General features: G+C 43.7%; 1 protein-coding gene across 5 annotated transcripts; it reads right to left on the reverse strand.

The window, feature by feature from the left end:
• Positions 1 to 9,985: 9,985 nt before the first annotated feature.
• Positions 9,986 to 47,810, reverse strand: tspan11 (tetraspanin 11). 5 transcript variants are annotated; one of them, XM_024409515.2, is made up of 9 exons: positions 47,675 to 47,810; positions 40,571 to 40,672; positions 30,182 to 30,373; positions 23,292 to 23,366; positions 22,171 to 22,275; positions 21,586 to 21,744; positions 19,590 to 19,676; positions 14,746 to 14,868; positions 9,986 to 12,346 (listed from the first exon to the last, which is right to left on the reverse strand). In XM_024409515.2, the coding sequence occupies exons 2-8, from the start codon at positions 40,655 to 40,657 to the stop codon at positions 14,791 to 14,793; spliced, it is 783 nt and encodes a 260-aa protein (XP_024265283.2). In that variant the 5' UTR covers positions 40,658 to 40,672; positions 47,675 to 47,810; the 3' UTR covers positions 9,986 to 12,346; positions 14,746 to 14,790. The 5 variants fall into 5 exon arrangements, with proteins under 5 accessions (XP_024265283.2, XP_042171530.1, XP_024265284.2 ...); XM_042315596.1 differs by lacking the exon at positions 14,746 to 14,868 and adding an exon at positions 13,053 to 13,133 and having other exon boundaries at positions 47,666 to 47,810; XM_024409516.2 differs by having other exon boundaries at positions 47,666 to 47,810.
• Positions 47,811 to 53,648: the final 5,838 nt, after the last annotated feature.

A 53,648-nucleotide genomic window follows, 5' to 3' on the forward strand; every position in this document is an offset into this window, starting at 1 on the left:
TCACACAGGATTTTGTAATAATACAATTGGTAAGTAAAGAAATTTTTTTTTAAAAGAGGTGGGCCTACACCCAAAACTCCCCATCCCATTCCCCCAACTCCTCATTTCTCCAACTCCCCATCCCATTCCCCCAACTCCTCATTCCCCCAACTCCCCATCCCATTCCCCCAACTCCTCATTCCCCCAACTCCCCATCCCATTCCCCCAACTCCTCATTCCCCCAACTCCCCATCCCATTCCCCCAACTCCTCATTCCCCCAACTCCCCATCCCATTCCCCCAACTCCTCATTCCCCCAACTCCCCATCCCATTCCCCCAACTCCTCATTCCCCTAACTCCCCATCCCATTCCCCCAACTCCTCATTCCCCCAACACCCCATCCCATTCCCCCAACTCCTCATTCCCCCAACTCCCCATCCCATTCCCCCAACTCCTCATTCCCCCAACTCCCCATCCCATTCCCCCAACTCCCCATTCCCCAACTCCCCATCCTATTCCCCCAACTCCCCATTCCCCCAACTCCCCATCCCATTTCCCCCAACTCCCCATCCCATTCCCCCAACTCCCCATCCCATTCCCCCAACTCCCCATCCCATTCCCCCAACCCCCATTCCCCCAACTCCCCAACTCCCCATTCCCCCAACTCCCCATCCCATTCCCCCAACCCCCATTCCCCCAACTCCCCATCCCATCCCATTCCCCCAACTCCCCATCCCATTTCCCCAACTCCCACCCCATTCCCCCAACTCCCCATTCCATTCCCCCAACTCCCCATTCCACTCCCCCAACTCCCCATCCCATTCCCCCAACTCCCCATTCCACTCCCCCAACTCCCCATCCCATTCCCCCAACTCCCCATCCCATTCCCCCAACTCCCCATTCCATTCCCCCAACTCCCCATTCCACTCCCCCAACTCCCCATCCCATTCCCCCAACTCCCCATTCCACTCCCCCAACTCCCCATCCCATTCCCCCAACTCCCCATTCCACTCCCCCAACTCCCCATCCCATTCCCCCAACTCCCCATTCCATTCCCCCAACTCCCCATTCCACTCCCCCAACTCCCCATCCCATTCCCCCAACTCCCCATTCCACTCCCCCAACTCCCCATTCCACTCCCCCAACTCCCCATTCCACTCCCCCAACTCCCCATCCCATTCCCCCAGCTCCCCATTCCACCCCCAACTCCCCATTCCATTCCCCCAACTCCCCATTCCACTCCACCAACTCCCCATCCCATTCCCCCAACTCCCCATTTTTCTCCCCCAACTCCCCATTCCCCCAACTCCCCAGCCCATTACCCCCAACTCCCCATTCCATTCCCCCAAACTCCCGATCCCATTCCCCCTAGCCCAACATGTCCCCCAACTCCCCATCCCATCCCCCCCAACTCCCCATCCCATTCTCCCCAACTCCCCATCCCATTCCCTACAACTCCCCATCCCATTCCCCCTAGCCCAACATGTCCCCCAACTCTCCATTCCATTCTCCCCAACTCCCCATCCCATTCCCCCCAACATGTTCCCCAACTCCCCATTCCATTCCCCCAACTCCCCATCCCATTCCCCCAACTCCCCATCCCACTCCCCCTAGCCCAACATGTCCCTCAGCTCCCCATCCCATTACTTCCAACTCCCCATCCCATTCTCCCCAACTCCCGATCCCATTCCCCCTAGCCCAACATGTCTCCCAACTCCCCATCCCATTCCCCCAACTCCCCAGCCCATTCCCCCAACTCCCCATTCCATTCCCCCAAACTCCCGATCCCATTCCCCTAGCCCAACATGTCCCCCAACTCTCCATTCCATTCTCCCCAACTCCCCATCCCATTCCCCCAGCCCAACATGTTCCCCAACTCCCCATTCCATTCCCCCAACTCCCCATCCCATTCCCCCAACTCCCCATCCCACTCCCCCTAGCCCAACATGTCCCTCAGCTCCCCATCCCATTACTTCAACTCCCCATCCCATTCTCCCCAACTCCCCATCCCACTCCCCCTAGCCCAACATGTCCCTCAGCTCCCCATCCCATTACTTCCAACTCCCCATCCCATTCTCCCCAACTCCCCATCCCATTCCCCCAGCCCAACATGTCTCTGTCCAAGTCCGTGTGACACTATTGTTCAATAGGCAATATACTAACAACAAGTCCAGTACTAATAGTAATAATGTTCATTGTACCCTCTTGAGGGGGTGTCCTCGTCATTGTCTTATGCTGAGGGCAGCATCATAGCCATAGGGCTAAATCAAATCAAATCAAATCAAATTTATTTACATAGCCCTTCGTACATCAGCTGATATCTCAAAGTGCTGTACAGAAACCCAGCCTAAAACCCCAAACAGCAAGCAATGCAGGTGTAGAAGCACGGTGGCTAGGAAAAACTCCCTAGAAAGGCCAAAACCTAGGAAGAAACCTAGAGAGGAACCAGGCTATGTGGGGTGGCCAGTCCTCTTCTGGCTGTGCCGGGTGGAGATTATAACAGAACATGGCCAAGATGTTCAAATGTTCATAAATGATCAGCATGTTCGAATAATAAGAAGGCAGAACAGTTGAAACTGGAGCAGCAGCACGGCCAGGTGGACTGGGGACAGCAAGGAGTCATCATGTCAGGTAATCCTGGGGCATGGTCCTAGGGCTCAGGTCCTCCGAGAGAGAGAAGGAGAGAATTAGAGAACGCACACTTAGATTCACACAGGACACCGAATAGGACAGGAGAAGTACTCCAGATATAACAAACTGACCCTAGCCCCCGACACATAAACTACTGCAGCATAAATACTGGAGGCTGAGACAGGAGGGGTCAGGAGACACTGTGGACCCATCCGAGGACACCCCTGGACAGGGCCAAACAGGAAGGATATAACCCCACCCACTTTGCCAAAGCACAGCCCCCACACCACTAGAGGGATATCTTCAACCACCAACTTACCATCCTGAGACAGGGCCGAGTATAGCCCACAAAGATCTCCGCCATGGCACAACCCAAGGGGGGTGCCAACCCAGACAGGATGACCACATCAGTGAATCAACCCACTCAGGTGACGCACCCCTTCCAGGGACGGCATGAGAGAGCCCCAGTAAGCCAGTGACTCAGCCCCTGTAATAGGGTTAGAGGCAGAGAATCCCAGTGGAAAGAGGGGAACCGGCCAGGCAGAGACAGCAAGGGCGGTTCGTTGCTCCAGAGCCTTTCCGATCACCTTCCCACTCCTGGGCCAGACTACACTCAATCATAGGACCCACTGAAGAGATGAGTCTTCAGTAAAGACTTAAAGGTTGAGACCGAGTTTGCGTCTCTGACATGGGTAGGCAGACCGTTCCATAAAAATGGAGCTCTATAGGAGAAAGCCCTGCCTCCAGCTGTTTGCTTAGAAATTCTAGGGACAATTAGGAGGCCTGCGTCTTGTGACCGTAGCGTACGTGTAGGTATGTACGGCAGGACCATATCAGAGAGATAGGTAGGAGCAAGCCCATGTAATGCTTTGTAGGTTAGCAGTAAAACCTTGAAATCAGCCCTTGCTTTGGCAGGAAGCCAGTGTAGAGAGGCTAGCACTGGAGTAATATGATCAAATTTTTTGGTTCTAGTCAGGATTCTAGCAGCCGTATTTACCACCAACTGAAGTTTATTTAGTGCTTTATCCGGGTAGCCGGAAAGTAGAGCACTGCAGTAGTCTAACCTAGAAGTGACAAAAGCATGGATTAATTTTTCTGCATCATTTTTGGACAGACAGTTTCTGATTTTTGCAATGTTACGTAGATGGAAAAAAGCTGTCCTTGAAATGGTCTTGATATGTTCTTCAAAAGAGAGATCAGGGTCCAGAGTAATGCCGAGGTCCTTCACAGTTTTATTTGAGACGACTGTACAACCATTAAGATTAATTGTCAGATTCAACAGAAGATCTCTTTGTTTCTTGGGACCTAGAACAAGCATCTCTGTTTTGTCCGAGTTTAAAAGTAGAACGTTTGCAGCCATCCACTTCCTTATGTCTGAAACACATGCTTCTAGCAAGGGCAATTTTGGGGCTTCACCATGTTTCATTGAAATGTACAGCTGTGTGTCATCCGCATAGCAGTGAAAGTTAACATTATGTTTTCGAATAACATCCCCAAGAGGTAAAATATATAGTGAAAACAATAGTGGTCCTAAAACGGAACCTTGAGGAACACCGAAATTTACAGTTGATTTGTCAGAGGACAAACCATTCACAGAGACAAACTGATATCTTTCCGACAGATAAGATCTAAACCAGGCCAGAACTTGTCCGTGTAGACCAATTTGGGTTTCCAATCTCTCCAAAAGAATGTGGTGATCGATGGTATCAAAAGCAGCACTAAGGTCTAGGAGCACGAGGACAGATGCAGAGCCTCGGTCCGATGCCATTAAAATGTCATTTACCACCTTCACAAGTGCCGTCTCAGTGCTATGATGGGGTCTAAAACCAGACTGAAGCATTTCGTATACATTGTTTGTCTTCAGGAAGGCAGTAAGTTGCTGCGCAACAGCCTTTTCTAAAATTTTTGAGAGGAATGGAAGATTCGATATAGGCCGATAGTTTTTTATATTTTCTGGGTCAAGGTTTGGCTTTTTCAAGAGAGGCTTTATTACTGCCACTTTTAGTGAGTTTGGTACACATCCGGTGGATAGAGAGCCGTTTATTATGTTCAACATAGGAGGGCCAAGCACAGGAAGCAGCTCTTTCAGTAGTTTAGTTGGAATAGGGTCCAGTATGCAGCTTGAAGGTTTAGAGGCCATGATTATTTTCATCATTGTGTCAAGAGCTATATTACTAAAACACTTGAGCGGCTAGGCTGTGTGATTGTACAGGGATAGCATACCTGAATATTGAGCCAATCATAAAGTGCTTCCATCTGTCGACTCGTCAAAAATCGACTTTTGATGTCAATTTGACAAAAGCTGTATCCCATCTAGACATGACCTGAAAACTGTAACGGTTAAACCAGGGAATGGACCGAACCATTGTGATATTTTATCTTCATATTCTCTTATAGCTGTGCTAAGATTAGACATACAGATCAAACAGATTTGCATTGATTTGAGAAATTACACAATACCATTGTTATGGTAAAATACTAAGGCAGTACACATTAATAGATGTGTTAACCCCTAATGTGACCTCATTGACCCAGTCCACTCTATCATTCCGCTGCTGAGTCAAAATAAATGTTGCAGAACTCTGGTATTTCAAAATAAAAGAACTCTTGTTCCTAGACAACCTAGACTGGGGAAACAACATCCCCCCCCTTTATACTAACATAATGGAATACATCTCTGTTCAGGAAATTAGTTCATGCATTTGTCATGTGTTTCTACATCTTAATTCAATTTCATGGCCAAGATGTGTAAGCCTCACATAGCCTTCATTCTCAGGCTAAGTGATATATTTAATGAAATGGGAAGCTAACACAATGTGAACTCTATCTAAGATAAGAGGTCACATGCTAACCACAGATCGGATCAGATTACCCCACCTCCGAGCCTAAACTCAACCATAATACCAATCAAATATATCTGACCTCAGATCAGTGGTTACCGGCAGCTTCCACCCACTCCAACTAGCACATCTGGCATCTCTCTGTGTTTTTTGGTTCTGTGACGCTGACAACACATGGCCGTATGCTGACAGCGATATTATGTTGGATTTATGCTGGCTCTCTGGCCTCATGCACTCTGCCTGCCGGTGCTTTGGTTATCCCCCTTTGATCCCTGGAGGAATCTGTCCGACACATTTACTGCCGCAGCTAATATAATGCATTCATTCCCACAAGTAGCCCAGAGGGGTATACTACATAGCAGGGTCAAGGAGCTAGACAGCCAACTTGGCTAAATATTTGTAAATAACTTTTTTTTTTTTGAAAGATAAGCTTGAAATGAGCATGATTTAGTTTATCCAGCAACCAAAAACACATATCAAGTTTAGCATTCTTAATGAACCAGAACATGTGTGGTTATTTCTGGTTGTTGATCAAAGTTAGTTGGCTAACTCATTGATGCTTTGTAGTATACCCCACAGGAGCAGGAGCAGGAGGAGCCCCATTCAGCAGCTCTGAGGTCTGACTGAGGACCACTGGGAGAAGGTCCAGACTAGTCCAGACCCCAGGTAACAGGCAGTCTAGAATAGGTCTAGTCCAGACCCCAGGTAACAGGCAGTCTAGAATAGGTCTAGTCCAGACCCCAGGTAACAGGCAGTCTAGAATAGGTCTAGTCCAGACTCCGGGTAACATTCAGTCTAGAATAGGTCTAGTCCAGACCCCAGGACCCAGGCAGTCTATAATAGGTCTAGTCCAGACCCCAGGATCCAGGCAGTCTAGAACAGGTCTAGTCCAGACCCCATGACCCAGGCAGTCTATAATAGGTATAGTCCAGACCCCAGGTAACAGGCAGTCTAGAATAGGTCTAGTCCAGACCCCAGGTAACAGGCAGTCTAGAATAGGTCTAGTCCAGACCCCAGGTAACAGGCAGTCTGGAATAGGTCTAGTCCAGACTAGTCCAGACCCCGGGTAACAGGCAGTCTAGAATAAGTCTAGTCCATACCTTAGGTAACAGGCAGTCTAGAATAGGTCTAGTCTAGACTAGTCCAGACCCCAGGTAACAGGCAGTCTAGAATAGGTCTAGTCCATACTAGTCAAGACCCCAGGTAACAGGCAGTCTAGAATAGGTCTAGTCCAGGCTAGTCCAGACCCCAGGTAACAGGCAGTCTAGAATAGGTCTAGTCCATACTAGTCCAGACCCCAGGTAACAGGCAGTCTAGAATAGGTCTAGTCCAGACCCCAGGTAACAGGCAGTCTAGAATAGGTCTAGTCCATACTAGTCCAGACCCCAGGTAACAGGCAGTCTAGAATAGGTCTAGTCCAGACCTCAGGTAACAGGCAGTCTAGAATAGGTCTAGTCTGGACCACAGGTAACAGCTAGAATACGTCTAGTCCAGATTCAGTCCAGACCAAGTCCTTGCCTAGACCCAGTCCAGATCTAGTCTAGACAAAGTAGACCAAGTCCAAACTAAGACAGTCCAAATCTTTCCAGACCAAGTCTAGACCATAGAATCTCATTCTAGATCTCTGGTCCAGATCTAGTCCAGGCCATGTTTAGACAAACAATCCAGATCAAGTCAAGACCAAGTCTGGACCTAGTCCAAATCCATTCCAAGTCTTATCCGGACCCAATCCACACAGAAAGGTCAGATCTGGTCCAGGCCCAGTCTAAACCCAGTACAGACCCAGACCACTTTCAGTCTCATGACTCCACAGGCAGGTGAGGAGGAGTTGCATTTACACACATGCATCAGTTTACACAGGGCCTACGGCACTTCCTTGTACTGTACATCAACCGTATTTATTCATAGCTAAGCCTCCCAGCGTTTTCACACATATTGAGTGCAGGTGTAGGCCTACTGCTCGGACAATGGTTGTGTTGTAAAGTGCCATGATATATTATATGTGTTGAGGACAAAACCCTTTTCTGACATCAGATATCTATGCCACAATGATATCATCATACACTGAGTTCCACATGGCATAGGAATCAATATGGGTCATTTGTAAAAATTACTCCTATTCAAGCAGCATATTATCAACGTAAAAAGATATCCAGACCAGAAGTGTGTGTGTGTGTGTGTGTGTGTGTGTGTGTGTGTGTGTGTGTGTGTGTGTGTGTGTGTGTGTGTGTGTGTGTGTGTGTGTGTGTGTGCATACGCCTGCGAGTGAGTATATGTGTGTATACAATATGGTATGTAGAGATGGAGAGAGTGTGTGGAGACCACAGCATGTGTTAGTAGCTGACTGCTGGATATCTCCCTCTGCATCGTCCATACCCTGGCTGTCAGAGGGTGAGATATGGGAGAGAAAGAAACGTCCACCCCCTGGCTGTCAGAGGGTGAGATATGGGAGAGGGTGTGTGTGAATGATGTGTATGATGTGCAGAGTCCACTATGGGAGGAGTGTATCTCCAGCTGCTTCCAATTCACCCCCATGTGTCGGCCCCAGCAATGTGTGTGTAAAGCACGCTGTGTGTGTGTGTGTGTGTCTGTGTATATGTGTGTACAGTATGTGTGTGTCCACATTAAAATATACTATAGTATACTACGGCTAAATACTATAGTATTTACAGTAGTTTTTGCGGACTTTACTGTAGGATTCACTTCACTGTTTCTGCAGACTTTACTATAGTATTTACTGTAGTGTTTTGTGGACATTCCTGTAATATTTACTGTAGTGTTTTTGAGGTCTGTAGTATACTGTAGTATTTACTATAGTATACTACAAAATTATATAGTACATAATGTATTATTCTATAGTAAACTGTAGTATTCTGTATTATTCTATAGTAAATACTGTATAGTAAAACTGAATGTTTTTTTCTTGTGGGTGTCTGTGTGTTTGTAAGCTCTAGTGTGTGTGTGTTTATGTGTTTACAGTAGGTGTGTATGCATGCATGTACACCCTCTCTCCAGGGTGTGTGTGACATGCTGTGGAAATAGGAGCTATCCTCTGCTTGCTGATGGAGATGGAAGTACTTACAGACTGACAGACTCCCCCGGCCCCATGTCTTGGACTATGTCCCAACACTCTAAACTGGCTCCCCCTCCTCATCTCCTCCCCCAACCGACTGATGTCTTGGACTGTCTCCCAACACTCTAAACTGGCTCCCCCTCCTCATCTCCTTCCCCAACCGACTGATGTCTTGGACTGTCTCCCAACACTCTAAACTGGCTCCCCCTCCTCTGGCTCCCCCTCCTCATCTCCTTCCCCAACCGACTGATGTCTTGGACTATGTCCCAACACTCTAAACTGGCTCCCCCTCCTCATCTCCTTCCCCAACCGACTGATGTCTTGGACTGTCTCCCAACACTCTAAACTGGCTCCCCCTCCTCATCTCCTTCCCCAACCGACTGATGTCTTGGACTGTCTCCCAACACTCTAAACTGGCTCCCCCTCCTCATCTCCTTCCCTAACCGACTGATGTCTTGGACTGTCTCCCAACACTCTAAACTGGCTGGACTGTCCCCCTCCTCATCTCCTTCCCCAACCGACTGATGTCTTGGACTGTCTCCCAACACTCTAAACTGGCTCCCCCTCCTCATCTCCTTCCCTAACCGACTGATGTCTTGGACTGTCTCCCAACACTCTAAACTGGCTCCCCCTCCTCATCTCCTTCCCTAACCGACTGATGTCTTGGACTGTCTCCCAACACTCTAAACTGGCTCCCCCTCCTCATCTCCTTCCCTAACCGACTGATGTCTTGGACTGTCTCCCAACACTCTAAAATGTCTTCCTCTCCTTGCGTCCTTCCCTTACTGAGATATTAAAGCTTTGGATCACACTGCGTCACAATGCACTCACTTAACATGTCATGACAGATCAGTGGTTGTGAAAGAAACCAAATGAGGCAAGGGAGCTATTAAAGAATATTGGGACACATCCACAGTCATATGGTAATACCATTAACCTACAGATTAATCCTGCTAAGTCCACAGCACTCTTGTATGTATACATAACGGTGTATTGAGTTGAGGGTATTTAGTTGGCATAAGTGTAAATACAGTCAGCAAGCATAGTGAAGCATCACTACTGTCAGATTGATGGAGAATAGTAGCCTTGTATTACCAGACTGATTACCTCTGAGCTATGGTTGTACGAGGTTAGGAGAATAGGTGAATATAACAAAGAAACAATGATCATGGCTTTTAAGTTTGGATTTGAAGGATGTACTTTTTGTCCTGTGAAAAATAACCTGTTAACAGAGGTGGTAATAATCATGAACATTTTCTAACTAACTGATAAATCCATACAGGAAGTGAGGAAAACAAAACATCCTGGGATGATTACCTTCAAACGCTTGTCAGGAGCACAACTTTGCCTCCACCTAGTGACAACATATCACCATAACATACACTATATCCACCACAACTAGACGATTCAACCCAACCACAATCTTCCACAACATGAATAAATAATCGTATAAATAGTAATATAATCAGTAATATAGTATAATATTTATTGAGTAAGGGTTAGAAACCATTTATGTCATCATATTGTATAGAACAAGTCATACACTGCATCCCAATACCATTGTCACATCAGCTTTGACAAACACTTACATTTGAGTCATTTAGCAGATGCTCTTATCCAGAGAGACTTACAGGAGCAATTGGGGTAAAGTTTCTTTGCTTAAGGGCACATTGACAGATTTGTTTACCTTGCAACACTCTTAAAATATAGACTACATGTCGCTGAAGATGAATGTGTCCATCCATATGCACTTCTTTCAAACATGGTCTGTGCACGTATAACCTTCATATCTCAGAGTATAAATATCAACATTTTATGATGTCTTAAAGTAGCAATAGTCATATACTGTAACAAAACATTCAAGACCTTGATGCAGAGAGAACGGCAGGGAATAATAATACCAAACCACTGAATGATGTAGGAAACACAACTAAAGTTTATCCGGTTAAAGACTACCATCAACATCAATTCAAAAGCTATTATGACATTGTTGTTAAACAGACAAAGGCATACTTTGATTACTACAGTCTACAGTATAGAAAGAGCCCAGATCATATATGTTTTATTATATATTTTATATTATACATACTATAATGTTATATCATATTTTGACCCATTTCGATTAGAAAAATACATGAACAAGAACAGCTTTCTGTTGGTCACTAGGAGGAATAGAGAAAATACCATCTGTATACGTGTCTTCATCTCTTGGAAAACAGCAAAACACCCATAGAACTTTGACAAAGGATTGTTGTCATTGTATCAACTGGAATTGGTCAGCTGACTTACCAGCACTCCTAAAAAACAAAGACCCATGTCCTATCTTGGTAATGGGCAACCAAAACTATTTGAATGTGTCCTTGACAATAGTCAAGCCAAAGAATGCTCTCTTTGAAAGTGTCCTCTTGTGGAAACGTGTCAGACATTTCCTAAGTCGTAGTAAACAATAAAATGTAAATATATCTTCTGCCTTCAGAGGAATGTAGTTAGTCTTTAGAAGCAGTAGTCGATGCAAGGCTGCCTGGCTGCTCCACAACCAATCAGACAGAAATAGAGTTGCAAAATTTTGGCAACGTTCAAGATATTCCCTGGTTTTCCTGAAATCTCGGTTGGAGGAATCCTGGAATCTGGAGGGAATAAGCAGACAATCCGGAATCCCCTAAACAGGATTTCTGGAAAACCAGGGAATTTAATGAAAGTTCTCCAAATTTTGCAACCTCACTTCAGGAGCACTGCACAGGAGTCTATACCAATATCTACCACTGGATGGGGATACTAACCCACACCAGAGGAGAGGAGTCAACCATAACCCCTGAATCCTAATCTTAACCAGTAGCGTGGCAGAGAAAGATCTGACCCTGTATCAGTGGTAAATTACAACATGCTTCTCCAGCATAATAAAAGTGGTCGTAAAACAAGTCAATTGGTTCTGGTATTGAAAGATGAGTGGTAGGTGTATATGGTACTGCAAGAAAGGCGATTTGGTCGATATCAACACCTTTAGCATAGCATACAACACAGAACCAGATTTGTTAGTCAAACTACGGAGGCAACACATACAGAAATGTTGCAACGTTACTCTTAGCAGCGTTTAGTGCTATTTTCATTCATATCAAGTATAGGTTTCCCCATATCTGCTTGATTATTCTGTGGATATCAATCAACTCATGATTGTTTTCTTTGTGACGTAGATCAAACATCGATGACCATTGGATTCCCTTTGTGGTGAACCATTAAATTGGTGTAACATTGCTATCAAAGAATACGTGATAAAACAATGACAGAGGCACGTTGTGGGCCACATCCGTGACACACTGGATATAGCACTAACTGAATAACCCTTCGTAAGCAGCAACACCATGAGAGTGTGTACAGTACAGTTGATTCTCAGTCACAACCACTTCGGGTTGCCTTCCAGTTGTGTGGAATGTTGTGAAATCTACAGTAAGGATTTGACTGTGTTGACAACATACAGTAAGAACTACCTTAAATAAACAGCAGTAGGTTTACTACAGAAAAGAACAATACCATAATACCAAATCATCTCTTCTTCATTAGCCTTGTCTTTGAGAGAGGGGGGGGGGCTGTGCATGCATCCAAGCCAAGGGAGGGGTGCAGAAGGATCCAGGAAGGTCCAGGCAGGGTTGGATCATAAGGTTCAGGGGTTAGGAGGGGTTAGAGGTCAAGGTTGAGTGTTCAGCAGGCATGGTTGCTCCCTGGCCCATGAGGCAGGATGGTGTTGGGGGGGGCTTGACGGTAGGGTTCAGTAAGGATCCAACTTAATCCTTCTGTGTAAGCAGCATGTAAACACCATCCCACAGATCTGAAACACACACAGTTGTTGTGAAGGTCAATCAAGGGAAAAGGTGAGTCGTCATGGTAGCATAGTGGGATAGCATGAGGAGAGTGGGTTAGGGGTGAGGAAGTGTGTGGTTACTATGGGAACAGGAGTGACGAGCAGCCAGCAGCAGTGGTGTAATTGGGCCTGTGGTGAATGTTAAAGCTCCCACTATGACTGTTGTTGGAGAGAGATAATCTGTGAACAAACATTCATTTAGCAACTTCCATTTTTCAAAGGACATTTCTCTCTGAAGCCCTGCCAATGTTCTCAAAACCATAATGTAGTGTTATAATCCATTAATAATTAATCTACTAAAAATCACATGAGTAAACTGAGGGAAAATATTGGGTACAATTAAATAGATGTTTTACAAAGTGAAGAATGTTTTATGATGTTTTGATCATTTTCTGTGAGGCATTTAAAATAATAAGAAATAACAAATTATGAATGTAACATTTGTAAATACTTAGAAAGGAGTCTATGGACAAGGAGTGTGGCATTTAAGGTTTGTGATGCAAAACATTTTGCCTAGTGCACTCCACATTCTCCCACTTGATATTTCTTCTCCTTAAGTATTCTATAAAGTACATTCAAAACTCCACTTGTGAGTTGGACTGCTTTAAGATCCTATGAATACTTTGTGTGTAGGAAAAAGAAAGAAGTGAAGTGATGCTGGGATACAACAGACCTGTGTAGGTACTTTGGTTGATCTGAGAACAATAAGTCATGTTCAGCTGGCGGCAGGACGGTCAGAGAGCTTTAGTTGGTGCTTGTTTGGATGAAGGAGCCGACATCAATAAGATGAGATGAAGGTAGAGAAGAAATGGGAGGATACAACAGGCCTTGACGCACACAACATAGCAACACACACACACACACACACACACACACACACTTGTGCTTTCACTCTGCCAAAAGCCTTAAACTGTCCTTATTTCTAACAAGATCATCCCACGTCATCACTATTAAGGGATAGGGCATATGAAAGGTCTCATTGATCTGTGAGACAACAGCAGAGTTACAGTAATACACAGGGAAAAGGCTGAGAGGTTAGGACTTAGATGAGGCACATTCGCTGGACGGGTGGTGTGTGTGTGTGTGTGTGTGTGTGTGTGTGTGTGTGTGTGTGTGTGTGTGTGTGACGGATGACAAACGACAAACAGAGGAGGGCTGAGATTCAATCAACGGCCCCCCTGCAAGTCTTCTCCTCTCTGAGGGTATTATCGACCGGGGTCACAACATGGGGAGTAGATTCGTCAAAGAAGGCCTTGGCGGCTCGGCACTCAGGGCGGTTTTATGATGCCTCTAACCCTGCCAGCACCACTAAGAATTCAGATGACAGAGTGAGGACGTAGAGAATGAAACTCACAACTCACAGAGAGATGGAGGGAGCTGGAGAAGGAAGAGACGGAGGAGGGAGGAGGAGAGACGAGGAGACAGGGGATCAAGGAGGAAACGAGGAGACAGGAGATCAAGGAGGAAACGGAGGAGGGAGGAGCAGCCGGGGGGAGGAGGGAGGGAGGGAGGAGACAGGGGATCAAGGAGGAAACGGAGGAGGGAGGAGCAGCCGGGGGGGAGGAGGAGACAGGGGATCAAGGAGGAAACGGAGGAGGGAGGAGCAGCCGGGGGGAGGGAGGGAGGAAGGAGACAGAAGCAAGGAGAAGGAGACAGAGGATGGAGGACAGAATGTGCTAAACTTCCTTTCTGCTCGTTAGTTTAGCATTGGGAATGACAAGGAATATATGGAAAGTAGTTTCAATGTGGCAGGTGAAGACACTGACAAGAAATAAGTTATCAAATGTGCTACAATCATAAGAAACTATGAAGAAAGAAATCATGAAGAATACATTTAGCAGGTCTCTTTTCTTATTATTACCCAATTTCAGATGATGAGAAATGTATTGTAAGGGTTTCTTTCAAATCTGGTCCAGCACAGCTGTCATTCGCGTTTATTTGTAATTTGCATTAATCTCATAGTCTAGTCTGTGGGAGCACTTCAGTGAACTGTTTGTTTGTCCTTGGATTGTGGATAATGTTGTCAAGCCCTTTCAGCCATGCAAAGGTCAAAGGTCAACATGCATGTGTCGGTCAGCATGGTGTCCCTATTGGGGTGGGTGTTGCTCGATGGTACCGAGAATAAAGCATAGGCCAGGCAATATAGCATGCATGATCTGTGATCAACTGTCTCTTTGTCTTCTTCACACACACACACACACACACACACACAGAGACACGCGCATGCACACACTCGCACACACACACACGCACGAGTGCGCACACACACAAACATGCAGACAACACATATCTACAGAAAAGACACAATCAAAAAAATGAACACATAGACACACACACAGAACACATTTCCCACAATGCCCTCCAACCTTGTCCCGTCCCCACTGAGTGTGACCAGACAGAGGCTTAGCCAATCACACGGCAGAGAAGTCCTCCTCCTCTTCTTTATACAGCAGATAGATAAAGCAGGCCGTCAACATGGCCCCGGCCAGCTATAGAGGTCACACACACACAGACATACGCACACACAAAGAAATACACGTACATACAGACATACATAGACACAAACGTAAACACACACATGCATACACACAGACATACATAGAGATACACACACAGTTAGTGACCTATATTAGACAAAGTATAGGGGAACACTGAAAGAGGATAGAGACTAAATTGATTAGCGTAATTACAACCAAACTAAGAACAAAGGTACAGAGACTATGACTATTTCAGTTATTAAATACAGAGAGGAACAGTTGACACAGTTGACACAGAGACTATGACTATTTCAGTTATTAAAGACAGAGAGGAACAACAGTTGACACAGAGACTATGACTATTTCAGTTATTAAAGACAGAGAGGAACAGTTGACACAGACTATGACTATTTCAGTTATTAAAGACAGAGAGGAACAGTTGACACAGACTATGACTATTTCAGTTATTAAAGACAGAGGAACAGTTGACACAGAGACTATGACTATTTCAGTTATTAAAGACAGAGAGGAACAGTTGACACAGAGACTATGACTATTTCAGTTATTAAAGACAGAGAGGAACAGTTGACACAGACTATGACTATTTCAGTTATTAAATACAGAGAGGAACAGTTGACACAGTTGACACAGAGACTATGACTATTTCAGTTATTAAATACAGAGAGGAACAGTTGACACAGTTGACACAGAGACTATGACTATTTCAGTTATTAAAGACAGAGAGGAACAGTTGACACAGACTATGACTATTTCAGTTATTAAAGACAGAGAGGAACAGTTGACACAGACTATGACTATTTCAGTTATTAAAGACAGAGAGGAACAGTTGACACAGAGACTATGACTATTTCAGTTATTAAAGACAGAGAGGAACAGTTGACACAGACTATGACTATTTCAGTTATTAAAGACAGAGAGGAACAGTTGACACAGACTATGACTATTTCAGTTATTAAAGACAGAGGAACAGTTGACACAGACTATGACTATTTCAGTTATTAAAGACAGAGGAACAGTTGACACAGAACTATGACTATTTCAGTTATTAAAGACAGAGAGGAACAGACACAGACTATGACTATTTCAGTTATTAAAGACAGAGAGGAACAGTTGACACACAGACTATGACTATTTCAGTTATTAAAGACAGAGAGGAACAGTTGACACACAGACTATGACTATTTCAGTTATTAAAGACAGAGAGGAACAGTTGACACACAGACTATGACTATTTCAGTTTTAAAGTTATTGACTATTTCAGTTATTAAAGACAGAGAGGAACAGTTGACACAGACTATGACTATTTCAGTTATTAAAGACAGAGAGGAACAGTTGACACAGAGACTATGACTATTTCAGTTATTAAAGACAGAGGAACAGTTGACACAGACTATGACTATTTCAGTTATTAAAGACAGAGAAGAACAGTTGACACAGAGACTATGACTATTTCAGTTATTAAAGACAGAGAGGAACAGTTGACACAGACTATGACTATTTCAGTTATTAAAGACAGACAGGAACAGTTGACACAGACTATGACTATTTCAGTTATTAAAGACAGAGAGGAACAGTTGACACAGACTATGACTATTTCAGTTATTAAAGACAGAGAGGAACAGTTGACACAGAGACTATGACTATTTCAGTTATTAAAGACAGAGGAACAGTTGACACAGACTATGACTATTTCAGTTATTAAAGACAGAGAGGAACAGTTGACACAGACTATGACTATTTCAGTTATTAAAGACAGAGAGGAACAGTTGACACAGAGACTATGACTATTTCAGTTATTAAAGACAGAGAGGAACAGTTGACACAGAGACTATGACTATTTCAGTTATTAAAGACAGAGAGGAACAGTTGACACAGAGACTATGACTATTTCAGTTATTAAAGACAGAGGAACAGTTGACACAGAGACTATGACTATTTCAGTTATTAAAGACAGAGAGGAACAGTTGACACAGACTATGACTATTTCAGTTATTAAAGACAGAGAGGAACAGTTGACACAGACTATGACTATTTCAGTTATTAAAGACAGAGAGGAACAGTTGACACAGAGACTATGACTATTTCAGTTATTAAAGACAGAGAGGAACAGTTGACACAGAGACTATGACTATTTCAGTTATTAAAGACAGAGGAACAGTTGACACAGAGACTATGACTATTTCAGTTATTAAAGACAGAGAGGAACAGTTGACACACAGACTATGACTATTTCAGTTATTAAAGACAGAGAGGAACAGTTGACACAGAGACAGTACAGGGACATCACTGACAGACTGACATTACTGACAGACTGACATACAACTAACATACAATCAGACAGAGACCTTCAAGCCCAATAGAGAAGAGCCCATTGAGATCAAAAGCTGGTCTAAATTAGTTTGGGACAAGATGGGTGATTTGTCAATGGATCACTAACACATATTAAGGACACAGCTACAGTAGTTATCTTATCTTATGCTTCATATATGTGTGTGGGAAAATGTCAGCCTTTTATTTGGGAATATTTTGTCTAATAGAGGGGGGGGGATCTTTGGGCTAATAAAACATTTGTTTTTCTTAGGAACCCCAAATTCCCATGTCGACAGTCTCCACGGTGACAAGATCACATGACTCCTCTGTGGAATTCCAAGAGAAAAGCTATGGGAACACTGAGAAGAGTGGGAACCCTGGTTGGTTGGAAGGAGTAGCCAAGAGGGAGCCAGTACCGTATGTTCAGGTTTGGTCTAAGCTAGGGTTGGGCCGATATATGATTAAATCTAATATCATGATATTTGACAATGACGATATATCGTGAAGTGCAAGACTATACTTTATCTCAAATGTACAAATCAAAACGGTGCAGTTTTATCAGTTAGGCTGTATCAAAATGTTAAATCAAATCTAAATGAATTAACAAAGCCTTGTTTTCTCGCCATACAAAGATAATATATGGAGAATATGACAATAATATTGTAAATAAGCAAAGAAATGGCACAGTCTGGAATTATTAACAGAGTGAAGTGGTACCACAGCTAGATTGGAGATGTCCTGCTCCTGACCACAAAACATCTAGCCTGGTCCCAGATGTGCTGACGCCTTATTGTGTGCTGTATATAACTGACTGATATAGCATGACGAGAGTTGGCTGGAGAGCAAAAACTACATCTCAGATTTGGCTACTAAACATCACCGGACTGCAATAAGAAACCTCTCAACCCGAGCATCACATCCCAAGCTTGACGAAAACACCAATCTATGAACAGCATTGGCTGAACAGTAAACCATTCTCAGGAGATTTTCAGGAGATCGTTCCATGCTGGGGGATGGAGAGTCCAGTCCCTGTGGAGTTTATTTTCAGAGAGCAGATCGACGGTGGAGAGCAGCCGCCCCATCCAAGAGTTATTACAAAGCATGCTGGGAGAGAAAGGTATACCGTTTCCTGTCCATGGCCCCATCTCAATGTATCTTTCCTTGATTCTTTACATCCTATCTCCTCACTTCCTCTTCAAAACACATTGGTCTGAGGGGGGGGCCTTTTTCTTCCGATACTCCTAAGAAGGGCTATATCGATCAGAAACGTTACGATACTGCTGAGAAGGGTTAGGGTTATATCGATCAGAAACGTTACGATACTGCTGAGAAGGGTTAGGGTTATATCGATCAGAAACGTTACGATACTGTAAACGACATGAGTTTCAAATATGGAAATGTGAAGTGCACATTTGGACTCACGGGTGTGTGGTTTGCTTGTATGACATCAAAGCAATATTTATTATAATCCTCAACGTCTCATCTTTCAGAACACGTCGACTCCTCTCCATTTACAGCATCTCTCTCACTCAGACAACAACAAATGTGCAAACGTAGCCCAATTAGCAGGAGGGACGGGGCATCTTCTTGCTCAAGTTAACGGCTGTCAGTCAAAACCCATACAGAGCTGTGAAGCGGAGACCCAGAGCTCTGAAGTCAGGTATAGCATGTTACTGTACAGCCACTTCGTTCCAATTCAGGCGCTTATCAATGACAAAATCTGCCATTTTGAAGCCGTATACGGGATGACAGGGGCTGTGAGTGGATTGGGCAACGAGCTTGGTCCATCTGAGACCGCAGCAAATCAAATCCCAGAATGTGAATGGGATCAGATTACAGCTGAGAGGATGTAGGGAGGTAGAGTGCATTGAAAGGTTGTCCGACCGGTAATAGGAGTTACTGGATGCATCTTTGAGGTAATAGGAAGATTATGGCCACATTGATGTTTATTTAAAAAATAAAACTTGGAAAGCCTTTTATCATGTGGATATATTTTGAGACTGGTATAAAAAATAAAATAAAAAATTCTTAAGCAATCGTCTCACCTCTTAACCCGCTACTCTACTAAGAGGAAGAAGCAAAGTTAACCTCGCCTTCGCTCTCTCTTTCTGTTCACAATCTCCCCACCTATCCATCTAGATATACTAGCTAGCATTGAAGACATTTCAACAGCAAGGCTACCAATATCCACAGTAGCAGATTATATCCACTATTATCACTACATTATATTGATATCCACGACATCGGTGATACCCCAAATCCCCCAAAAACTAAATTATACTTTGTGATAGTCTGATAGTGATAGCTTGTGTCTGTTGTGAGGTGCTACCACAGTACTGAAATATAATAAGGCCTCGTCATTTCCTGTTAATAAAGACACTGGCCAGTGTTAGGGGACCGACCTGTAGACAGGCCACTCCTATCCCCACAGCTCCGATGATCAGCAGGTGGTCAGCCAGGAACTGCTCCAGCTTGGTGATGCAGCCACCCTGTGGGGCAAAGGTTACAGGTCATAGGTCAAATCACTTCACACACACACACACACACACACACGCATACATTATGAACACACAGACACACCTGATTGATGTAGTCAGTGTCTATCATATTTGGATCAATCCAATGCTTTTAAATCCTTGAGGGGGTGTGAACAAGGAGAATTGATATTGGGCTATGCTCTTCATTTACCATAGTATTTTTATCAACCCTACCCTCTCCAGCTTTTTCTATGTCTGTCTCCAAATTGCTGCGGCAATTGTGTGTGTGTGTAATACAGAGTTACACTGCAGAGAACAAACTACAGTAAGATAAAGGACTTGGGCAGTTTAAAGATATTTTAAGGTAATACACAACACAGAGGACTAAAGGTCAAGAGGGAATTAACGATGAATGGAAATAGTGTTTTTTCTGTAATAGGGAATGAATGATCAATGGGTCAGAGACATGGGAGGAATTTGTCTATACATTGAGCCTGAAATAGGATACTTGTTATTTGGCCAGTGGCCCAGTTGATTTGCAAGGAATTCTAATTGGTCAACCCCAGGCTAGGGTTGGGTTATAAACTACATCCTGCCCCTTTGTTCTGTGGAGAGAATCACTGAGGACAGGGGAGAATGAACATCTACCTCTCAGCATAACATCTATGATTTTTCCTCTTTGAATAAACCTATTTTTCTCCCCCTGATTTGCTTTGGGGTCTGTGTTATTGAAGAGTAACATCAACTGCTAACAGGCAGCCTGAGAGAAGTAGTGAGAACAGTGGGATTTATTAGGCCTCTCTCAGGAGGCTCCTTCTCTGACCACACACACACACACACACACACACACGCACACACACACACACACACACACACAGAGATGTGGGTAGAGGGGGCATTGAGGAGCCATGGCTGGATGGAGTGCACGTACATGTCCATGTGCAGTGACCTCCGTACATCCAGTGTCATACTGTTTTACCAAATAGCTTTGACCGAGTAGGTTGTTTCAAGCCATGTTGTGAGTCTCAGTTCTGAGGACATTTTCAGAAACATCTCAGCTTCCTAGACAAGTGAAAACACATTGACGAGCACATTTTCAACCCAAGTGTTTTCCGAGTGTGTTGGGAACTGTCAACCACAGCTGACTCCTTAAATGCACAGTAAATATTTCAGTTCCACCCATATAAACTTTGTTTAATTATAAAGAGATTTTATCAAAGTTTCACTCCTCTAAACTGGAGTGACATTGACAAGTGGAATGATGATAGCGGGAACCAAGGAGCGAGACGTGTGTGTGTGTGAGTGTGTGAAAGAGAGAAACAAGCACAGACTTCTCCTGCTTGTCACAGATAAAAGCAAAAGGAGCATCTCAAATATTGTATGAAATATTCTCCGAGCTCTTACGCTCTCAGCCCTTACTGATAAGAAAGCCTGTCAAGTAGAGAAAAGTTGTTGGCTAAAGTGACTTTCCAAACCAGAGTATTTGACTGTTTCAGTTTCATTGACAGAATAAGAAAGGAGACAGTTGAGCTCTGAGGGACATGTCATCTGTCTGTCCCCATTTCAGACATTAGAAATCATTTGATGCCCAATACAACCATCTGGTCCTGAAATATTGATCAATTGTTCCATGTCGAGATCCACTCATTTTTTTTGAAAGATTTATTTGAAGGAATATTTTTAGGATCCAACTTGAATTGTACTGATCCATTAAATATGAACAAATGGTTAGATGTGAAATCATGATGGACCGTTCCATTCCACTGACAGTGCTGGGCTCTGCTGTCATCGCTATGAAATAGAATGACAACATAACACATTTTAACTGTGGAAGAGTCCAGTTATGACATCCTAAAGTCTGCTGGAACCCATTTGGCACATATTTGCTGTTGAATGATGATTTTCCAATGGTCCCACCCACCTCAGTCTTGTAGATGTTGGAGGGGTGGTCTCTGCGGCCACAGAGGGTGGTGATGGTCTTACAGCAGCTGTCCGGGACCACCCTGCCCTCCGACACAGCCGAGGTCATGTACACACTATGCAGCCAATCAAATGAGTTGTTGCTGCCACAGCACTTGAACTGACCAACAGAAGAAGAAAAGTGGAATTGTGTTTATCATTAGCTCCACTTAGTTGATGTCTGAAAACCATCACATCTAATTCAAATCAATCAACAACATAATGAAGAGGCAGAAAAAACACATCACAAAAAACATTTGTAAACCAAGTAGTCATAACTACGTATTACAGACTGCATTGACATCTTGCATCATACTGTACCCATATAGTGGATGTGACCTCGCATATGAGTAACATTGAACCTCACATGCTTCAAGGTGAACAGGGATGATTGTGTGTGTGTGTGTGTGTGTGTGTGTCCTTCAGCAGTTTTATCAGTTGAGTGTAACAACTATGTACCATAACTAGTATCAACCAGCTTTACTACTGGTGCTCCTGTCCCTTCAAGAAAAACTAAGCAAAGGCTAATGGGAGATTGAGTCCCTACATCCTGCTGTAGTCTGTCCACGGCCAGGGTGATGGCCTCTTTCCCTGGCTGGGCGTAGTTCTCTGTCATGGTCTCATTCAGGTGCTGCTTCAGCTCCTCACTGAGCTAGGGGAGGGAGGGAAGGGGGAGAGAGGGAGAGGGAGAGAGAGAGAAAGAGAGAAAGAAAGAGAGAGAGAGAGAGAGAGAGAGAGAACACCTCAGTTAGAGTGGCAGAGGAGAGTGAAGTGGGGTTGCCTTGCTTGTGTGATCAGGGCTCAGGATTGAGATCAGGGCTCAGGGTTGAGATCAGGGCTCAGGATTGAGCTCTGTCTGGAGATCAGGGCTCAGGGTTGAGATCAGGGCTCAGGGTTGAGATCAGGGCTCAGTGTTGAGATCAGGGCTCAGGGTTGAGATCAGGGCTCAGTGTTGAGCTCTGTCTGGAGATCAGGGCTCAGGGTTGAGATCTGTCTGGAGATCAGGGCTCAGGGTTGAGGTCTGTCTGGAGATCAGGGCTCAGAGTTGAGGTCTGTCTGGAGATCAGGGCTCAGGGTTGTGCTCTGTCTGGAGATCAGGGCTCAGGGTTGAGCTCTGTCTGGAGATCAGGGCTCAGGGTTGAGCTCTGTCTGGAGATCAGGGCTCAGGGTTGAGCTCTGTCTGGAGATCAGGGCTCAGGGTTGAGATCTGTCTGGAGATCAGGGCTCAGGGTTGAGGTCTGTCTGGAGAACAGGGCTCAGGGTTTAGCTCTGTCTGGAGAACAGGGCTCAGGGTTGAGCTCTGTCTGGAGATCAGGGCTCAGAGTTGAGCTCTGTCTGGAGATCAGGGCTCAGGGTTGAGCTCTGTCTGGAGAACAGGGCTCAGGGTTGAGGTCTGTCTGGAGATCAGGGCTCAGGGTTGTGCTCTGTCTGGAGATCAGGGCTCAGGGTTGAGCTCTGTCTGGAGATCAGGGCTCCAGATACATGGTCTTTACACAGGTATCATACACACACCAGGTAAGCATGCACACACATGGCCACTCAAATGCAATGGAGATAGTCCCAGAACTGCACTCCAGACTCAATGAATAGATCAGTATTTAAAAAGAAAACAAATACAGGGGGGTACACAAGAGGATAAAAGATGAAGGTGGAGAAGTAGTCACTCACCCTCTGGTAATACACGTAGGCCAGGACTCCTGCCACCAGCTCTATGAGAAAGATCAATAACAGACAGCAGAAATACTGGAGAGAGAGAGACAGAGACAGAGACAGAGAGAGGCAGAGAGATCAGTCTTAACACAGTTCAGTTCAACACTTACAGGCAAAACTCTCTCTTGAATATAAGACAAAATGCAGCATTAACTGCATGTCTCTGTATAGAACAGTCTCACTTAACATCTTTACCAACACTCACTCTCAGACTCCTACCAAAAATCACTCAGTTATTGTGACAATGCAGATATAAAACATCCATCAAGTGTCTTTGTATTGTCACACACCCGCATTCCCAAAGCTGACAGAGAGAATGAAAAAAGACCAGAGGAATAGAGAGCAATATGACAGACTATGCAGAATGAGGAGAAATGGATTTTGGGGTGTGAGATGTCTGTCATATATCTCCTAGCAGAGAAAGAGAGGGGGGAATAGGGAGTGAACAGTGTAGAGGGGGGAATAGGGAGCGAACAGTGTAGAGGGGGAATAGGGGGGAATAGGGAGCGAACAGTGTAGAGGGGGAATAGGGAGCGAACAGTGTAGAGGGGGAATAGGGAGCAGTGAAGAGTGCGAACAGTGTAGAGGGGGAATAGGGAGCGGGGGGGAATAGGGAGCGAACAGTGTAGAGGGGGAATAGGGAGCAGTGTAGAAGAGAACAGTGTAGAGGGGGAATAGGGAGCGAACAGTGTAGAGGGGGAATAGGGAGCGAACAGTGTAGAGGGGGAATAGGGGGAATAGGGAGCGAAGAGTGTAGAGGGGGAATAGGGAGCGAAGAGTGTAGAGGGGGAATAGGGGGGAGCGAACAGTGTAGAGGGGGAATAGGGAGCGAACAGTGTAGAGGGGGAATAGGGAGCGAACAGTGTAGAGGGGGAATAGGGAGCGAACAGTGTAGAGGGGGGGATACATTTCATATTTGAGAGAGAGAGAGAGAGAGAGAGAGAGAGAGAGAGAGAGAGAGAGAGAAAGAGCAAGAGAGAGAGAGAGAGAGAGAAATAAAAGCGAGAGAGAGGTTTTGATTTCCGCCGCAGACAGCTAAATGTACTGAGAACTAAGAGAGACATAAAACACCACTATCTCATGAGGGAACAACAATGAACAGAACACCACAAACCCTGCAACACCTCCAAACCAGTCCTCAGTAAATAACCCTGCAACACCTCCAAACCAGTCCTCTGTAAAAAACCCTGCAACACCTCCAAACCAGTCCTCAGTAAAAAACCCTGCAACACCTCCAAACCAGTCCTCTGTAAATAACCCTGCAACACCTCCAAACCAGTCCTCAGTAAATAACCCTGCAACACCTCCAAACCAGTCCTCTGTAAAAAACCCTGCAACACCTCCAAACCAGTCCTCAGTAAAAAAACATGCAACACCTCCAAACCAGTCCTCTGTAAATAACCCTGCAACACCTCCAAACCAGTCCTAAGTAAATAACCCTGCAACACCTCCAAACCAGTCCTCAGTAAAAAAGTCCTCAGTAAAAAACTGCAACACCTCCAAACCAGTCCTCGGTAAATAACCCTGCAACACCTCCAAACCAGTCCTAAGTAAATAACCCTGCAACACCTCCAAACCAGTCCTCAGTAAAAAAAAACCCTGCAACACCTCCAAACCAGTCCTCAGTAAATAACCCTGCAACACCTCCAAACCAGTCCTCAGTAAAAACCCTGCAACACCTCCAAACCAGTCCTCAGTAAATAACCCTGCAACACCTCCAAACCAGTCCTCAGTAAATAACCCTGCAACACCTCCAAACCAGTCCTCAGTAAAAAACCCTGCAACACCTCCAAACCAGTCCTCTGTAAATAACCCTGCAACACCTCCAAACCAGTCCTCAGTAAATAACCCTGCAACACCTCTAAACTAATAGTAAAGAACCCTGCAACACCTCCAAACCAGTCCTCAGTAAATAACCCTGCAACACCTCCAAACCAGTCCTCAGTAAATAACCCTGCAACACCTCCAAACCAGTCCTCAGTAAATCAGTAAATGCAACCCTGCAACACCTCCAAACCAGTCCTCAGTCAAAAAACCTGCAACACCTCCAAACCAGTCCTCGGTAAATAACCTTGCAACACCTCCAAACCAGTCCTCAGTAAATAACCCTGCAAAACCTCCAAACCAGTCCTCAGTCCAAACCAAAAAAACTGCAACACCTCCAAACCAGTCCTTACCCTGCAAACCTCCAAACCAGTCCTCAGTAAAAAAAGACCTGCAACACCTCCAAACCAGTCCTCAGTAAATAACCCTGCAACACCTCCAAACCAGTCCTCAGTAAAAAAAAACTGCAACACCTCCTAACCAGTCCTCAGTAAAAAACCCTACAACACCTCCAAACTAGTACTCAGTAAAAAAAAACATAACACCTCCAGACTAATACATTCAGTACTTCGTTCAGTGGAGCAACAATAACACCCGGAAAACAACAGCAATATTGACAGAATCATAAAGCTTTGATCCAGGGATGAGCTACTGTATGATTATGTTGATATAGAGCTGAAATACAGGCTTCATGAGAGACAGACTACAGGTAAGACTTTCTTTGAGTCACTTCTGGACAATTAATAAGAATACTAATAACTCATTTAAACTACCTTTCAATAATGAGTTATATATGATGCACTGGAGGCATACATACATTTATATTCACTCATATGGATCATCAGCCATTATGAATGAATCAAGTGTTATAATGCATTGTACCACCAATGTCCATCCAACACATTCCTAAAAGGAGCTATGAGCTGTTATGGATTTTTTTCCAGCAATGCTTATAAAGTCTATGTTACGGGGTGATATAACTAAGGTGCTATAAATGAATCTACTGTGGATGTTTCATAGAAATCGTTGCCACAGAATGCAACATTAATAGAAAACACTTTGTTAAAACGAAACCGTCATTAGTATGCTACTGGAGAAGAGAGGACATCACACAGTCTCAGTGGCCTTATTAGCACCTTATTACCCAATTAGTCTGGAAGACATCAATATGTGTATTTTATCAATGAGAAATGGGGTTGGCTGGGGAATAGGTGGTTCCAACCAGCCATTATCTGCTGTGTAAAATCTTCTTCTGTATCATTGTGACGTAACACTGTTTGGATTTAACAGCAGAGTATGTAAATGGTGAGAATGTTTCACCCACACACACACACACAACCATACACACACAACCACACACACACACACACCCACACAAGCACACACAACCACACACACACAACCATACACACAAACACACAACCACACACAACCACAAATAACCACACACACACACACACACACACACAACCACACACAACCACACGTACACACACAACCACACACACACAAAGCAACAATGGACTAACAAGACGGGTAGTTGAGCTTTTTAGAGAGCTATACACACACGCACATTCATGCACATTCACACACACACTCCCACACGTACACACACACCAAGGCTAATTAGGCACACCTGTTGTAGAGGCGGGACACAAAGCATTTGGCGTGCAGCGTGGCGCTCAAGGCCATCACCGGGAGACAGATGCTCATTCCCAGCCTGGCACTGATGTGACGCGTGGAGGTGAGGAAAAACAAAGCTATGCCAAAACCATTGTTTATCACACACACACACAGACAAACACACACACAGATGCAGGGGAGCCTTCATTTAAGAGACCATAGTCTATAACAGAGTTAAAGCAGCCATTTTCTCTTTACCTTGCAGGCTACTGTCGTGTCTTTGGCATCATTAAAATGAAGACTATTAGTTTATCAAATAAATTCTCTGTAATTATTGATACACGATTAAACTAATCATGTAAATGTAATTAACTAGGAAGTCAGGGCACCAAGGAAAATCTTCAGATTACAAAGTTATAATTTTTCTAATATAACTTTTCAGATATTTTAATATCTGATCAATTAGTCTTCTAATTAATGAATTGTTCTTTACCTCACGTTAGCCTCATTCCAAACGCCGTAAGTTGTTGGCTATCTGCACGAACCCAGTCTTCACTATGAGTCATCCATACACCAATTGTCTTAATCATTTATTTACTAACTAAATAATCACAGAAATGCATAACAAACAAACAAAAATAGATATGGTTACAAGGAAATGATGGAGGATGTGCCCTAGTGGGCTAAACCGATATGACGGTTTGGTAGACAAAGGGACTGAGAAGGCCGGGAAAGACCAAACACACTACACAGTTGATAATTATAATGATTGAAATGCTAATCCTTTGCACACGAACGCTCAGTCATTCGGGAATAATTGCAATTAATATATATAATTATGCCCAGTGTGTCGTCATGATCTCTGTTGGAATCGTCCGTCTTTCTGTTGGAAAGTTCATCTGAACTTCTCTTTGCGTCCCTGGAGTCTTCGTGGTTAGAATGGATACTTCAGAGTTCCATTCAGAATTGTTCTTGTAGACTAGATGTTTTGGTGGTTGTCGGTCTTCGCATTCAATGGTACATAATTCCTAGCTACAGACTAGTAATTTGAATTGAAGAGTTGCTCTTATTCTGTCGGTACTGATAGTCTCAGAGTTTAACCACGTGGTATAGTTAAGAATTCTGCAACCATTACAACCTTAGCTTGTCCTGAGGTTTTTCTGGTCTCTACTCAAACCTTAGCTCTCTCAGCTGACCGAGGTAGGCATGGTCTAAAGAGGATTTCTCCAGGTGGGCGTTTTATTCAGAACTGTGGAAAAGCTGTCCCATGACGCCAGATCGATGTCTGTGCTCATGGGGGCGGGCCAATGACTTAGTGAAACTTTAAACAGAAATACATTTCTCTCACATTAAAGGTTAAAACTCACATTACAGCATTTCACAAATAGTTTCATCTTTACACATTCATTTTATACAATAATTGGATGCAAGCCTCAGAACGGAGGCTCCTGTATAAACAGAGTTATGGTAATGTGGCTGTATTGTCTTTCCTGAGGTCACAATCATAAAACAAAATGGACCGAGTCATAGATGGATTCTCCACCGACCGTTTCCACATTCTCCAAAACATGGATATTGTTCAGTTCTCAAGTTCTGTGATGTAGAAGAAGTTAATTTGTTCTACTGTGAAACTCTCTCTCTCTATACTGCCTGGCCATGAGGAGAGTCTCCTCTAGGAATTTACGACCTGAGATAACAGAACCTGGGTGTAAGAGGGAGAGAGGGGGAAGGCACTCGCTATACCCAAAGAGGGCCACGTCATGACACTACACACACACGTGCACCCGCATAGCCACACGCACAAGCACACACACATCATCAACAAACACAGTGTGTGTGTGGTAATGCCAGAATATTGGTTATGGCAGATGGAGGAAGGTGGGAGTTGTATTATTACACACCAGACTAAAGCTAATTCCTAACAGCCATTGTTGATTGGCAATAACATTGAATTATATTGTATTCTACACAAACACACACACAGACACACAAACACACACACACACACATCTCTCTTTCATACAACCCCACAGCCATAGTGATCTGATGAACACCAACTCTTCACTCCAGCCTCTTGTTTAAACACACACTCACACTAACCCCACAACCAAAACACACCTTTCATCAGTGTTGGTAAAAGTACTCAATTCTCATACTTGAGTAAAAGTAATGATAGCTTAATAGAAAATGACTCAAGTAAAAGTGAAAGTCACCCAGTAAAATACTACTTGAGTAAAAGTCTAAAGTATTTAGTTTTAAACATGCTTAAGTATCAAAAGTAAAAGTATAAATCATTTAAAATTCCTTATATTAAGCAAACCAGGCAGAAAACCAGACGGCACCATTTTCTAGTTTTTTTTAAATTTACGAATAGCCAGGGGCACACTCCAGCACTCAGACACAATTTACAAATGAAGCATGTGTGTTTAGTGAGTCCCCCAGATTAGAGGCAGTAGGATGACCAGGGATGATCTCTTGATACATGTGTGAATTGGACCGTTTTCCTGTCCTGCTAAGCATTTAAAAGTACTTTTGGATGTCAGGGAAAATGTAAGGAGTAAAAAGTACATTATTTTATTTTGGAATGTAGTGGAGTAAAAGTAAAAGTTGTCAAATATAAATAGTACAGTACAGATACCCCAAAAAACTACTTAAGTAGTACTTTAAAGTATTTTTCCTTAAGTACTTTATAACACTGCCCTCCACCACCCAAAGTCCCCTCTCCCCCCTCCATCAGTTCCTCTCCTGCCTGGCCTGTCTCTTTAAAACAATGAGGACAGTATATTGTCAGCTCATTTGTCAGCTCCCAGCGTACACACACACACACACACACACACACACACACACACACACACACACACATGCTCGCGAGCACACGCACAAGAGAAAGACACAAGTGGAGTTGTGAGAGCAGGGGTGCAGGGAAGGAGCGTCATGTACAGGGACGTTTCAAAGGAAACCGGTATCTGGGGTAAAGGAAAGTATACAATGTACCCAAAAGTGATGAGTGCAACCAAGGTGAGTTTGAATTGGAACAAGCTAAACGGATGTTCTAATGAACATTCCCTTAAGGAGAACAGAGTGCAGATAGCTCCATTCTCCTTGTTTCATTGTGTGCTCTCATTTCACCTACAGTATATAACCAGCCCCTTTCTTATGCAAACACCAACACTGCCATTAAAGAGATATCGCACACAAACTACAGCATTGGTTAGTATCTTACCCTGAAAGTTATCTATGAGCCATACACTACTTTCAATATAATGCATCTAACTAATGCTGTAATATGTGAAAACTATCCCTTTAATCAACATAAACATTTCGAAGACCCAGGGGCCTTCCAGACATCCAGAAAGCCTGGGGCCTAGAGTAGTCACCCTGCCCAGGGAGGGCTCCCTCACCGTGGACAGGCAGCTCCTCTGCTCCCTGATGACGGCGCAGCAGCCCAGGAAGCCCGTGACCATGACCAGGGCCCCGGCCAGGATGAGGATGTAGGCGGACACGGCGAAGGTGCTGGAGGCCAGCAGGCTCAGGTAATCACTCTTGTCTATCAGGGTCCAGATGCCCACGCCCATCACCGCCGCTCCACCAACCTGAGGAGAGAGACAGGTTGATGTCATGTGTTCCCATATGTTTGTTTTGGCTTTACATGTTTCATGCCAATCTAATTGAATTCAATTGAATTGAGGAAGAGGGAGAGAGAGAGAGAGAGTAGGAACAGTGACAGGAGGGGTGTGAGGGGGAGAGTGTTGGCTGTCAACAAGTGAGTCAGAGAGGGAAAGGGGATACAAAGACCAAGAGAGGGAGAAAGAGAGACAGAAAAACAAAGAGGGAGAAAGAGAGACAGAAAAACAAAGAGGAGGATGACAGAGAGAGAGAGAGAGAGAGAGAGAGAGAGACAGAGAGAGAATGCAGTGTCAATAAAGTGAGTCAGAGAGGAAGGGGATATGCACAAAAACAGTGAGAGAAAAAGAAAGGAAGAGAAAAAGAGAGAAAAAGGAAGCAAAAAAGAGAGAGAACAGAAGAGAAAAAGAGAGAAAAAGAGAGAGAAAGGAAGAGAAAAAGAGAGAAAGGAATAGAAAAAGAGAGAAAAAGAGAGAGAAAGGAATAGAAAAGGAGAGAGAGAAAGGAATAGAAAGAGAGAGAAAGGAAGCAAAAGAGAGAGAAAGGAAGAGAAAAAGAGAGAAAAAGGAAGAAAAAAAGAGAGAAAGGAAGAGAAAAAAGAGAAAAAGAGAGAAAGAAAGAAAGAAAAAGAGAGAAAGGAGAGAAAAAAAGAGAGAAAGGAAGAGAAAAGAGAGAGAGAAAGGAAGAGAAAAAGAGAGAGAGAAAGGAAGAGAAAAAAAAGAGAAAGAAAGAAAAAAAGAGAAAAAAGAAAAAGAGAGAGAAAGGAAGAGAAAAAGAGAGAAGAAAGGAAGAGAAAAAGAAGAGAGAAAGGAAGAGAAAAAGAGAGAGAAAGGAAGAGAAAAAAGAGAGAAAAAGGAAGAGAAAAAGAAAAAGAGAGAAAGGAAGAGAAAAAGAGAGAGAAAGGAAGAGAAAAAGAGAGAGAAAGAAGAGAAAAAGAAAAGGAAGAGAAAAAAAGAGAGAGAAAGGAAGAGAAAAAAGAGAGAGAAAGGAAAGAAAAAGAGAGAGAAAGAGAGAGAAAAAGGAGAGAAAAAGAGAGAGAAAGGAAAGAAAAAGAAAAAGAGAGAGAAAGGAAGAGAAAAAGAGAGAGAGAAAGGAAGAGAAAAAGAGAGAGAAAGGAAGAAAAAGAGAGAGAGAAAAAGAGAAAAAAGAGAAAGGAGAGAAAAAAGAGAGAGAAAGAAAAAGAAAAAAGAGAGAGAAAGAAGAGAAAAGAGAGAGAGAAAGGAAGAGAAAAAGAGAGAGAAAGGAAGAGAAAAAGAGAGAGAGAAAGGAAGAGAAAAAAGAGAGAGAGAAAAAAGAGAAAGAAAAAAGAGAGAGAAAGAAGAAGAGAAAAAGAGAGAGAGAAAGGAAGAGAAAAAAGAGAAAGAGAGAAAGGAAGAGAAGAAAGAGAAGAGAAAAAAAGGAAGAGAAGAAAAAGAGAGAGAAAGGAAGAGAAAAAAAAGAGAGAAAGAGAGAGAGAAAAAGAGAAAAAGAGAGAGAAAGGAAGAGAAAAAGAGAGAGAGAAAGGAAGAGAAAAGAGAGAGAGAAAGGAAGAGAAAAAGAGAGAGAAAGGAAGAGAAAAAAAGAGAGAGAAAGGAAGAGAAAAAGAGAGAGAGAAAGGAAGAGAAAAAAAGAGAGAGAGAAAGGAAGAGAAAAAGAGAGAGAGAAAGGAAGAGAAAAAGAGAGAGAGAAAGGAAGAGAAAAAGAGAGAGAGAAAGGAAGAGAAAAAGAGAGAGAAGAAAGGAAGAGAAAAAGAGAGAGAGAAAGGAAGAGAAAAAGAGAGAGAGAAAGGAAGAGAAAAAAGAGAGAGAAAGGAAGAGAAAAAGAGAGAGAGAAAAAAAAGAGAAGAGAAAAAAAAAGAGAGAGAAAGAAGAGAGAAAAAGAGAAAAAAGGAAGAGAAAAAGAGAGAAGAAGAGAAAAAAGAGAGAAAGAAGAGAAAGGAAGAAAGAAGAGAAAGGAAGAGAAAAAGAGAGAGAGAAAGGAAGAGAAAAAGAGAGAGAGAAAGGAAGAGAAAAAAGAGAGAGAAGAAAAAAGAGAAAAAGGAAGAGAAAAAGAGAAGAGAAAAAGAGAGAGAAAGGAAGAGAAAAAGAGAGAGAGAAAGGAAGAGAAAAGAGAGAGAGAAAGGAAGAGAAAAAGAGAGAGAGAAAGGAAGAGAAAGAGAGAGAGAGAAAAAGAAAAAGAGAGAGAGAAAGGAAGAGAAAAAGAGAGAGAGAAAGGAAGAGAAAAAGAGAGAGAGAAAGGAAAGAAAAAGAAGAGAGAAAGAAAAAGAGAGAGAAAGGAAGAGAAGAAAAAGAAAAGAGAGAGAGAAAGAAAAGAAGAGAAAAAGAGAGAGAGAAAGGAAGAGAAAAAGAGAGAGAGAAAGGAAGAGAAAAGAGAGAGAGAAAGGAAGAGAAAAAAGAGAGAAAGAGAGAAAAAGGAAGAGAAAAAGAGAGAGAGAAAGAAAGGAAGAGAAAAAGAGAGAGAGAAAGAGAGAAAAAGAGAGAGAGAAAGGAAGAGAAAAAGAGAGAGAAAGGAAGAGAAAAAAAGAGAGAGAAAGGAAGAGAAAAGAGAGAGAGAAAGGAAGAGAAAAAAAAAGAAGAGAAAAGAGAAAAAGAGAGAGAAAGGAAGAGAAAAAAGAGAGAGAGAAAGAAGAGAAAAAAGAGAGAGAAAGGAAGAGAAAAAGAGAGAGAAAGGAAGAGAAAAAAGAGAGAAAGGAAGAGAAAAAGAGAGAGAAAGGAAGAGAAAAAGAGAGAGAGAAAGGAAGAGAAAAAGAGAGAGAAAGGAAGAGAAAGAAAAAGGAAGAGAAAAAAGAGAGAAAAGAAGAGAGAAAGGAAGAGAAAAAAGAGAGAGAAAGGAAGAGAAAAAGAGAGAGAAAGGAAGAGAAAAAAGAGAGAGAAAGGAAGAGAGAAAGGAAAAAGAGAGAGAAAGGAAGAGAAAAAGAGAGAGAAAGGAAGAGAAAAAAAGAGAGAAAGAAGAGAAAAAGAGAGAGAAAGGAAGAGAAAAAGAGAGAGAAAGGAAGAGAAAAAAAAAGAAGAGAAAAAGGAAGAGAAAAAAGAAAAAGAGAGAGAAAGGAAGAGAAAAAGAGAGAGAGAAAAAGAAAAGAGAAAAAAGAGAGAAAGGAAGAGAAAAAGAGAAAAAGAGAGAGAAAGGAAGAGAAAAAAAAGAGAAAGAAGAGAAAAAGAGAGAGAGAAAGGAAGAGAAAAAAGAGAGAGAAAGGAAGAGAAAAAGAGAGAGAAAGGAAGAGAGAGAAAAGGAAGAGAAAAAAAGAAGGAAGAGAAAAAAGAGAGAAAGGAAGAGAAAAAGAGAGAGAAAGGAAGAGAAAAAGAGAGAGAGAAAGGAAGAGAAAAAGAGAAAAGAAGAGAAAAAGAGAGAGAAAGGAAGAGAAAAAGAGAAAGAGAAAAGAGAAAAGAGAAAAAGAGAGAGAAAGGAAGAGAAAAAGAGAGAGAAAGGAAAGGAAGAGAAAAAGAGAAAAAGAGAGAGAAAGGAAGAGAAAAAAGAGAGAAGAAAGAAAAAGAGAGAAAAGGAAGAGAGAAAAGAGAAAAAGAGAGAGAGAAAAGAGAAGAGAGAAAGGAAGAGAAAAAGAGAGAGAAAGGAAGAGAAAAAAGAGAGAGAAAGGAAAGAGAGAAAAGAAGAGAAAAGAGAAAGGAAGAGAAAAAAAGAGAGAAAGAGAAGGAAGAGAGAAAAAAGAGAGAGAAAGGAAGAGAAAAAGAGAGAGAGAGAGAAAAGAGAAAGAAGAGAGAAAGGAAGAGAGAGAGAGAAAGGAAGAGAAAAAAAGAGAGAAAGGAAGAGAAAAAGAGAGAGAGAAAGGAAGAGAAAAAAAAGAGAGAAGAGAAAGGAAGAGAAAGGAAAAAAGAGAGAGAAAGGAAGAGAAAAAAAAAGAGAGAGAGAAAAGAGAAGAAAGGAAGAGAAAAAGAGAGAGAAAGGAAGAGAAAAAAAAGAGAGAGAGAAAAAGGAAGAGAAGAAAAAGAGAGAGAGAAAGAAGAGAAAAAGAGAGAGAAAGGAAGAGAAAAAGAGAGAGAGAAAGGAAGAGAAAAAAGAGAGAGAAAGGAAGAGAAAAAGAGAGAGAAAGGAAGAGAAAAAGAGAGAGAAAGGAAGAGAAAAAAAGAGAGAGAAAGGAAGAGAAAAAGAGAGAGAAAGGAAGAGAAAAAGAGAGAGAGAAAGGAAGAGAAAAAGAGAGAGAGAAAGGAAGAGAAAAAGAGAGAGAGAAAGGAAGAGAAAAAGAGAGAGAGAGAAAGGAAGAGAAAAAGAGAGAGAGAAAGGAAGAGAAAAAAGAGAGAGAAAGGAAGAGAAAAAAAGAAGAAAGAAGAGAGAAAGGAAGAGAAAAAAAAGAGAGAGAGAAAGGAAGAGAAAAAGAGAGAGAGAAAGGAAGAGAAAAAGAGAGAGAGAAAGGAAGAGAAAAGAGAGAGAGAAAGGAAGAGAAAAAGAGAGAGAGAAAGGAAGAGAAAAAGAGAGAGAGAAAGGAAGAAAAAAGAGAGAGAAGAGAAAGAGAGAGAAAAAAAGAGAGAGAAAGGAAGAGAAAAAGAGAGAGAAAGAAGAGAAGAGAGAAAGGAAGAGAAAAAGAAGAGAAAGAAGAAAAAGAGAGAGAGAAAGGAAGAGAAAAAAGAGAGAGAAAGGAAGAGAAAAAGAGAGAGAGAAGGAAGAGAAAAAGAGAGAGAGAAAGGAAGAGAAAAAAGAGAGAGAGAAAGGAAGAGAAAAAGAGAGAGAGAAAGGAAGAGAAAAGAGAGAGAGAAAGGAATAGAAAGAGAGAAAGGAAGAGAAAAGAGAGAGAGAAAGGAATAGAAAGAGAGAAAGGAAGAGAAAAAGAGAGAGAGAAAGGAAGAGAAAAAGAGAGAGAGAAAGGAAGAGAGAGAGAGAAAGGAAGAGAGCAGAGAGAGAGAAAGGAAGGAAGAGAAAAATAGAGAGAGAAAGGTAGAGAGCAGAGTGACAAAAAATGAGAGAGAGAGCCAAACAGAGCCAGAGTGGAGTGATTTGTTTCCATAAACAATGGTGGCCACATCAGAGGGGTGACGTGGCGATGCCATTATTCTGTTTTCCCCATCTCTGTCATCTATGACACACCCGGACGTGCAGGAAATCCCAGGGAGAGTTGCTCCTATTCAGCCTTCCATCCCTTTCCTCCTCCTTTACACGCCAAGCCCCTACTCCCAAACAACAAGCACTGCTGCTACAGATGTAGGATCTTAATGTGATCCCCCTGTTGCAGAACTTCCCTGCAATGCAGGAAATGTCAAACATGAAGCGTATTTTAGGTTTAAAAAGGCTTCTGATGTTTGTCATTTCCAATGGAAAATGTATCAACCCCTATAAAAATGTCCATTAATTATAATTTGCATAACAACTCACATGTCCTGTTGCTGCAGGATTATTGGATTATTTTCCTTCTGTAGCAAACTGGCTCAAATTCAGATCTGACATCTGTAGTGCTAAAACACCATGCCATGGGAAAACGTGATAGTTTAAAGGAATGGGCAACTCTGGAGTATTAGTAGGTAGTATCTTTGGGTGCAGAGTTACAATATAGAGAAACAGGGAGGCTGGGGCTGTGGCCGTTGGGGAAAGTGGGAGGCATTACTGTTACGCAATGTGGGGTTTGAAGGGAAGTCATTAGGTTAGTGTGAAATGTAAAGCGAGAGATATAAAAGAGAACCTGTTTGAATCTGATCCCTTACTCTGTAGACAGAGAACAACTGTTTTCAGGCCCAGCAGAACATAGCTTTAATAGTTAACTGTGTTATGAAACATTAAACGTACACCAGCTGCCAGGGACCAGGTTTGATCCACAGCCCATCGGTTCAACTCCGACAGGCCATAAATATTAGAGTACACTGGGCCAAGTCCATTTCTTTGCGCTCCTAAATGTAATCTCCCACTCCATTTCTCTGTCATGTTTTCTCTCTCCCTCTGTGTCTCTCGTTCCTCACTCTGTAACTCTCTCCCTCTCGTTCCTCACTGTAACTCTCTCCCTCTGTGCCTCTCGTTCCTCACTCTGTAACTCTCTCCCTCTCGTTCCTCACTGTAACTCTCTCCCTCCCTCTCTGTGTTCCTCACTCTGTAACTCTCTCCCTCCTCTCGTTCCTCACTCTGTAAACTCTCTCCCTCTCGTTCCTCACCTGTAACTCTCTCTCTCTCTCACCGTAACTCTCTCCCTCTTCCTCACTCTGTAACTCTCTCCCTCTCGTTCCTCACCGTAACTCTCTCCCTCCGTGTCTCTTTTTCCTCACTCTGTAACTCTCTCCCTCTCGTTCCTCACCGTAACTCTCTCCCTCTCCCTCTCGTTCCTCACTGTAACTCTCTCCCTCTCGTTCCTCACCGTAACTCTCTCCCCTCTCGTTCCTCACCGTAACTCTCTCCCTCTGTGTCTCTTTTTCCTCACTCTGTAACTCTCTCCCTCTCGTTCCTCACTCTGTAACTCTCTCCCCCTCTCGTTCCTCACCTGTAACTCTCTCCCTCTCGTTCCTCACCGTAACTCTCTCCCTCTCGTTCCTCACTCTGTAACTCTCTCCTCTCGTTCCTCACTGTAACTCTCTCCCTCTGTCTCTTTTTCCTCACTCTGTAACTCTCTCCCTCTCGTTCCTCACCTGTAACTCTCTCCTCTCGTTCCTCACCGTAACTCTCTCCCTCTGTTCCTCACTCTGTAACTCTCTCCCTCTCGTTCCTCACTCTGTAACTCTCTCCCTCTCTCCCTCTCCCTCTCGTTCCTCACTCTGTAACTCTCTCCCTCCTCTCGTAACTCTCTCCCTTCCTCACCTGTAACTCTCTCTCCCTCTCGTTCCTCACTCTGTAACTCTCTCCTCTCCCTCTCGTTCCTCACCTGTAACTCTCGTTCCTCACCTGTAACTCGTCTCCCTCTCTCTGTAACTCTCTCCCTCTCGTTCCTCACCGTAACTCTCTCCCTCTCGTTCCTCACTCTGTAACTCTCTCCCTCTCGTTCCTCACTCTGTAACTCTCTCCTCTCGTTCCTCACTCTGTAACTCTCTCCCTCTCGTTCCTCACTCTGTAACTCTCTCCCTCTCGTTCCTCACTCTGTAACTCTCTCCCTCTCGTTCCTCACCGTAACTCTCTCCCCCTCGTTCCTCACTCTGTAACTCTCTCCCTCCGTTCCTCACTCTGTAAACTCCCTCTCCCTCACTCGTAACTCTCTCCCTCTCCTCACTCTGTAACTCTCTCCCTCTCGTTCCTCACCGTAACTCTCCCTCCTCTCGTTCACTCACTCACTGTAACTCTCTCCCTCTGTGTTCCTCACCGTAACTCTCTCCCTCTCGTCTCCTCACCTGTAACTCCCTCTCCCTCTCGTTCCTCACTCTGTAACTCTCTCCCTCTCGTTCCTCACTCTGTAACTCTCTCCCTCCTCTCGTTCCTTTTTCCTCACTCTGTAACTCTCTCCCTCTCGTTCCTCACCTCCCTCTCGTTCCTCACCTGTAACTCTCTCCCTCCCTCTCGTTCCTCACTCTGTCTCTTTTTCCTCTCTCCCTCTCGTTCCTCACCTGTAACTCTCTCCCTCTCGTTCCTCACCGTAACTCTCCTCTCCCTCTCGTTCCGTTCCTCACTCTGTAACTCTCTCCCTCTGTGTCCTCACCTGTAACTCTCTCCCTCTCGTTCCTCACTGTAACTCTCTCCCTCTCGTTCCTCACTCTGTAACTCTCTCCCTCTCGTTCCTCACCGTAACTCTCTCCCTCTGTGTCTCTTTTTCCTCACTCTGTAACTCTCTCCCTCTCGTTCCTCGTAACTCTCTCCCTCTGTTCCTCACTCTGTAACTCTCTCCCTCTCGTTCCTCACTCTGTAACTCTCTCCCTCTCGTCCTCCTCACTCTGTAACTCTCTCCTCCCTCTCGTTCCTCACCGTAACTCTCTCTCCTCTCGTTCTCACCGTAACTCTCTCCCTCTCGTTCCTCACCGTAACTCTCCCTCCTCTCGTTCCTCACCTGTAACTCTCTCCCTCTCCTCCTCACCGTCTCTCGTTCCTGTAACTCTCCCTCCCTCTCGTTCCTCACTCTGTAACTCTCTCCCTCTCGTTCCTCACCTGTAACTCTCTCCCCCTCTCGTAACTCTCTCCCTTCCTCACTCTGTAACTCTCTCCCTCTCGTTCCTCACTCTGTAACTCTCTCCCTCTCGTTCCTCACTCTGTAACTCTCTCCCCTCTCGTTCCTCACTCTGTAACTCTCTCCCCTCTCGTTCCTCACCGTAACTCCTCCCTCTCGTTCCTCACTCTGTAACTCTCTCCCTCTCGTTCCTCACCGTAACCGTAACTCTCTCCCTCTCGTTCCTCACTCTGTAACTCTCTCCCTCTCGTTCCTCACTCTGTTCCTCACTCTCTCTCCCTCTCGTTCCTCACCTGTAACTCTCTCCCTCTCTCTCCTCTCACCGTTCCCCTCACCATAACTCTCCCTCTCGTTCCTCACCGTAACTCTCCCTCTCTCACTCTGTCGTTCCTCACTCACCTGTAACTCTCTCCCTCTCGTTCCTCACCGTAACTCTCTCCCTCTCGTTCCTGTCTCTCCCTTTTCCTCACTCTGTAACTCTCTCCCTCTCGTTCCTCACCTGTAACTCTCTCCTCTCCTCTCGTTCCTCACTCTGTAACTCTCTCCCTCTCGTTCCTCACTCTGTAACTCTCTCCCTCTCTGTTCCTCCTCTCGTAACTCTCTCCCTCTCGTTCCTCACCTGTAACTCTCTCCCCCTCTCGTTCCTCACTCTGTAACTCTCTCCCTCTCGTTCCTCACTCTGTAACTCTCTCCCTCTCGTTCCTCACTCTGTAACTCTCTCCCTCTCGTTCCTCACCATCGTTCCTCACCGTAACTCTCTCCCTCTCGTTCCTCACTCTGTAACTCTCTCCCTCTCTCGTTCCTCACTCTGTAACTCTCTCTCCTCTCGTTCCTCACCGTAACTCTGTAACTCTCTCCCTCTCCTTCCTCACTCTGTAACTCTCTCCCTCTCGTTCCTCCTCACTCTGTAACTCTCTCCCTCTCGTTCCTCACCATAACTCTCTCCCTCTCGTCTCTTTTTTCCTCACCTGTAACTCTCTCCCTCTCGTTCCTCACCGTAACTCTCTCCCTCTCTCCTCCCTCTCCCTCTCGTTCCTCACCGTCTCTCCCTCTCGTTCCTCACTCTGTAACTCTCTCCCTCTCGTTCCTCACTCTGTCAACTCTCTCCCTCTCTCCCTCTCGTTCCTCACCGTAACTCTCTCCCTCTCGTTCCTCACCGTAACTCTCTCTCTCTCCCTCTCTGTAACTCTCTCCCTCTCGTTCCTCACTCTGTAACTCTCTCCCTCTGTCTCTTTTTCCTCACTCTGTAACTCTCTCCCTCTCGTTCCTCACCATAACTCTCTCCCTCTCGTTCCTCCTCTGTAACTCTCCCTCTCGTTCCTCACTCTGTAACTCTCTCACCCTCCCTCTCGTTCCTCACTGTAACTCTCTCCCTCTCGTTCCTCACTCTGTAACTCTCTCCCTCTCGTTCCTCACCGTAACTCTCTCTCCCTCTCGTTCCTCACTCTGTAACTCTCTCCCTCTCGTTCCTCACCGTAACTCTCTCCCTCTCGTTCCTCACTCTGTAACTCTCTCCCTCTCGTTCCTCACGTAACTCTCCCTCTCGTAACTCTCTCCCTCTCGTTCCTCACCGTAACTCTCCCTCTCCCTCTCGTTCCTCACCGTAACTCTCTCCCTCTCGTTCCTCACCGTAACTTTCTCCCTCTCGTTCCTCACCGTAACTCCTCTCTCTGACTTTCTCTGATTCTCTCTCTTGGCTAAGAAAGAGCAACACAAGAAGTCACACAAGAAGTCTAACTTTGATGTAAAAAACTGTCAAATATCATTCTTCCCTGTGCATGCCTTCGTGAACGTTAACCCAATTCACTCTCTCCCTGAGTCCCTTCTTAAATAAATCAACTATGATCCTGTCACTGGAAGAAAACTATTGTTTCTGTGTACTAGAGGTTTAATACAGCCTGATCCCAGATCTGTTTTGTGCTGTAAAGCCAACTCACTTAGTCTTTCCCAACACAAAAAGATCTTACCAGGCCAGTTTTTCAGGCCATCTTACCAGGCTAGATTGCTACTCACCCAGAAGAGAAAGTTGAAGACTATCAGGAGGGCTTGCTAATTTGCTATAGCCTGATCCCAGATCTGTTTGTCATGTATAGCAAACTCCTATGACCAACTCCCATGGTTGTTGGCTACTGCAGCACAAACAGATCCAGGGTAGCTTGCTTGTGCTACTCACCCAGAAGAGGACATTAAAGACGAAGAGGAGGTACTTGAGGCAGACGGTCATCCAGTCACCCTGGTCGTCTTTGTACACGGCCGTCATCTCCCCTCCACAGCTCTGGACAGGGTACAAAACAGGGTACAAAACAGGGTACAAAACAGGGTACAAAACAGGGTACAAAACTTCAACTGGCAGTTCTGAATCTGAAGTACTTGACTGTTATCATTACAGTCAGCAGGGTTGAAAACAGGGTAGAAAACCCCAAGCAGCAGTTCTCACAGACTTTCTGTTCTCACAAGATTCTCCAAAGTTTGAAGAATATTCTAAGAACAGGGTACAAAAAAATCAGGCCAGGAGTTCTAAGTACTTGACAGTTCACATAGCATTTCAAGTGGCTGAAAAACGGTCTAACAACATAGAAAATGCAAACCAGTTATTCTAATGCAAATTAAGACATAAAATGTGGGGACATTTTGAGGGAAATAACACATCACACAAGGTATGACATGAGCAGAAACAATGACCCAAATCACAGTCAGTCAAACTGTTGTTGGTTACTTCCTCCCTTCTGCACGATAACTAACAACTGTAGCCTTGTAGCACACCAGACAAGGGACATTGACTATCCTCACACTCTGTGAACACCCTGTGAAGAGGCGTTGGGTGTTATAACAAAAGCCAAAACAAAGGTATTTGTGGAGACATGCACACGCACACACACACACACACACACACACACACACACACACACACACACACACACACACATACACACACACACACACACACACACACACACACACACACATTCCAATTAAATAGAGGGAGAAAGATGCTGCCAAGCCTCTGAAGGACTTTGATCGATGCTGACAATATCAGCCATCTGAAAGGACTTTGATCAGACCTGTCAATCATAGGACTGAGCTACTAACATGACAATATCACTGGACAGCATCACTGAACAGCGTAATCTAATATGACATGGCTATCCACTTCTTCATTTCTCAGACCTGTCAATCATAGGACTGAGCTACTAACAAGAGTCAACTATTCCCGTAAGACTGTCTTTATAGACTAGTTGTGCCATTTTCATCAACTAATGTCATGAAGGTTTATGTCCAAAGCATTGCATAGAATGGTTCTAGTCACTGCCAGACACTGTGTAAGAGTCAGTACTTCTAGATGCTGCTGACCACACACTGTGTAAGAGTCAGTACTTCTAGATGCTGCTGACCACACACTGTGTAAGAGTCAGTACTTCTAGATGCTGCTGACCACACACTGTGTAAGAGTCAGTACTTCTAGATGCTGCTGACCACACACTGTGTAAGAGTCAGTACTTCTAGATGCTGCTGACCACACACTGTGTAAGAGTCAGTACTTCTAGATGCTGCTGACCACACACTGTGTAAGAGTCAGTACTTCTAGATGCTGCTGACCACACACTGTGTAAGAGTCTACTTCTAGATGCTGCTGACCACACACTGTGTAAGAGTCAGTACTTCTAGATGCTGCTGACCACACACTGTGTAAGAGTCAGTACTTCTAGATGCTGCTGACCACACACTGTGTAAGAGTCAGTACTTCTAGATGCTGCTGACCACACACTGTGTAAGAGTCAGTACTTCTAGATGCTGCTGACCACACACTGTGTAAGAGTCAGTACTTCTAGATGCTGCTGACCACACACTGTGTAAGAGTCAGTACTTCTAGATGCTGCTGACCACACACTGTGTAAGAGTCAGTACTTCTAGATGCTGCTGACCACACACTGTAAGAGTAACTTCTAGATGCTGCTCAGTAACTTCTAGATGCTGCTGACCACACACTGTAAGAGTAAGAGTCAGTCACTTCTAGATGCTGCTGACCACACACTGTGTAAGAGTCAGTACTTCTAGATGCTGCTGACCACACACTGTGTAAGAGTCAGTACTTCTAGATGCTGCTGACCACACACTGTGTAAGAGTCAGTACTTCTAGATGCTGCTGACCACACACTGTGTAAGAGTCAGTACTTCTAGATGCTGCTGACCACACACTGTGTAAGAGTCAGTACTTCTAGATGCTGCTGACCACACACTGTGTAAGAGTCAGTACTTCTAGATGCTGCTGACCACACACTGTGTAAGAGTCAGTACTTCTAGATGCTGCTGACCACACACTGTGTAAGAGTGTACTTCTAGATGCTGCTGACCACACACTGTGTAAGAGTCAGTAGATGCTGCTGAGTAAGAGTCAGTACTTCTAGATGCTGCTGACCACACACTGTGTAAGAGTGTACTTCTAAGAGTAAGAGTCAGTACTTCTAGATGCTGCTGACCACACACTGTGTAAGAGTCAGTACTTCTAGATGCTGCTGACCACACACTGTGTAAGAGTCAGTACTTCTAGATGCTGCTGACCACACACTGTGTAAGAGTCAGTACTTCTAGATGCTGCTGACCACACACTGTGTAAGAGTCAGTACTTCTAGATGCTGCTGACCACACACTGTGTAAGAGTCAGTACTTCTAGATGCTGCTGACCACACACTGTGTAAGAGTCAGTACTTCTAGATGCTGCTGACCACACACTGTGTAAGAGTCAGTACTTCTAGATGCTGCTGACCACACACTGTGTAAGAGTCAGTACTTCTAGATGCTGCTGACCACACACTGTGTAAGAGTCAGTACTTCTAGATGCTGCTGACCACACACTGTGTAAGAGTCAGTACTTCTAGATGCTGCTGACCACACACATGCTGCTGACCACACACTGTGTAAGAGTCAGTACTTCTAGATGCTGCTGACCACACACTGTGTAAGAGTCAGTAAGATGCTGCTGACCACACACTGTGTAAGAGTCAGTACTTCTAGATGCTGCTGACCACACACTGTGTAAGAGTCAGTACTTCTAGATGCTGCTGACCACACACTGTGTAAGAGTCAGTACTTCTAGATGCTGCTGACCACACACTGTGTAAGAGTCAGTACTTCTAGATGCTGCTGACCACACACTGTGTAAGAGTCAGTACTTCTAGATGCTGCTGACCACACACTGTGTAAGAGTCAGTACTTCTAGATGCTGCTGACCACACACTGTGTAAGAGAGTCTAGATGCTGCTGACCACACACTGTCTAGATGCTGCTGACCACACACTGTGTAAGAGTCAGTACTTCAGATGCTGCTGACCACACACTGTGTAAGAGCACTTCTAGATGCTGCTGACCACACATAAATCATTCTGTGTAAGAGTCAGTAAGTGGAATTGACAGAGAAAGACATAAATCATTCATTAATGCTGCTGACCACACACGTGCAGCACTTTAAATAAAAGGTGAGCACTTAAGCCTGCCACATTGATCTGCAATCAACAGACAGGCAACGAATGCCACAGCAAGTCTTTAGAGACTTGTCTCAGTTCTATCTCACGCTAATAACAGTGTGTGTGTGTGTGTGTGTGTGTGTGTGTGTGTGTGTGTGTGTGTGTGTGTGTGTGTGTGTGTCCATCCTACCATGAGAAAATATGGCAAGCTGCTAATTATAGATTAGCATGCCACATTGCCATTGCCCAACTATACACATTGATGCCTAGGAGAAGTTTAGCTCATGCCATTACAGCCCAACTATACACATTGATGCCTAGGAGAAGTTTAGCTCATGCCATTACAGCCCAACTATACACATTGATGCCTAGGAGAAGTTTAGCTCATGCCATTACAGCCCAACTATACACATTGATGCCTAGGAGAAGTTTAGCTCATGCCATTACAGCCCAACTATACACATTGATGCCTAGGAGAAGTTTATGCTCATGCCATTACAGCCCAACTATACACATTGATGCCTAGGAGAAGTTTAGCTCATGCCATTACAGCCCAACTATACACATTGATGCCTAGGAGAAGTTTACATGCCATTACAGCCCAACTATACACATTGATGCCTAGGAGAAGTTTAGCTCATGCCATTACAGCCCAACCCAATGCCTAGTTTACACATTGATGCATTGATGCCTAGGAGAAGTTTAGCTCATGCCATTACAGCCCAACTATACATTGATGCCATTGCCATTGCCTATGGAGAAGTTTAGCTCATGCCATTACAGCCCAACTATACACATTGATGCCTAGGAGAAGTTTAGCTCATGCCATTACAGCCCAACTATACACATTGATGCCTAGGAGAAGTTTAGCTCATGCCATTACAGCCCAACTATACACATTGATGCCTAGGAGAAGTTTAGCTGCCATGCCATTACAGCCCAACTATACACATTGATGCCTAGGAGAAGTTTAGCTCATGCCATTACAGCCCAACTATACACATTGATGCCTAGGAGAAGTTTAGCTCATGCCATTACAGCCCAACTATACACATTGATGCCTAGGAGAAGTTTAGCTCATGCCATTACAGCCCAACTATACACATTGATGCCTAGGAGAAGTTTAGCTCATGCCATTACAGCCCAACTATACACATTGATGCCTAGGAGAAGTTTAGCTCATGCCATTACAGCCCAACTATACACATTGATGCCTAGGAGAAGTTTAGCTCATGCCATTACAGCCCAACTATACACATTGATGCCTAGGAGAAGTTTAGCTCATGCCATTACAGCCCAACTATACACATTGATGCCTAGGAGAAGTTTAGCTCATGCCATTACAGCCCAACTATACACATTGATGCCTAGGAGAGTTTAGTCATGCCATTACAGCACATTGATGCCAGTTTACAGCCCAACTATACACATTGATGCCTAGAGAGAAGTTTAGCTCATTGATGCCATTATGCCAGCCCAACTATACACATTGATGCCTAGGAGAAGTTTAGCTCATGCCATTACAGCCCAACTATACACATTGATGCCTAGGAGAAGTTTAGCTCATGCCATTACAGCCCAACTATACACATTGATGCCTAGGAGAAGTTTAGCTCATGCCATTACAGCCCAACTATACACATTGATGCCTAGGAGAAGTTTAGCTCATGCCATTACAGCCCAACTATACACATTGATGCCTATGCCATTACAGCCCAACTATACACATTGATGAAGTTTAGCTCATGCCATTACAGCCCAACTATACACATTGATGCCTAGGAGAAGTTTAGCTCATGCCATTACAGCCCAACTATACACATTGATGCCTAGGAGAAGTTTAGCTGCCATGCCATTACAGCCCAACTATACACATTGATGCCTAGGAGAAGTTTAGCTCATGCCATTACAGCCCAACTATACACATTGATGCCTAGGAGAAGTTTTATGCCATTACAGCCCAACTATACACATTGATGCCTAGGAGAAGTTTACATGCCATTACAGCCCAACTATACACATTGATGCCTAGGAGAAGTTTAGCTCATGCCATTACAGCCCAACTATACACATTGATGCCTAGGAGAGTTTAGTTTACAGCTCTAGGAGAAGTTTGCCATTACAGCCCAACTATACACATTGATGCCTAGGAGAAGTTTAGCTCATGCCATTACAGCCCAACTATACACATTGATGCCTAGGAGAAGTTTAGCTCATGCCATTACAGCCCAACTATACACATTGATGCCTAGGAGAAGTTTAGCTCATGCCATTACAGCCCAACTATACATTGATGCCAGTTTTGCCATTGCCCAACTATACACATTGATGCCTAGGAGAAGTTTAGCTCATGCCATTACAGCCCAACTATACACATTGATGCCTAGGAGAAGTTTAGCTCATGCCATTACAGCCCAACTATACACATTGATGCCTAGGAGAAGTTTAGCTCATGCCATTACAGCCCAACTATACACATTGATGCCTAGGAGAAGTTTAGCTCATGCCATTACAGCCCAACATCTGCAGTAACACAAAAATGTCTTTGTCTATCAGCTGGACTAGAACTAAACCCTAAACTGCATCAACACGGTTTTGTTTTCTTGGTATCTGTATCTTTAATTGTGCTGGTATGTGTTTGTAGGCTACTGTTGGAAAACCTAAAGCCCCCTTCTATTCTATTTTACACTGTTTGTTTTATATATTCTACTCTTTTCTGTATTCATTCTATTCTACTCTTGGGGAAAAAACAGTGATTATAATCTATTAGATTTTGATATTCTACTGTTTGTATTCTATACTCGTGCTCTACTCAGCTCTTGTCCTATTCTATTCTATTCTATTCTATGGGAGTTCTTTGTGAAGTTGCTGGCTCAAACGTTATTCAGCACAATGGGTGTACTGTGTGTACTGCTCCTTCAAACCAGTGGCTTTGGGCTATAGGGAGTTCCAGTACACAGGGAATGGGTTGAACTGTCTGAACATGCATTATCAAAGCGCACAGGATGTGAAAATGTCACTTGCAGGCTACCGGTACGTCGTTCACTGGTTGAAAACAAACGAGCTGAAAGTTTTGTCCTCGGACTAATAAATCAGTTACTGTGTAACTTTGATGGGACAGACAAGAAACAAAAACAGAACATTCTAGAATATGCTTTGGACAGAATGTTTCACAAGTAGGCTACCTATGCAACCAGCCAGGCCAGCCGGCCAGCGACATGTATGTAGCCTGTAATGTTATATCCACGATAACATGGTACATGCAATCACATTTAGGCTACCCACCCTGTGTGAACATATGTGATGGATGTATGTTTACGGGCACTTGTACGACCAGAAGGCAGGCAGGGTCCGCGAAATCGATTTTCCCCAGCATAAAAATCCATGAAGAGATGAGTGCTTGATAAGCTTCATTTCAGAGAAGGCATCCCCACCGTCAATATGAAAATCTAAATTGCCATAGATCATCACGTTTGTCTATCTACGTAGCGTCCATTTCGCTCGCTGATCAGTGGAATAGGCTGGACGTTGGTTTGCAGACTCACTTTGAACGTTCTGACTGTCTACAAAACCGAATCAGGAAACCGGTGCCTATGCACTAGACAATATTTTCAAAACATAAAAAATATGATTTCATTTCCCAAAACGTTTTGCTACATTTGGAGGCCATGGACACTGAGCAGGCTTCCCTTACAAAACACCGCACACTGGATGCACTTGCATTGAGCTGCGTGTAGCAGACAGAGTTCACGAAATTGCTTATATTTTTAGCATGGATCTCAATTTAGGAAAGTAGCCTTAATTACCTCACTCACCAAATGCACGGCTTGCTTCTGAGGGAAAACGGACAAATAGCCGTCTCGTTATTGTAGCATAGGCTATGTGATTCAATCAAGCTTGTTGCTTCCTCAGCGTCCAGTCCGTGGAGAAGAATGAGGGGTCATTATGGGGTGAAAAGGAAATGAATGAAACTACCCGCCCCCATTGGATTGGATACTATTGAAGCCGCAGTGCAACTGTTACAGTGCATTGGCCTATAGGCATATACAATGTAACAGGCGGTTATAACATTGTTTTTGTGTGTTTATTCACACAAGTGCAAGTTTAGTAAGTTTGTTACACATTGTCTTGTTTTGAGTCGTGTTGGTTGATAATATCAATCCAATGAATCAAGTGCACCCTGTAGATGAGGTTTATGGGTTTTAAAAATACACATTCTGGGGAAATATTGTTATTTACCCAAGCAAAGTGTGGACTGATGCAAATCATTTCATTTGACACCTCATGCGGTTAGTGCTTATTTTAGAGACTGATCGGTGGTAATTTTTGAAGTTTAAAAACACTTCACGTCATCCATTCTGATCAAGTGGTCAACAAGGAGGCGCGGGCGGTTCTATCAACAACAGCTCCCTCTTCATTATGTAAACTAGACTGCCTGTTGATGAAGTGGCCGGCTCTCCGAACCCCACAGGCTAAGGTTAATTTGGTATTTCAACGGAGAGTAGAACATCATTGATTTGACTGGCGTGGTCAATTATTTTAAGAATGCTGAAAGTGAAAATGAGTTTGGGTCACACAATGAATACAAAGATGACGTCGAAAAACAAATCGGAGGTAACAGCAGTATGATTGGAAATAATGGTGTTTTTCTGCAGGGGGAGTTCAGGTCGAAGCAAACCTCCCCAAGCACAAATTAACATTCCTAGGCCTCAGCATGGCTGTGGGTTCTACATGACAATTACAGGGCACATGGAAATATGTTGTGGTTTTGGAGAAAGTGCCACATAAGATTATAATTCAGGTGTGTATGTGAGGGAAATAGTTTGGGTGAGAGGCCTCCAGTTGAATAGCTAGGGCAATTGGAAAATAATTGCCCAAATGTCATTGTGTCAGATTTGTGAGCCTTTAATCTTTCCCAAATATGAATTGATTGAAAAACAATAGAGAGGGCCTATCATAATTGTTTATGGCTACGTTTTTATGTTTATGATCCTAGACTGGTTCCAGATCTGTCTGTGATGTCTTGTAAACGAGGTCATTGTCACGCTGGGGTTGGAATGACAGCACAAACAGATTCTGGAACCAGGTTATATTTATCCTCTTGCTCAGCTCTACGTTTATTTTTTCAATGTTGTGTTCTCCCCAGTTTTTCCACAGACGTTGTCTTCAGATTGCTTCCTTTCTAACAAACAGGATGACTATTGTGTATTCCCCTCTAACCTCATCTCAGTAACCCAATAATCCCCACAACCCATTAGGAACAGATGAAGTGCCACCAAGAAAGGATGTGTGGATGTTACCTGCTACAGCAACATCAGTCTCCCCAAACTACATTACAGAAGGGGATGTTATGATCCATCATGGCTTCTGTGTTTCACTGAGCTAATGGGCAGAAATCACAAACACAGCAGCTCTTTATGAGAGGGAGATCATCACAGCTCTGAATTTGAAGCCAATTTTAATCACACTCTGGAGATTGAAAATAAACTCGGTGGCAACTCAAATGAGAGAGAAATAAACCGCGTAAGTATACTTCCTTCTCTCAGAACTCAACTCATTTATATTCCTCACCAGCACCTGTCTGTCCCTTCCCATTCCACCGTCATTAGTTTATCGCCCATCGTTTGTAGCCTGCTAAGCTCTTTAATGTCTTGTATCGCAGGAGGGGCTAAGCTTGGGCCACGGTCGAGCAGACAAAGTCAAAGACAGGACTGGCAGAGGAGACAACAAACATATCTATCTGTCTGTGTGTAAAGGGGGTGGGGGGGCTGTGTGTGTATATATAGAGTGTGTCTTTATGTGTATGTGTGTGTGTCTCAGTTAGCTTCACTGTAATGACAGTGGCGTCTGTGTGATCATTGCTAACAGTGCGTCCCTCTCACTGTGACAAAGGACACAAAATGCACTTTAGGAGCATTCACACTGTTTTTCGCCTTCTTGGTATTCGTTATGTGACCAGTAGCAACCCACCTGTTTACGTAAATATATATATAATATATATATATATATATATATATATATATATATATATATATATATATATATATATATATATACACATACAGTTGAAGTCGGAAGTTTACATACACTTGGGTTGAAGTCACTCATTTTTCAACCACTCCACAAATGTCTTGTTAACAAACTATAGTTTTGGCAGGTCGGTTAGGACATCTACTTTGTCCATGACACAATACACTTTTCCAACAATTGTTTACAGACACATTATTTAACTTATAATTCACTGAATCACAATTCCAGTGGGTAAGAAGTTTACATACAGTCAACTAAGTGTGCCTTTAAACAGCTTGGAAAATTCCAGAAAATGATGTCATGGCTTTAGAAGCTTCTGATAGGCTAATTAACATAATTTGAGTCATTTGGAGGGGTACATGTGGATGTATTTTAAGGCCTACCTTCAAACTCAGTGCCTCTTTGCTTGACACCATAAGAAAATCTAAAGAAATCAGCCAAGACCTTGTAGACCTCCACAATTCTGGTTCATCCTAGGGAGTAAATTTTACTCAGATTAAATGTCAGGAATTGTGAAAAACTGAGTTTAAATGTATTTGGCTAAGGTGTTTGTAAACTTCCGAATTCAACTGTATATGTACTACCTCAGTCCTAGCTCGCACATTAATGTCTTAATTGAAATTATGGATTGCCTCTTATCAGCTCGTCGTTCCCTTATAGGGAACATCTCAATTGTCAGTAGAAACACCATTTGTTTAAGCAAGTCAGCCATGTCAGCTAGGTTTATTTTAAAGGCAGTAAATGAGGCTGAATGAACTGTTTCGCTGCCAGACAAGGCTCCGCTGAGAGCCAGGGTAGTGGTGGTAAGGATCCACTCCATGGTGCTGAAGGAAAGCTCTGCTGTTGGGACAGCTTTATGTAGGCCCTAACAGTTTGGGACAGCTTTATGTAGGCCCTAACAGTTTGGGACAGCTTTATGTAGGCCCTAACCGTTTGGGACAGCTTTATGTAGGCCCTAACCGTTTGGGACAGCTTTATGTAGGCCCTAACAGTTTGGGACAGCTTTATGTAGGCCCTAACAGTTTGGGACAGCTTTATGTAGGCCCTAACCGTTTGGGACAGCTTTATGTAGGCCCTAACCGTTTGGGACAGCTTTATGTAGGCCCTAACCATTTGGGACAGCTTTATGTAGGCCCTAACAGTTTGGGACAGCTTTATGTAGGCCCTAACCGTTTGGGACAGCTTTATATAGGCCCTAACAGTTTGGGACAGCTTTATGTAGGCCCTAACAGTTTGGGACAGCTTTATGTAGGCCCTAACAGTTTGGGACAGCTTTATGTAGGCCCTAACAGTTTGGGACAGCTTTATGTAGGCCCTAACAGTTTGGGACAGCTTTATGTAGGCCCTAACAGTTTGGGACAGCTTTATGTAGGCCCTAACAGTTTGGGACAGCTTTATGTAGGCCCTAACAGTTTTTGGGCCCTAACAGTTTGGGACAGCTTTATGTAGGCCCTAACAGTTTGGGACAGCTTTATGTAGGCCCTAACAGTTTGGGACAGCTTTATGTAGGCCCTAACAGTTTGGGACAGCTTTATGTAGGCCCTAACAGTTTGGGACAGCTTTATGTAGGCCCTAACTAAGGCCCTAACAGTTTGGGACAGCTTTATGTAGGCCCTAACAGTTTGGGACAGCTTTATGTAGGCCCTAACAGTTTGGGACAGCTTTATGTAGGCCCTAACAGTTTGGGACAGCTTTATGTAGGCCCTACAGCTTTATTAGGCCCTAACAGTTTGGGACCTTTATGTAGGCCCTAACAGTTTGGGACAGCTTTATGTAGGCCCTAACAGTTTGGGACAGCTTTATGTAGGCCCTAACAGTTTGGGACAGCTTTATGTAGGCCCTAACAGTTTGGGACAGCTTTTATGTAGGCCCTAACAGTTTGGGACAGCTTTATGTGGGACAGCTTTATGTAGGCCCTAACAGTTTGGGACAGCTTTATGTAGGCCCTAACAGTTTGGGACAGCTTTATGTAGGCCCTAACAGTTTGTCACACTTTTTGTCACCATTATAGTGCAATTCATGTATTGTTTAGTGTAGTGAGTTTGCTGGCATGTATCTATTAATTTTTATTTTTTATTTGCCCTCCAAGATTTACATGCTAAAATCGCCACTGTGACCCAATGTCATTTTCACTTCCATCATTATTTAATGGACAACCCCAGTCAAATCAATGATGTTCTGCTCTCTTTTTAAATATCAAATTAACCTTTGTCTGTGGGGGTCGGAGAGACCGCCACTTCATCAGCAGGCAGACTACTTTGCATAATGAAGAGGGAGCTGTTGTTGATAGAACGCCTCCTTGTTGACCACATTTTTTTCGAAACCTCAAATAACCCCAAACCAGTCTCTAAAATATTAATTTCACGCATGAGTTTTCAAATGAAGTTATTTGCATCAGTCAACACTTTGCTTGGGTAAATTACATTATTTCACCAGAATATGTATTTTTTTAACTCCCAAAGCCTAATCTACAGGGTGCACTTAATTAATTAAATTGAAATAGTCAACAAACAAGACTCAAAACAAGACACTGTGATTAAAGGACACAACACGTGAGGGAATGCACTTTACGCGCATTCACACTGCACCTTAGCCCAGGGCTAATAGCCCTGAGCTAAGGGAGATTTAGCCAGGGCTAAGCGAGTGTTCACACTTGCACATTCTAGTGGGTTAGCACCAACCTTAGCCTAGAGCTATCTGGCCCTGAACCAGTACCTGTGTGTTATATATATGTTTAATGCCCAGAAAGCGCCAATTCAAACTCCCATTTACTAGCTTCGCATGCGTTATCATGTCAGAATAAGTTTGTTGATCACCAAGTTTCTCTGAGCAACTATTTTCATTTACTCCCATTAAGGCTGGCCGGTATGTACTTCCAGAAAAGTTCCAAATAAAAATGTACAAGCAACTGAAAAAATGCTTTTTCGGCACCTCCAATATAAATCACTCATTACTGCCACGCACAGGTCTGAAGTTTACAACAGCTCAATACATTGGAGGCGCCGAAGAGGCGTTTTTTTTGGTTGCTTGTACATTTTTATTTAGACCTTTTTTGGAAATACATACCGGCCATAACCCAAGTAAATTAAGATAGTTGCTCAGCAAAACTCCATATTTGATGATCAACAAACTGATTTTGAGAAAGCCTATATGGTGGAGGTCAGAGACCTGGCAGTCTGTGGCGTGTATTCCTGACAGTCAGTGGTGTGTATTCCTGACAGTCAATGGTGTGTATTCCTGACAGTATTCTGACAGTCAGTGGTGTGTATTCCTGACAGTCAGTGGTGTGTATTCCTGACAGTCAGTGGTGTGTATTCCTGACAGTCAGTGGTGTGTATTCCTGACAGTCAGTGGTGTGTATTCCTGACAGTCTGTGGTGTGTATTCCTGACAGTCAGTGACAGTCAGTGGTGTGTATTCCTGACAGTCAGTGGTGTGTATTCCTGACAGTCAGTGGTGTGTATTCCTGACAGTCAGTGGTGTGTATTCCTGACAGTCTGTGGCGTGTATTCCTGACAGTCAGTGGTGTGTATTTTGGGGAATCCAGGCTTCCCCAAAAAAATGGACAAAAAATAATAATAATTTATCTTTCCTCTCTGTTTCACAGTGCCCCTCTGTCTCACTATGTGTTGGCCATCTATCTGATGCTGTCTGGTCCAAACGAGTATGACATTGTTGCCACCCATAGCATTGAAGGCAAGGGATGCCAGCGAGAATCTGGCCTCCCATGACAAAAAAAGTATAAAAAATGTGCAAATCA

The sequence above is a fragment of the Oncorhynchus tshawytscha genome, unplaced genomic scaffold (assembly GCF_018296145.1).
Source record: "Oncorhynchus tshawytscha isolate Ot180627B unplaced genomic scaffold, Otsh_v2.0 Un_contig_8932_pilon_pilon, whole genome shotgun sequence".
NCBI lineage: Eukaryota > Metazoa > Chordata > Actinopteri > Salmoniformes > Salmonidae > Oncorhynchus > Oncorhynchus tshawytscha.

What these genes read in the sequence shown, in the direction of transcription:
- tspan11 (XM_024409515.2), bottom strand. Translation starts at nt 40,657, where the DNA reads ATGACGGCCGTGTACAAAGACGACCAGGGTGACTGGATGACCGTCTGC. An exon ending in AGAGGAGCTGCCTGTCCACG is followed by an intron (nt 23,367 to 30,181) that starts GTGAGGGAGCCC and finishes CTCTCTCTCCAG; the next exon opens with TATTTCTGCTGTCTGTTATT. An exon ending in TAGGAGTGGCCTGTCTACAG is followed by an intron (nt 14,869 to 19,589) that starts GTCGGTCCCCTA and finishes TGACCTCTATAG; the next exon opens with CTGGCCGGGGCCATGTTGAC.